Source organism: Dama dama, chromosome 5, assembly GCF_033118175.1.
Source record: "Dama dama isolate Ldn47 chromosome 5, ASM3311817v1, whole genome shotgun sequence".
NCBI lineage: Eukaryota > Metazoa > Chordata > Mammalia > Artiodactyla > Cervidae > Dama > Dama dama.
In genome coordinates this window covers 13,047,861-13,119,949 of record NC_083685.1, presented here as the reverse complement: position 1 = coordinate 13,119,949, position 72,089 = coordinate 13,047,861, and the positions used below count along the sequence as shown (strand labels likewise).

At 44.7% G+C, this 72,089-nt stretch overlaps 1 non-coding gene across 1 annotated transcript; it reads left to right on the top strand.

Annotated features, from left to right (window-relative positions):
- Nucleotides 1-39,538: 39,538 nt before the first annotated feature.
- Nucleotides 39,539-39,612, top strand: TRNAE-CUC (transfer RNA glutamic acid (anticodon CUC)). The gene has a single exon. It is a non-coding gene; the product is annotated as a tRNA-Glu (tRNA).
- The last annotated feature ends 32,477 nt before the right edge of the window (nt 39,613-72,089 follow it).

The following is a 72,089-nucleotide window of genomic DNA, read 5'->3' as shown; positions in this document are numbered from 1 at the left end:
GCTGCCCAAGACATGGATTATTGCAAACTTTTTTCCTTAAACCTTTTCCTTTGTCATTAGAATTATTAGAAAAATAATTCTAGCAGATATAGAGGGAGCTGGCTATTAGGGCTTTGTCAGTCTCGGTTGCTCAGCAACCTGCCTTGGTCGTCAAGGAAATTAACACCCATTAAGAATTGTGTGTCAAAAAAATAAAAAACAACAACAAAAAAAGAATTGTGTGTCATTATAACTTGGAGGTGACCTGCCTCAATGTTATCATAGTAATAGATATGGAGTCAAGTCTTTCTTTGTCCCTTGCTCACTCTGAGTCCCTGGGCCAGACATTATCTCCGTTTTCCTCATCTGTAAGATGGGCATAGGGCTTCCCTGGTGGCTCAGCAGTAAAGAATCCTCCTGCAATGCAGGAGATACGGGTTTGATCCCTGGGTCAGGAAGATCCCCTGGAGAAGGGTATGGCAACCTATTCCAGTATTTTTGCCTGGGAAATCCCATGGTCAGAGGAGCCTGGAAGGCTATAGTCCATGGGATTACAAAAGAGTCGGACACGACACTGCAACTAAATAATAGCACGATGGGCATAACCATGCTGTAGGATGTTGTCATGAAGTTAACATAGCATTCACCCAGGAGTTGCTCAATAATATTATTCTTTTCCCTTTCTGCTATCCTAGCCTGGTCTGAGAGGCTTACAATGGGGATAATGATGCCCAGTAAGGAATAAGACAGCTGTGAAAGGGCACCGATGGTGTGACATTAGCTTCCTGATGCTGCAGCACCCTGATAGATCTGGAAATGGACAAGGTCACTACACACAGAGGAAAACTGCAGCCCAGAGAGGTTCCAAAACTTGAGAGTTGTCACACAGCAAATTACCCACAACTTGGGTGACTAAAGCTCCTAAGCTATAGACGAGGCATTGGGGTACCATCTGTGGATGAGGATTCAAGTAACTCCTTCCAGCTGGGTAGATGCCAACTCTTGGGCATGGCATGCTCAGTGGTACAGGTACCTTGCAACACAAGGTCACTTTCAAGGTCAGAAACTGTACACTGGCTGAGTAGAGAGAGTCTTCCAGCTGTAAGTTACCACTTTCCTACATGTCTCTGGAAAGCCACAAAGGAGGACTGTTGAAAAATAATTCTTTTTAGAATCTATATATTGCCCAGAATTTGTTCACTCCACAAATACTTACTGATTTCTTGTATAGGTCAAGTTTTCTTCCAGAAACCAAGTACACAAGATCCCTGTGAGTTACAGCAAACTCCAGGACATGGTGAAGGATAAGGAAGCAGTGAAGGACAGGGAAGCCTGGCATGCTGCAGTCTATGGTCACGAAGAGTCGGACATGACCAAGCAAATGAACAAGAACACAACTGTGCACAGAAAACTTACGTTCAAGTGGAAAAGAGAGAAATTAGGCTAGAGAAAAATCTGGAGAATTTGGATTTATAAGCACCATGAAGTCACTAAAATGGGGAAATGTAATAAAATGTGCAGGGCATGCTAATTTCAGTTTGGTGAGCAGGGATATTCTCTCTGAGGAAGGGATATTTAAGTAGAGATGAAATAAACAGAAGGAGCTGGCAATGACCTGAGGAAAGAGTATTCCAGGCAGCTGAACCTCACGGGCAAAGGCCCTGAGGTCAGAACAAACCTGGCACGTTTAAGAGACAGAGACAGCATGTGGCAAGGGTGGGATAGGCTGGGGGTCGGGAGACAATGGGCAGGTTTGAGGCCAAATCATGCAGAACCGCAGTGAACTTGAATTACATAAGAAACGTAATCTCACCGTAAGCAATTTAACAATGCGAATAACATAAAAGATTTAAAGAGACCATGGTCATTCATTATCTCAACTTCTAGAGAAAACTGACCAGTGATATTTTGGTGCATGTCTTTTCAAACATTCTATTTCATATCCTACCATATAAATATATAGGGGACTTCCCTGGCCGTCCAATGGTTAGGACTCTGTACTTCCACTGCAGGGGGCATGTGTTCAACTCCGTGTCAGGAAACTAAGATCCCACATGCCACACGGCACAACCAAAAGAAATATATATATATACTTACAAGAGTAGGATCATATAATACATCCATGAAACTAGCCTTTTATTTTATTTTACTGTGTGTTTATTACTTAATACATCATAAACATCTTTCCATGCCTGTCCACTTAGCTATTACAATGAATTCACTTGGACACAGTGTCTGGGACAGACTAGGCACTCAACAAATATTCTATAAGGAAAGACTGAAAGGAAAAAAAAAAAGGAAGGAAAGAAGGAGGACGGGAAGGAGAGAAAGAGGAGGAAATAATTTCTAACAGCTGCTTCATCTTCCAGCGGGAGATTACAGATTAATTTCACAAGCCATCTCCTACTGTGGGCGTTTAGGGAGTTTCCGGTTTTGCACTGCCATCAACGATGCTGCCGTGACATCACCATCTCGTCCTCACACCTCAAGATACTTCTCCAACCACATCCTCAGGATAATCTCCCAGAAGTGGGATTTCTGAGACCAAGGGCATATCCGTTTTTTTTAAAGAACGTGCCCTCCAGAAAGATTGTTCAATGTGCCCTCCCATTGGCAGCATCTGAGGGTACTGAGTAAAATGTCGCTTATGAAAGGAGAAAAAAAAAAAAACCAGAATGGGTTTACTGAGCATCACTGGATTTCTGAAAGCTCTTATTTTCTGAAAGTTCATCTTATTTCACTCAGTCATCTGGGCATCTTTTCCCATGTAGAAGATGGGGAATTAAAGTTTCTGATCCTTCCTCCTACTTGGAACATTTCCAATGTGAATCATCTCAGACTTCAAGAAATGAGACCGGTTGACTGGGGAGAACTCTTTTTCCATCTCTGGGCTTGGTGTTACTGAAAGACCAGCCCTGGATCAAATGCCCCCTTCCTTTTGCAAAATTAAGAGGTGCAAAAAGATTCCCTGCGCTGACTGCCAGGTCCTTTCATAACTCACTGGTTTTAATATTGATTTGGCAGCTCCAATAATGATTTCTTCTTTTAAAGAGTAGGACTTGGAGGCAAACTGCAGAATGCGGCCATGAACTTGACCGTGAACCTGGCTATGAACCCAGCTATCAACCTGGCCGTGAACCCAGCTAGGAACCTGGCCATGAACGTGATCTGAGCTGTGATTGTTCACAACACTTTCCACATCTCTCCTACCATCTTTTAACCAAGATCCCTTTACACAGCCATTACTTTGGTCTTTCCATCCTACTACAAAGGAGAACCTCAAAGTTCCCAAATTACAAAGGAAAGACAACTGAGGTGAGGCCTGGATCATCTACAAATATACAGGGTTCGATATTACTAAGTAAATATGGAGTCTTATCTTTCCAAGAAAGATTTCCTTGAAAATCTTTCCACGTGGGAGAAATACTCTTTTACCAGTTTAGAGATGAAGAAATGGAGGCCAGGAATGGGGTGGGGGTGATGTCTTTGACCCTGGTCACACTGTGGTCAGCAGCAGAATCTGAACTAGAGTCAGGACCTCTGCTGGTCTGGTCCATGTCCTGTGAAGTTATCTGCTCTCCTGTGTGCTTCAAACAGTCTCTTCAACATGACCCTTCCTCTTTATTCCTTTTCATTTGTTTTTAAAGAAATTTTCTTGATACAGACCATTTTTAAAGTCTTTATTGAATTTGTTACAACATTGCTTCTGTTTTATGGTCTGGTTTTTCTTAGCTGCAAGGCATATGGGATCTTGGCTCCCCAACTAGAGGTCAAACTCTCACCACCTGCATTGGAAGGCAGAGTCTTAACCACTAGACTGCCAGGGAAGTCCCTTTTTTGGGGGCCATGCTATAGAACCCACCTGTCAATGCAGGAGACATAAGAGATGTGGGTTCAATCCCTGGGTCAGAAAGATCCCCTGGAGGAGGGCCTGGCAACCCACTCTAGTACTCTTGCCTAGAGAATCCCCATGGATAGAGGAGCCTGGTGGGCTACAGTCCACAGGGTCGCAAAGAGTCAGACATGACTGACGTGACTTAGCATGTATACATGCATGGCTTGTGGGACCTTAGGTTCCTGACCAGATATCAAATCAGGGCCCTAGCAGTGAAAACTTGGTGCCTTAACCACTGGACCACCAGGGAATACCTGACCCTTCCTCTTTAGCATCAAGGAGTTGGGAAAGCAGAGAGCCAACACATGAATCTGCTGTGGACATACTTGGAAAAGCTAGGCCCAGGTGGAGAAAATGGAAGGAAAACTCAGTTCTGCTATTTTACCAACCCAAGAACCATCTAGAAAGAGCACTAGTCTAGAAGTAGCCCTTTTCCTTTGCTTTCTCATTTTTTTTTTCTCAAGGTCACTCTCCCATACCTGCTGAAGACTCAACAGGAATGTGTGATGGGTGGACTGTGGTCCAGGCCAGCTCTGGGGAGTCATCTCCGAGCTTCCCACTCCCTGCACTGCTCTGAGATACCCACTTCACTGTAAGTCTGGCAAACCTGGGAGATCTTCCAAACTCTGGGAAACATCCCTGTTTTCTTTGGGGGAAAGATTGAAGACTTCTAAATCATAACTCTTGTCTGCAGGGATCCATGGGATGCTGGAGAGTGTTGGGGTAGAGGAGACTGAAGTGTTTACAATGAGGACCCACAGAAATGCCTAAACACTCAGAATAAATAAAGCAACCTCCTCCTTCCTACGTTGGGGGGCGGGGGGAAGGGAAGAAAACAAAGAGGGTGGGGCAGGGGGAAAGGCCAGGGAGGGTTTATAAAGGCAGCCCTTCAGACCCTACAGCCCACTAGTCTCAGTTATTTCCCTGGCATGGGTTGGCCTTGTCCTCCATTCACTGGCTTCTCTGCCCTTGCATTTAGCTACTGTTTATTATCTATACCTGAAAAGCCAAGAGAGGCCCAGAACTTGACCCTTGTTATTAGATGGACAGACTGTTAGTGCCGGGAAGGCTAGGCTACCTCTGTACCCATCTCTTTGCTCCCAGCCCACCCCCATCCCCTGCCTCACCCTCCATGCAGTCAGCCAGCCAATAGGAAACAGCACACTCCAAGGATCAAGCAAAACCACTTGTGGTCCACATAGCAGAGAACCAATGATGAAGAATCAAAGTGAGCCCCCTCTTTATCTTGACCGAAGGACAGGATGAGTGCTCAGTGAAATTGTCAGAAAATGCCTGAAGAGTCTCTGGAAGGTTTCACCATCTTCCTGATGTGGTCTGTTGTAGACCATGTCCCAGAGGTGGGGACCTTGGTGGCTTCAGGAACTATGATCTGGACAGGTGCTGTGACTTCAATTTCAGTCTCACTCTACAGATAAAGATACTGAGCTTTAGAGAAATTAAGTAACTTGTCCAAATTTCACAGCAAACGAGCAACAGAGCTAGAATTGTAAACCAGGTACTCCTGGATTCCAGCCTGTGTTCAATAGCCATGTGATCCAATATGGTAGCCATCAGCCATGCGTGGTGACTGGACTTGCCCAGGCACACGGTTTCTAAGTGCTGAGGGCAAGATGGGAATCCAGAAAGTCTAACTCCTGGCCACCCACTCTTACCCTCTGCTGCCGCTCCTGCTAAGTCACGTCAGTCATGTCCGACTCTGTGTGATCTCATAGACGGCAGCCCACCAGGCTCCCCCATCCCTGGGATTCTCCAGGCAAGGACACTGGAGTGGGTTGCCATTTCCTTCTCCAACGTGTGAAAGTGAAAGTGAAGTCGCTCAGTCGTGTCCGACCCTTAGCGACCCCATGGACCGCAGCCTTCCAGGCTCCTCCATCCATGGGATTTTCCAGGCAAGAGTACTGGAGTGGGGTGTCATTGCCTTCTCCGCTCTTACCCTCTATCTACCTGTATATATATCTCCCATGATCCCTACCAGAGTTACTTCTAGGCTCTTCTAAGCTCTTGCACTCTTAGACAAGATGCAGTGAAAAGAACCATGTTCTAGCCGCAGCTCTGCCACTTCTCAGCCTGGCGAGGCACTGCCCCTCTCAGACCACTGGTTCTCTATCCATTAAATGAGAATACGGATAACATCAAGGCTCTACAAAATCCCAGAATCCAGAGAGAGAGAGGAAATCTCCTGACCCCCACTTCATCCAGGGCCACTTCCAGAGTGTCTGTAAAACAGACATTGTTTACGTTATCAATCTTGTTTCCTAGGAGGAAAAAAAAATCTTTGAAAACCTCCAAGTCTTCGAACTTCCAGTGACTGTGCGTGCAGCGAGTGGAGAAGAGAGGGAGAAGGTCGTGGCTTGGAGATGAATCCAAAACGGAAGAGGATCAGATCAGCTTCTGGGTCAGCCAGCCAAGTCAGATACCAGGTGAGGCTTTGCTTGGAGTTTTCGGAAGATGGGAACCTGGCTCAACCAGCAAGGGGTGAGCAGGGGGACAAAGGTGATGGCATCAGGGCAGAGGAGCCAGAGGGCAGAGGCAACAGAACAGAAGCCTGAACTGTGTAAGGACTTCCCTGGTGGTCCAGTGGTTAAACTCTGAGCTCCCAATGCAGGAGGCCCAGGTTTGATCCTTGGTCAGAGAACTAGATCCCACATGCCACAACTCAAGATCCCATGTGCCTCAACTAAGACCCAGCACAGCCAAATAAATAAATGAAACTAAAGAGTGCAAAAAAAAGAAGAAGAAACCAGAACTGTGTAGCATGCTGTGAATCAACTCACTGCATCCTCAGCCCTTGACGACCCAGCTCTCCTTCCATGCCTACCGTCCCATTTTACAGATGATAAAACTGAGCCCCAGAGAAGGCACACAGCCTCCCAAGGCCATTCCTTCTTCCATAGATGCACTCAACATACAGTCACAGAGCACCATCCAGATTCTAAGAATTCACAGCAGACCTGGGTCCCTTCTGTATTTAGAAGCTCTTGGGAACATTCACAGATGAAGAAAAGTCAAAACAGTATCACACACAAACCAGGGTGTGATTTCATGCTTAATGCATGTAACAAATGAACACATTGAACACCATTCCAGCTGCAACAAAACAATGTCATTGGAGTATTCATGAATAGCCCAATTGAAAGATTTATTTAAAAAATATATAATAAAAGGATGTTCATATATCAACAAGAGATATGTTCCAAGCATAGGACATAAGTTCAGAGTCATGTGACAAATGTCACCTCCTTTCAATGTTCTCAGGACACTTCTATGTGCAGATATACAACCATTGGGGGATAATCTCAAACATCAAAATTTGCAACCTTTGATGAGCTTGAGGATGAGATGAAATCACCCCTTCCAGCATCTACTTTAAACCAAGCCTTGCTGGACAAGGAGGAAGTGGGAAATAGGGCCAAGTTCTGGGCTCCCTGAGCACCCAGTTTACTAAAGAGGCTCGTGGGTACCACGAGGCAGAGACAATCAGGATGCTCTGATGGGAGAACTCTGTGTGGAACATGTCAGCTCAGTTGCTAAATCATGTCCAACTCTTTGCGACCCCAGGGACTGTAGGCCACCAGGCTCCCCTGTACATGGGGATCTCCAGGCAAGAATACTGGAATGGGTTGCCATTTCCTCCTTCAGGGGATTTTTCCAACCCGGAATCAAACCTGCATTTCTTATGTCTCCTGCACTGGCATGCTCCCATCCTCTGAAGCCATGGCAAGTTTCAGGACCCAGGAGGGCAGACCATTGGGGAGGCTAACCCTGATCGTTTTGCAGCCCCATGGCTCCGAGAGCATCTCGCCATGACACAGGCTTCCTCACTAAGAGACTCCCGTGGACCTCGACACACCCCCACGTCCACGGAGTCAGAACGCATTAGAGCGAAGTTTTGTTCCCCAGAGCCTCTCGTCTCGGCAAAGCCAGCTAATTCAGATTTAAACTCCCTCTTAATAGGCTGAGTTGCTGAGCCTTCTAATTAATGCCACATGTTTCTCTCAGCTGTCATCCCAAATAAATGTTTACAAAGCTATTAACGTACTGTATTTGTAAACCGGGACAGCTCGGCTTTGGGGAGTCATGTGGTATGCATTTTCTCCTCAAAGATGGAAAAGGCTTAGCAATAATAAATACATTGTTTTGCAGGGATGGGAGCAAGGCGTTGCCTGAAAAAAAAAAATTTATTGCGAGCTTCCTGAGACAGTGTGGCTGTGTGTACGTGAGGAATGGAAGATTTCTCGAGTTCAGAAGAGCTATGAGGGGCTGGATTTGGCCCAGGTTGGCGCTTGGAGGGGAGGAACTCCAGGGGCAGAAGAAAGCACTGGTTTGAGATCCAGAGACCTGGATTCTGGTTCCAGCCCCTCTGCTCACCAGCTTTATGACACCGGGCCTGTCACTTCGCCTCTTGGGAACTCAGTTTGTCCATCTGGAAAATGTGAGGCTGGACTCTTCCAAATTTTTCCATCTTTTTTAATTTATTTCTCTGTGTTGGGTCGTAGTTGTAGCAGGCAGACTTGGGGCTCGGGGGGTCTAGCTGTGGCACTCGGGCTCAGTAGCAACAGGCACGGGCTCATGTGGGGTCTTAGTTCCCCAGCCCAGGGATAGAACCCACATTGCAAGGCAGATTGTTAATCACTGGGCCACCAGGGAAGTCCTAAGAATTTTCCATCTTGGATCCAGGATTCTAGTCTTGATTTGTCCTCTGCTCTGACCTCCAGAGGACACCTGGAAGGCTCCTGCATAACCTCTTCTAAGGGTCCCCATGGCCCTAAAGATAAAGTCCTAACATCTTAACATAAGACCCCCAACTAGGCATCATCTTCCCCATGTTCTTCTCCCGCCCTCTTTCCAACCCCACCTGCTTCATATTCCAGCCATGCTCAATGCACCATTGCTTTCCTGAAAGGAGCCCCACTGAGGCTCACTTCTAAGCCTTTGCCTGTGCTGGCTTCTCCACCAGCAGCATGCTTTTCCCCTCAATTCCCTGCTTACCTGGCCTATGTCTACATGTTTTGTCCACATTGCCGCTTACATATCACTTTCCCTTGGTAGCCTTTCTGGAACTCTCAGGTTCCTCCCAAATGCACCCACAGCACCCAGAACGTCTCCTCCCTCAAGGCACTGTTACCTACAAGTCCACCCATAGCGTGTAAGTATAAGCTCCAAAAGAGCTGGGATGTTGTCTATCTTATTTGATGCTGTTCCCCATTGCCTTACAAACAGAGGGGACTTTAAACCAGTGTTGCTGATGAATGTGAAGTAAAAGGTGATGGGGGGCAAGTTTCCAGCACAAAGGAGAATGCAGGGGTCTTTTAGATACTTTCCAGCTCCAGATATTTCGACTCAGACACATATCATCTTGCAGGGCCCTTTCCATTGCTGACCAGATTCACAGTACAAGCTCAGAAAAGTTAAGTAACTTGCCCAGTGTTATCCAGCTAGTCTGGAACTCAGCCTGGATTTGGACCTAAGAACTTTAGTCTCTAAAAGCCCATACTTTCGCCTACTGTGATAGTCAATCCCCTAGCAGTGCCACTACCCCTGCCCACCTAAGTCCAACCTGATTCCCACACTTGCTGATATAAATGGCCTTAGCACAGTATCTAGTTATTTTCCACCTATTTGTCATGATAATTACTTAGGATACACTCATCAGGACTCTGGGTGTAAGTGACAGAAAATCAACTCCAACTGACATTCATCAAAGTAGGGAAGTAGAGAGATAGTAATTCTCCTGTTGAACCACAGAAAAAGGCAGGCAGGAAACAGGCTCTCGGGATGCCCAGAATCAAGGACTCAGACCCGGCAGTCCTCTGTTTCCGCTCTTTTTCAAAGCCAGCTCCCACCAAGAAGCTGGAATTATAGCCACACCTAAGTAAACATCACAAACATAGTCTTTCCTGTCAGCTCCCTTGTAAAAATCCTAGGGAAGCAATTTGATTGGCTAAGTCTGAGTCACATGCTCCTGCCTGGACCAATCACTGTGGCCGAGGGTGGAATATGATGATACTAGGTCCAGAGCCCCATGTTTACTTGGAGTTGGGGAGATGCCTTTTCCAAAATTCTGGGATATAGCCCTTCATTTTCTTGGAGTTCACCATTTGATGAAAATAAGCAACTAAATTAACACACAACTAAAGCCCAGTGCACAGCAGCTACCCCAGAGGAAAGCAGAAAAGGACCTTGTTTCCAAGTGAATTTTGTAGAGCACTGTCCATGGGAATGGATGGAAGAAAAGCAAACGGTTCTACCACCTGCATTTGAGTTCACTCACTTCTGCATCAAGAGTGCCTAAGACAGTACCAGGTATATAATAAGTGCTCAATAAATATTTGTCAAAAGAACATGTTTGTGAATGAGAGCAATATGTCTTGTAAGAATATGAAAATGTCCCTGCTTCATCACAAGGTTCAAGGGTCAAACCAGCATGGATTCAAATCTCAATGTCAGCACCTCCAAGTTGTTCAACTAGGGTACATCACTTCACCCATCAGAATCTCAGTTTTAGTCTCTATAAATGGGAAATAACATGCCTATCTCCTGTTGTTGAGAATGGAATTAAATAATCTCTCCAAAATACCTGGAATAGGGCTGGGACCCCAGACTGCTGTCCCATCTGTGGCAGAGAGTGGATGGTGCCCTGTATTTTTTTTTTTTTAATTTTTAATTTTTTTATTTCTTATTTTTTAATTTTTTTTTATTTTTAATATTTATCTATTTGGCTACACTGGGTCTTGGTTGCAGCATGCGGTATCTTTAGCTGCGGCATGCGAACTCTTAGTTGTGGCATGTGGGATCTAATTCCATGACCTGGGATCAACCCCGGGGCATCCTGCATTGGGAGCTCAGAGCCCCAACCACTGAACCACCAGGGAAAAAGTCCCTGGATGGCATTCTTTATAAAAATGTATCCCACTCCCTCCCCATTGGGCAGTTTAGCTTGACTTTTTGTGCAATGGCAATTTTCCAAATTTACTTGTTCAACACTTGGAGCACACCAAAAAAATATGAAGACAAGATTTTTTGTAAGAGCTAGTGTCCTTTACAACAAAACGTGATTTTCCTACAGACTCTCCACGGTGAATTGAAAAATGGCTTGAACTGGTTCCCTTCCAAGCAGCAGACACAATTGCTGCCGACCTCATGGCTTTTTGGAGGGATAACTGGCCCTTCCAGGGGTATTTCAATGCTCTGGGCTCGGCTGACTATGTTTTTTAAAAAAAAATTGGTGTGAAATACCAACCCGGTTGAAATAGCAACACTTCTGAAATTGCTGCCGATGTTCTATAACACAAAATCCAAAGAACATACGGGTCCCTTGACATCTTCTCTCAGCACTACATACGCCCAGTATTCTGCCCCCAAGCCAAGAGCATGAGTTTTTCACAGATATTGGCAACCACCCGAAGGTAATACAGTGGCAGCCAGGCCAGAAAGGATGTTGAAACTATTTCCAGGATTCTATAAATGCACAGTAACATTTTTTGCTTTTTTTTTTTTTTTTGATCCATCCTATCTCCCCTGCCCCCCACAACCCCCTTCTGTTCTTTTAGTTCTCTATACCCCTCCCTCTTCCATGACAATGGAAGGAAAATATTTATCCCCATACGTGAGTATGAACCACACAGAACTCATCACCAAACAAGCAGAGAAGCACATCACTCTCGATCCCACTTTGGAAAACATTTCCTCTCTTCCATTCCTCCTGATCCAAGGAAACTGTTTCTAGAACATGTTTTTTGGCTCGCCTGGGTTCAGGATTCCTGGGTTACAGGCTCAGCAAGGTCCCTGTGTGTTCTTGAACCCATGAAGACCCTGGACATCGCATCCAGTCTTTGGAGTCCTGGGTGCCCCTTGAACGATGGTGGGGAGCAGATTCCCCAAGTCCTTTGCACCAGGAACCTGGACTGGACTGGCTGATTGGTCTTATTTAAAGCAGCAAATCCTGGGACTTCCCTGATGGTCTGGTGGTTTAGTCTTCGTGCTCTCAATGCAGGAGGTGTGGTTTTGATCCCTGGTTGGGGAACTAAGATCCCACAGGCTGCATGGCACAGCTAAAAAATTTTTTTAATTAAAAAAAAAAAAAAAATTAGGGCTTTCCTGGTGGCTCAGTGGTACAGAATCTGCCTGCCAATGCAGGAGACACAGGTTTGATCCCTGGTCAGTGAACTAAGATCCCACATGCTGCGGAGCTACAACTACTGAACCCGCAGGGCACACTAGCGAATCTGTGTGACCCACCAAAAGATCTTGAATGATGCAACAAAGATACTGTGTGACACAACTAAGATCCAGTATAGCTAAATAAATAATAATAATAATTTAAAACAATATTTTTTAAAAGTGAATCTATTTAATAAAGAAAAATAGGATGTGAGTTAACCGCATACGCTACTGTAATGTGGCAAAAGAATCAAAGGGAGGTAAGCAAGTGAAAAGACAAATTTGAGAATTGCCCACTTAAAGAACCGCTAAAGCTTTCTCCCCACTACCACCAAACCTCTGATCGAAAAATATTACCTTCACCAACTAACCACAGTGCCTAGAGTTCTTGCACTGCTGCTTCTCAGAAGGTAGTCTAATTCACCATGTCCCTTTGGGCAAGTCCCTTCACCTCCTGAGCCTCAGTCTGTCCATCTATAAAATGGGTCAGCTCCTTCCTAGTGGCCTTCCCTGGTGGCTCAGATTGTAAAGAATCTGCCTGCAGTATGGGAGACCCAGGTCTGATCCCTGTGTCGTGAAGATCCCCTAAGAAGGGAATGGCAACCCACTCCAGTATTCTTAGAGAATCCCATGGACAGAGGAGCCTGGTGGGCTACAGTTCATGGGGTTGCAAAGAGTGGTACACGACTGGGTGACTAACACTTTCTTTCCTAGTAGGAATAGCAGATTCTCCTGAGTTAAGCCTATGGTTTAGAAATGCTGGTTCTCACACTGGCTACATGGGAACCACTGGAAAAGGTCATTAAAAAGCACTCGTCCCCAAACTCCAGACTCATAGAGTCTGATTCAGTAGGTCAAGTGCAGAGCTTGTGGATAATCTGAACTTACCTCCTCGGTGATTTTGATCCGGGGCCAGTTTTAAGAGCCACTCAGTTGAACTATCGAAAATTGTGCAGTGATCATTCAACAAACACTTGCCAAATATTCAGGGTAACAGAGAATGATGAGGTCCCAGCCCTCCAGGATCCTACAATTTCAGATTGTAGAAAGAGCTTGAACTTGAGATAACATCAACTCCCCATGTGCCAGTTCCTATTAAAGAGTTGTATGTATATTAACTGTGGCACATTGGATTTCCACAAAAAAAGACCACGGCATATTGCCAGTTCCTAATGACTTTCCAGAATTTTGCCACTCCCCCATCAGCCAAGGCAGTCTTTCTGTTCCCCCTGAAACTGGGGGAAAATGTCTTTACTAGAAGCAGTGACCCTCTGTGGCAGCCAAGTCAGATGATAAAAGGAAATAAGTATTTCTTCCACTTGGTCCTCTCTCTCTTGGGATGCTTATCCTTAGGACCTAAGCACCATCTTGTAAGGAGGCCAAATAGCCACAGAGAGATGCCACATGTAGGTGCTCTGGCTATCTGACCCAACAGAGGCCTGGCCAGTCACCAGGCACAAGAATGGACAAGTCTGCAGCTGATTACAGCATCCAACCTTCCAGCTGTTACCAAGTAGAACATAGATGTTGTCCCCATTGAGCTGTACCCAAGTTGTAGATTTATCAGAAAATCAATATAACTCCCTCTTTTCTTCTCATCATATACGCTTTTTTTAACATTTTATTTTATATTGGAGTTGGGCTTCCCTGGTGGCTCAGAGGTTAAAGCATCTGCCTCCAATGCGGGAAACCCGGGTTCGATCCCTGGGTCGAGAAGATCCCCTGGAGAAGGCAATGGCAACCCACTCCAGTATTCTTGCCTGGAGAATCCCATAGATGGAGGAGCTTGGTAGCCTACAGTCCACAGGGTCGCAAAGAGTCGGACACGACTGAGTGACTTCACTTCACTTCACTTCACCCTGGTGGCCCAGCAGGTAAAGAATCCGCCTGCAATGCGGGAGACCTGGGTTCGATCCCTGGGTTGGGAAGATCCCCTGGAGAAGGGAATGGCAACCCACTCCAGTATTCTGGCCTGGAGAATTCCATGGGCTGTGTAATCCATGGGGTCGCAAGAAGTCAGACACGATGGAGCGACTTTCACTTCATATAGTCAATTAACAATGTTGTGATAGTTTCGGGTGGACAGTAAAGGGACTCAGCCATATACATGCATGTATCCATTCTTCCCCAAACTCCCCTTGCATCCAGGCTGCCACATAACATTGAGCAGAGCTCCCTGCGCTATACAGTAGGTCTTTGGATAACTCCCTCTTTTAACCCACTAAGATTCAGGGCGGTTTGTTACACAGCAGTAGGTAACTATAAGATAAGCCCACAACCCTATGAGAAATGCACAATTTCTGCCATTTGACAGATGAGAAAACTCAGGCTAGCAAGGCAAAGCCACTCGTCCCACTTCACACAGACAGCCAGCAACACAGTCAGAATTTGAACCAAAGCTTGTCTTCTCAGAATCTACATTCTTTGTTGATGTGATGGGTCAGCAGGTCAATCTAAAGGGTGTAGAATGTTTGAGTTGGAGAAAAAACAGGGGAGGAAGTGATGGAAGAGATAGGCCAGGAAATGAGCTTAGAGAAAAAGCAGAGCAAGCTGGAAAAAAATAAGCAGACTTGCCACTGGAATTAAAATCATTCAAGGTCAACCTCTACCTGGATCAGCTAGGAATGCTTCCTACTGTGCAAATACCAGAGGAGAATCCATGGCTCGGTACTCGATACCCAGGTCAGAGGGACTGGGAGGGTTCTTTCTGTCTTCCCATCTCTTCCCTCAAGAGGGGGCTTGTCCTTGGGATCCCACTTCTTCCTGCTCTCCCCACTCCCAAGTTTTCTCCCTCAAACACGCAGCACCTGATTCACGTGGATGAGACACTGAGGAAGAAGATATTAAAGAAGACATCTTCCTTCTGGTGACACTCCGTTTCTCTCTCCCTCTTGCTTGAAAGATGGGCCCTTCAGCAGGGGAGGGACTGAGAAAATGAGGCTCTTTCATATTCTGGGCAATACTTTCTGGTTTTCACCTTTCTGAGTGTTCCCTGCACCGCCCAAGGGAGATGTTTTATAAAGATAATCATGATTTATTCAATGCCAGGCACTGGGTTAAGTGCTTAACATCTATGGTTATATCTGCTCCACTTCAGAATGGGCCGTGGTGGAGATTAAATGACCTATGACACATGAAACAGTCCCATGTCAGACACTCAAAAGCTAACTTTATTGACCACCTGCAACTCCACCGATAATAGTAATTCATTAGGATGATTACTTATTACCACCACCCTATAAGATAATGCTTCTTACGATATTGGGTTTTAGGTCCTGTGACATCCCTATTTCATGATGACGAAACTGAGGCGGTGACAGCATTGGTCCAAGATCACACAACTTACAAGTGGCAAAGCCAGGACGCACACTCAGGATACTGCTGCAACGAAGTCCATGCTTGTAAGCAAGGTGCCCATTCATTCCCAGGCACCCCTCGGTGCTGCCAGCCCTCATCTTGCCTTCCCTCTCATCTCGTTACTTCCATGGCTCATTCTTTGCCCTGCAACATGCAAGAGCCCAAGCACGATTCCAAGCCCTTTGTACTTCTTCGACCAACAGCTTCATAATACTATTACTGCTGATGGCTTTTCATTCCCAATGCCAAACCTGATTTGGAGTTCACAAGGCTGAGGGTTTCAATCCGGGCCCTGTGGACAGGCTCTGGGAGCCCTAAGTGACTGGAGTTTACAGACAATCTAATTGTTATTGACATCTGTGTCTGATTGTTCATCAAAGAGGAGCTGTCTTGTAGGCCAAGTCATTCTATTCCCCAGCCCCCTTTCAGCCTCCCCACTCATGACCAAACATGGATGCACCGTCAGGGACAGGCCAATCAATCGTAATATCCCTCTACATCTATCAGAGGTGCTTTTGTGGCTTTGGGTGTAGGCATAGATCAGAGAGAGGAAAACGGGAAGATGAAGAAATGGACGAACGTTATTGTGCAATGAATCTGAAATGGAACCATTTATGCAAACAGAATAGATTATATTACAAAAGATATCCATCTATCTATAGGTAAATATATATCTACATATATCCATACACTTAGAGGTGATAAGTAGGTAGATAAATAGATAGGCTGAATTATATCTATATCTGTACTTATATCCTCCATCACTTGAGAGGGTAATTATTAAGAAGCATGTCACTTATCAATTCATTCTGCTTGGTTGAAGCCCAGTGTCCCAGGAAAATGTCCAATTTCATCTTGAATGACATTTGTGTCAAGTTAAGCAACTTTGATCATAATCAATCCAATAAGTTGATAAATTACCTTGTCCCACTCCACCAAAAGAGCAGCTTATTTGTGTCATAAATCTGTCCTTCATTTTATCTAATTCTGTTTTTTTAGAATGTCCCATTGGCCATATCTCCCTTTGTAGGGTTATCTTGAGAAAACTGAAACCATCGGCCTCTGCCAAGTGCTGGCTGCATCTGACTTCAAGAGTGTTCACAATTCCTCTTGACTTTCAAAATGTCTGAATACCTCACAACATCAGTCAGACAAAGGTCATTTGCAAAGAGTGGTCCAAGTTTTGCACTGAGCCATCCATACTTTCTTGGACGCTAAACAGTGACAGTCTTTTGAATGGCTGACATATTGGTTGGTTACCATGATGACCCTGATCTACGCAGCCACAGAACTGATGTGGTTTGGTTTTGTTTTGTTTTTTTGGCTGAGCCATGCAGCATGCTGGATTTTAGTTCCTCAACCAGGGATCGAACCCTTGCTCCCTACAGTGAAAGCACGGAGTCCTAACCACCGGATAGCCAGGGAAGTCCCGGGGCTTTTCTTTGCTTAAAAAGAAAATTGGCACATGAAGACAACAATGTGTTCTACATACTACCAGAATGACAAAAATTTAAAAGACTGATGAGCCCAAGTGTGGATGAGGATGTGGAATGACTGAAGCCCTCATACCTTGTCGATGAGTCTTGTGCACTAAGTTGTGTCCCCCGAAATTCATATGTTCAAGTTCTAACTCTCAGCAACTCAGAATGTGAGTGTATTTGAAGATAGGTTCTTTAAAAAGGTGACTGAGTTGGGACTTCCCTGGTGATTCAATGGTTAAGGCTCTTCGCTCCCAGTGCAGGTGGCCCAGGTTTGACCCCTGGTCAGGGAACTAGATCCCACATGCCTCAACTAAGTATTCACATGCCTTAGCTAAAAAGATACTGCAAGCTGCATGGAAGACAGAAAATCACATGTGCCACAAGTAAGACCCAGTGAAGCCAAATAAATAAATAAGTATTTAAAAAAAAAAAATAAGTCAGTTGAAACGAGGTCATTAGGATGGGGGTTAATCCAACATGACTGGTGTCCTTATAAGAAGAGATTAGCACATGAACAAACACAGAGGGAAGATCATGCCAAGTGATAGGGAGAAGACAGCCTACAAGCCGTGGAGAAAGCAGACCTTGGCAAAAACCAACCCTGCCAGCACCTTGATCTTGGACTTGGATTCTAGCCTCCAGAACTGTGAAACAATAAATTTCTGTTGCTTAAGCCACCCAGTCTGTGGTACTTTGTCATGGCAGCTCAATAAACTAATACAATGAGGATGCAAAATGGTACAGCCACTTTAGAAAATAGTCTACCACTTATTATAAACATAACCATTTTCCAATAATCTGCCTGCAATGCAGGATACTTGGGTTCAATCTTTGGGTGGGGAAGACCCCCTGGAGGAGGGCATGGCAACCCACTCCAGTATTCTTTTTTTTTTTGGGAGGGTGAAACTGGAGAATTTATTTATTTATTTATTTATTTATTTATTTTTTAATATATTTTATTCTTTTTTTTTTTTTTCAATTATTTTTATTAGTTGGAGGCTAATTACTTCACAACATTGCAGTGGGTTTTGTCATACATTGACATGAATCAGCCATGGAGTTACATGTATTCCCCATCCCGATCCCCCCTCCCACCTCCCCCCCCACCAGATTCCCCTGGGTCCTTCCAGTGCACCTGGCCTGAGCACCTGTCTCTTGCATCCCACCTGGGCCGGTGATCTGTTTCACCACAGATAATATACATGCTGTTCTCTCGAAACATCCCACCCTCACCTTCTCCCACAGAGTCCAAAAGTCTGTTCTGTACATCTGTGTCTCTTTTTCTGTTTTGCATATAGGGTTATCATTACCATCTTTCTAAATTCCATATATATGTGTTAGTATGTTGTAATGATCTTTATCTTTCTGGCTTACTTCACTCTGTATAATGGGCTCCAGTTTCATCCATCTCATTAGAACTGACTCAAGTGAATTCTTTTTAACGGCTGAGTAATATTCCATGGTGTATATGTACCACAGCTTCCTTATCCACTCGTCTGCTGATGGGCATCTAGGTTGCTTCCATGTCCTGGCTATTATAAATAGTGCTGCGATGAACATTGGGGTGCACATGTCTCTTTCAGATCTGGTTTCCTCAGTGTGTATATACCCAAGAGTGGTATTGCTGGGTCATATGGCAGTTCTATTGCCAGTTTTTTAAGAAATCTCCACACTGTTTTCCATAGCGGCTGTACTAGTTTGCATTCCCACCAACAGTGTAAGAGGGTTCCCTTTTCTCCACACCCTCTCCAGCATTTATTGATTGTAGACTTTTGGATAGCAGCCATCCTGACTGGCGTGTAATGGTACCTCATTGTAGTTTTGATTTGCATTTCTCTGATAATGAGTGATGTTGAGCATCTTTTCATGTGTTTGTTAGCCATCTGTATGTCTTCTTTGGAGAAATGTCTGTTTAGTTCTTTGGCCCATTTTTTGATTGGGTCATTTATTTTTCTGAATTGAGCTACAGGAGTTGCTTGTATATTTTTGAGATTAATCCTTTGTCTGTTTCTTCATTTGCTATTATTTTCTCCCAATCTGAGGGCTGTCTTTTCACCTTACTTATAGTTTCCTTTGTTGTGCAAAAGCTTTTAAGTTTCATTAGGTCCCATTTGTTTAGTTTTGCTTTTATTTCCAATATTCTGGGAGGTGGGTCATAGAGGATCCTGCTGTGATTCATGTCAGAGAGTGTTTTGCCTATGTTCTCCTCTAGGAGTTTTATAGTTTCTGGTCTTACATTTAGATCTTTAATCCATTTTGAGTTTATTTTTGTGTATGGTGTTAGAAAGTGTTCTAGTTTCATTCTTTTACAAGTGGTTGACCAGTTTTCCCAGCACCACTTGTTGAAGAGGTTGTCTTTTTTCCATTGTATATCCTTGCCTCCTTTGTCAAAGATAAGGTGTCCATAGGTTTGTGGATTTATCTCTGGGCTTTCTATTCTGTTCCATTGGTCTATATTTCTGTCTTTGTGCCAGTACCACACTGTCTTGATGACTGTGGCTTTGTAGTATAGTCTGAAGTCAGGCAGGTTGATTCCTCCAGTTCCATTCTTCTTTCTCAAGATTACTTTGGCTATTCGAGGTTTTTTGTATTTCCGTACAAATGGTGAAATTATTTGTTCTAGTTCTGTGAAAAATACCGTTGGTAGCTTGATAGGGATTGCATTGAATCTATAGATTGCTTTGGGTAGAATAGCCATTTTGACAATATTAATTCTTCCAATCCATGAACACGGTATGTTTCTCCATTTGTTTGTGTCCTCTTTGATTTCTTTCATCAATGTTTTATAGTTTTCTATGTACAGGTCTTTTGTTTCTTTAGGTAGATATACTCCTAAGTATTTTATTCTTTTTGTTGCAATGGTGAATGGTATTGTTTCCTTAATTTCTCTTTCTGTTTTCTCATTGTTAGTGTATAGGAATGCAAGGGATTTCTGCGTGTTAATTTTATATCCTGCAACTTTACTATATTCATTGATTAGCTCTAGTAATTTTCTGGTAGAGTCTTTAGGGTTTTCTATGTAAAGGATCATGTCATCTGCAAACAACGAGAGTTTCACTTCTTCTTTTCCTATCTGGATTCCTTTTACTTCTTTTTCTGCTCTGATTGCTGTGGCCAAAACTTCCAACACTATGTTGAATAGTCCCACTCCAGTATTCTTGCATGGAGAATTCCATGGACAGAGAAACCTGGCAGGCTACAATCCATAAGGTCCCAAAGAGCTGGACATGACTGAGTGACTGACATTTTCACTTTCATACTAGCAATATTCCATTCCTAAGTATTTACCCAAGAGAAATTAAAACATTTTCACACCTAAAAATGTGACCTAAAAATGAATATTTTTAATATGCTGCTGCTGCTAAGTCGCTTCAGTCGTGTCCGACTCTGCGTGACCCCATAGACAGCAGCCCACCAGGCTTAACATAATTATTTACAGTAGCACAAAAAATTGAAAGAACCCAAGTACCCATCAACTGAGGAATGACTAAACAAATTATGGTATATCCATACAATGGAATACTACACAGCAATAAAAAGGAACAAACCACTGACATATACCAAAACATGGATGAATCTCAAGAGCATTCATTCTATTAAGTGGTAAGAGTCAGACACCAAAAATTATGTAAAATAATCTCCATTTATAGGACCCACTGGAAAAGTCCAATCTAAATGGACAGAAAACAGATCAGTGGTTACCAGGGGGCTGGAGATGGGAGAAGGGAATTGATTACAAAAGAACACAAGGGAACATTATGAGGCAATGGAAATGTTCTATTTCTTGATTTCTTTGATGGATTCATGTTAAATTCAGCCAAATGTATTTAAATTCAGCCAAATGTATTCTACAATGGATGTTTTATTGCACATTAATGTTTAATGAATTTTTATTGGAGCATAGTTACTTTACAATGTGGTGTTAGCTTCTACTGTAGAGCAAAGTGAATCAGGTGTTTAAATTAGGAATGTCTTGCTGGAAAGCAAATTGGCAGTTCTCTATCAAAACATGAAATAAACATTTTTTGGACTCAGCATTTTTATTTGTAAGAATCTGTCCTGCAAAACTACTTGCATATTTATGAACATGTCCATTGCAGTGTTATTTATCACAGCCCAAAATAAGAAGCAACCCACAAACCAAAAAACCATCACAGAAACAGGAGCTCAAAAATATACACCCAAATGTTCTTGTCTTTTCATTAAGAGCGTAGAAGAGGCAGTGGTGAGGATTAAAGAAATAGCAAATTTTACTCAATACTTTCCTGTTCATTTCAATTTTTACACAGAGAATGAATTCATACATTTGTGTAATATTGCTTAACCCTGGGATCAGAACTCCCATTTAAAAAAAAAAAAAGTATTTATTTATTTTTGGCTGTACTGGGTCTTCGCTGCTTTGTGGGCTTTCTCTAGTTGTGGCCTTTCTCTCATTGTGCAGAGTAGGGGCTACTCTAGTTACAGTGAGCAGGCTTCTCCTTGCGGGGGCTTCTCTTGTCGCAGAGCATGGGCTCTGGGCGCTCAGGCTTCAGTAGTTGTGGTACACAGGCTTAATGGCTCCTCGGCATGTGGGATCTTCCTGGACCAGGGATTGAACCCCAGTTTCCTGCATTGGCAGGTGAACTCTTTACCACTGAGCCACCAGGAAAGCTCAGAACTCCAATTGTAATAAATAATACAATGCAAACGTGTCTCACTCCATCATCCTTGCAGAGTATCCCCTACCCAGCTCTCTCCCTTCCTTGACATACAGATTGTTCCAAGAAAACTAATTAACTGAGATGGGTACCGATCATTCATTGATTTTACTAGATTCGAGGCAATGCCATTCTTCAAGGGGGAAAAAAATGCTAGGTGATAGATTCTACTAGTGCACGATGTTACACTAATGAAACTAATAATGACAGCAATTAAAAATGAAGGAAATTGGCTGATTTCACCCAGGGGCAGACCTAATGAACAAGAATTTCATATGCTTAGGGAAGGTTTACTCTGAGTTGGCCCAGTGACGGGAACAAAATTGAGAAGAGCAAAGGATGAAGAAATCATCAACCATTTACACCATGGAGGAGGGATTAGAAACGCTTAGGGGAAGAACAGATGGATTGATGTCGAATCCAGGTCACCCTGACCTTAGAGGGTAAATATAAAACGAATCAACTTCAATTACAGTGAAAAAAACACCGAGTTCCTTTGGAGCGAAGCTGGGATCAGGGACTTTGACTTTGCAAATATCTAGCGTGCTTGCAACACTTAGCCTCTGAGGCTGCCCTAGGAGCCTTTACTCCCAGCGCTGACCAAGGGCTGGCTTTCCTCCGTGGCCCACTCCTAGAACTGAACAATTAGATATTCCCGTTGTTGAACTCATCAGTCTTGGTGAACCCAAAGATTTGCTTGCACGACCTGGGTTATAGGAAAGGAGGATGAAAGCTGCTAAGTCCTTGACTTATCATCTTTCCCTGTGGCCGTTTCTCCTCCCCAACCCTGGAGAGAATTATATCTCACCTTGAAGGTCCCTTGAATTTTTTCAGGTGAAGTTTCTAGGAACCATGGTCTCACTGAATTGTTTCTTAGGAAGCTTTAAGTTGGAATCGGAAAATCAAAGGATGAGAGCAAAACTTACTATGAAAATCCCTAACAACAGATCACCAGGCATCTTAATGACTTTGCCAAATCCTGTGATTATTTTCTCACTTAATTTGACAGGAAGGGATTCCATTAAATCAGGGGTCAGCAAAATTTTCCTGTAAAGGGTCAAAGAGTAATATTTTCATCTTCGTGGGTCTGTGGGTCTTTGTCACAACTACTCAACTCTGCCATTGCAGTGCAAAAGCAGCCAAGGACAATACCTGAGTGAATGAATGTGACTGTATCTCAATAAAACTTCATTAATAACATGGCAATTTAAATTTCATATAAATTTCATGTGCTGCAAAATATTAATCTTCTTTTGCTCTTGCTTTCTTAAAATATTTTTCAACCACTGAAAACCATAAAAAGCATTCTTAGTTCTCAAGCCTTACAAAAACAGGTGGTGGGCCAAACTTGGCTCATGGGACCTAGTTTGCCAACCTCTGCCTAAATCATCTTGTCATTTATGTTTTTGGTTAAAAATATATTTCTAGTTTGAAACCTCCCTTTTACTATATGTAGCGTCTTAACAGACAGATGGATAGACAGGCAGAAAGTTGATGATCGCTAGACAATATGTCAATAATTAGAAATTTTTAAGCAAAAGAAATGGTTGTAATATTGTTCACGGTATTAGAATACAAACCCCTGGAGGGCTGTGTTTGGCATAGTTCCTAGCACACAATGGAAATTAATAAGGTTCTCTCAGATAAATGAACAGATAAAGGTCAAAGAGAAGGGAATTTGGTTCCCATCCTAAAAATAGTATCAACACTCCTTTCTCCAAGCTCTAAGTGTTGCAGAAGAAAGATAGAAGGCAGGTGTCAAAACTGAAAAATTAACTTAGATTCAGTTAAGTTCTGTTCAGTCGCTTAGTCGTGTCCGACTCTTTGCGACCCCGTGAATCACAGCACGCCAGGCCTCCCTATCCATCACCAACTCCCAGAGTCTACCCAAACCCATGTTCATCGAGTCGGTGATGCCATCCAACCATCTCGTCCTCTGTCATCCCCTTCTCCTCCTGTCCCCAATCCTTCCCAGCATTAGGGTCTTTTCCAGTGAGTCAACTATTCGCGTGAGGTGGCCAAAGTATTGGAGTTTCAGCTTCAGCATCAGTCTTTCTAATGATCACCCAGGACTGATCTCCTTTAGGATGGACTGGTTGGATCTTCTTGCAGCCCAAGGGACTCTCAAGAGTCTTCTCAAACACCACAGTTCAAAAGCATCAATTCTTCGGTGCTCAGCTTTCTTCACCATCCAACTCTCTCATCCATACATGACCACTGGAAAAATCATAGCCTTGACCAGACGGACCTTTGTGGGCAATGTAATGTCTCTGCTTTTTAATATGCTATCCAGGTTGCTCATAACGTTCCTTCCAAGGAGTAAGCGTCTTTTAATTTCATGGCTGCAATCACCATCTGCAGTGATTTTGGAGCCCAAGAAAATAAAGCCTGACACTGTTTCCACTGTCTCCCCATCTATTTCCCATGAAGTGATGGGGCCAGATGCCATGATCTTAGTTTTCTGAATGTTGAGGAAATGAAAATAACTCTCAGACAGAGGTACACTGCAACATTAAAGCTCAGATACAGCATCAGACCAAGATGAAAGTCTGGGAAAATTATCACAAAAGGAAGGATGTGCTTAGATTGGTCTTACCAAAAGAAGAGGTCCATGTTGGGGGATAGAAAGAGAGATAAGTCAAAGGAAATAAGATGTCAAAGTATATTAGCTAGCTATTTAAGCCCAACTACGGTGGCTTAATTTCATTGAGTTAGACAAGACTGTAGTCCTGTGATCAGATTGGTTAGCTTTCTGTGATTATGGTTTTAGTGTGTCTACCCTCTGATGCCCTCTCGCAACACCTACCGTCTTACTTGGGTTTCTGTTACCTTGGACGTGGGGTATCTCTTCACGGCTGCTCCAGCAAAGCACAGCCACTGCTCCTTACCTTGGACGAGGGGTGTCTTCTCATGGCCACCCCTCCTGACCTTGAACGTGGAGTAGCTATGCCATGTAGGGCCACCCAAGACGGTCGGATCATGGTGGAGAGGTCTGACAGAATGTGGTCCACTGAAGAAGGGAATGGCAACCCACTTCAGTATTCTTGCCTTGAGACCCCCATGAACAGTATGAAAAGGCAAAGTGATAGGATACTGAAAGAGGAACTCCCCAGGTCCGTAGGTGCCCAATATGCTACTGGAGATCAGTAGAGAAATAACTCCAGAAAGGATGAAGGGATGGAGCCAAAGCAAAAACAACACCCAGTTGTGGATGTGACTGGTGATAGAAGCAAGGTCCAGTGCTGTAAAGAGCAATATTGCATAGGAACCTGGAATGTTAGGTCCATGAATCAAGGCAAATTGGAAATGGTCAAACAGGAGATGGTAAGAGTGAATGTCGACATTCTGGGAATCAGCAAACTAAAATGGACTGGAATAGGTGAATTTAACTCAGATGACCATTATATCTACTATTGTGGGCAGGAATCCCTTAGAAGAAATGGAGTAGCCACGATGGTCAACAAAAGAGTCCGAAATGCAGTACTTGGATGCAATCTCAAATATGACAGAATGATCTCTGTTCGTTTCAAAGGCAAACCATTCAATATCATGGTAATCCAAGTCTATGCCCCAACCAGTAACACTGAAGAAGCTGAAGTTGAACAGTTCTATTAAGACCTACAAGACCTTTTAGAACCAACACCCAAAAAAGATGTCCTTTTCATTATAGGGGAGTGGAATGCAAAAGTAGGAAGTCAAGAAACACCTGGAGTAACAGGCAAATTTGGCCTTGGAGTACAGAATGAAGCAGGGCAAAGGCTAATAGAGTTTTGCCAAGAGAACACACTGGTCATAGCAAACACCCTCTTCCAACAACACAAGAGAAGACTCTACACATGGACATCACCAGATGGTCAACACTGAAATCAGATTGATTATATTCTTTGCAGCCAAAGATGGAGAAGCTCTATACAGTCAGCAAAAACAAGACCGGGAGCTGACTGTGGCTCAGATCATGAACTCCTTATTGCCAAATTCAGACTTAAACTGAAGAAAGTAGGGAAAACCACTAGACCATTCAGGTATGACCTAAATCAAATCCCTATGATTATACAGTGGAAGTGAGAAATAGATTTAAGGGACTAGATCTGATAGACAGAGAGCCTGATGAACTATGGACAGAGGTTTGTGACATTGTACAGGAGACAGGGATCAAAACCATCCCCATGGAAAAGAAATGCAAAAAGGCAAAATGATAGTCTGAGGAGGCCTTACAAATAGCTGTGAAAAGAAGAGAAGTGAAAAGCAAAGGAGAAAAGGAAAGATATTCCCATTTGAATGCAGAGTTCCAAAGAATAGCCAGGAGAGATAAGAAAGCCTTCCTCAGTGATCAATGCAAAGAAATAGAGGAAAACAACAGAATGGGAAAGACTAGAAATCTCTTCAAGAAAATTAGAGATATCAAGGGAACATTTCACGCAAAGATGGGTTTGATAAAGGACAGAAATGATATGGACCTAACAGAAGCAGAAGATATTAAGAAGAAGTGGCAAGAATACACAGAAGAACTGTACAAAAAAGATCTTCATGATCCAGATAATCACAATGGTGTGATCACTCACCTAGAGCCAGACATCCTGGAATGTGAAGTCAAGTGGGCCTTAGAAAGTATCACTATGAACAAAGCTAGTGGATGTGATGGAATTCCAGTTGAGCTATTTCAAATCCTGAAAGATGATGCTGTGAAAGTGCTGCATTCAATATGCCAGCAAATTTGGAAAACTCAGCAGTGGCCACAGGACTGGAAAAGGTCAGTTTTCATGCCAATCCCTAAGAAAGGCAATCCCAAAGAATGCTCAAACTACCACACAATTGCACTCATCTCGCATGCTCAAAATTCTCAAAAGTAATGCTCAAAATTCTCCAAACCAGGCTTCAGCAACACGTGAACCGTGAACTTCCAGATGTTCAAGCTGGTTTTAGAAAAGGCAGAGGAACCAGAGATCAAATTACCAACATCTGCTGGATCATCAAAAAAGCAAGAGTTCCAGAAAAACATCTATTTCTGCTTTATTGACTACGCCAAAGCCTTCGATTGTGTGGATCACAATAGACTGTGGAAAATTCTGAAAGAGATGGGAATACCAGACCACCTGACCTGCCTCTTGAAAAACCTGTACGCAGGTGAGGAAGCAACAGTTAGAACTGGACATGGAACAACAGACTGGTTCCAAATAGGAAAAGGAGTACGTCAAGGCTGTATATTGTCACCCTGCTTATTTAACTTATATGCAGAGTACATCATGAGAAACGCTGGGCTGGAAGAAGCACAAGCTGGAATCAAGATTGCCAGGAGAAATATCAATAACCTCAGATATGCAGACGACACCACCCTTATGGCAGAGAGTGAAGAGGAACTAAAAAGCCTCTTGATGAAAGTGAAAGAGGAAAGTGAAAAAGTTGGCTTAAAGCTTAACATTCAGAAAACTAAGATCATGGCATCTGGTCCCATCACCTCATGGGAAATAGATGGGGAAACAGTGGAAGCAGTGTCAGACTTTATTTTCTTGGGCTCCAAAATCACTGCAGATGGTGATTGCAGCCATGAAATTAAAAGACACTTACTCCTTGGAAGGAACGTTATGAGCAACCTAGATAGCATATTAAAAAGCAGAGACATTACTTTGCCAACAAAGGTCTGTGTGGTCAAGGCTATGGTTTTTCCAGTGGTCATGTATGGATGAGAGAGTTGGATGATGAAGAAAGCTGAGCACTGAAAAATTGATGCTTTTGAACTGTGGTGTTTGAGAAGACTCTTGAGAGTCCCTTGGGCTGCAAGGAGATCCAACCAATCCATCCTGAAGGAGATCAGTCCTGGGTGTTCATTGGAAGGACTGATGCTGAAGCTGAAACTCCAATACTCTGGCCACCTCACGCGAATAGTTGACTCATTGGAAAAGACTCTGATGCTGGGAGGGATTGGGGGCAGGAGGAGAAGGGGACAACAGAGGATGAGATGGCTGGATGGCATCACCGACTCGATGGACATAGGTTTGAGTAAACTCCGGGAGTTGGTAATGGACAGGGAGGCCTGGCATGCTGCAATTCATGGGCTCGCAAAGAGTCGGACATGACAGAGCAACTGAACTGAACTGAACTGAGCAGTTGCCTAAACATTTAAGATTTCACTTTTTCTTCTCATCAAAGAATCCCTGAAGTGGGCAATCAGGGAAATATTGTAATTCCATCAAAATTTCAGGGAGGCAGAGGCATGCTCCTTCTCTCTTTGTCCTCCTTTTCCAAGTTATCTCATAGCTTAAAGGAGCTGCTGGAGCTCTAGCCATCACATAAACATTCCAGATTACAGGTGCAGAAATGAGGGATTTGGGGTGATGGAGGGGGGAGATGGGGAACAAAAAGGTACACTTAGCAGTTGTCAACTTTCTTAGTCTTTCCAAGGCATCACAAACATTTCCACTTACCTATCAACTAACCCTAATCCTAACTTTGTGTTCAGAGGGTCAGAGAGGGATTTCCCTGGTGGTCCAGTGATTAAGACTCCGTGCTCCCAATGCAGAGGGCATGGGTTCAATTTCTGGTTGGGGAACTAAGATCCTACACGTCACAACTGAGTTTGAAAGCCGCATCTAAAGATCCCGAGTGCCACACCTAAGATCCAGCTCAGCCAAATAAATAAATACTTTTTTTTTTTTTAAGAAAGAATGAATGAAAAAAAGAGAGAGAGAGAGAGAAAGAATCTAAACAAAGCAGTAAGAAAAGAAGGCTAGTTAGGAAATTGTCTTTGTCTTTTAGATAAAAGATGATGATGCAGACATAGAAGACACATTTATGGTTACCAAAAGGGGAAGGTGGGAGATAAGTTGGGAATTTGGGATTAATAGATATATTATATCTGTTATATATGTTGTTGTTCACAACCCATATATGTTGTTGTTCACTCACTCAATCATGTCTGACTCTGCGACTCCATGGACTGCAGCATGCCAGGCTTCCCTGTCCTTCACTATCTCCCAGAGTTTGCTCAAACTCATGTCCATTTAGTCGGTGATGCCAGCCAACCATGTCATCCTCTCAGCCCCTTCTCCTCCTGCTTTCAATCTTACCCAGCATCAGGGTCTTTTCCAGTGAGTCAGCTCTTCGCGTCAGATGGCCAAAGTGTTGGAGCTTCAGCATCAGCATCAGTACTTCCAATGAACACTACTCTATATATAAAACAAATAAACAGGGACCTACTGTATAGCAGAGGAAACTAGATTCAACTTCTTGTAATAGCCTATAATGGAAAAGGATCTAGAAAGTTACATATGTATATTTACATATATATATATACATATATATATATAACTGAATCACTTTGCTATACACCTAAAACATTATAAATCAACTATACTTCAATAAAAAATAAAAGTCCTTCAACCACCCCTCACCCAAAAAAAAAAGAAGATGGTGACCTGGACCAGGGTATAAGCAGAAGGGATTAGAGAGCTACCTGGAATGTAGAGTGCCATGATGTGATTGATGGAGGAAAACTGAGCAATTAAGAGTCCAGAGTAACTCCTGTTTCTCTCTGGGATGAGGGACCGGACCAACAGCATGATAAGAAGCTCCCATTTCAGACAAACCTCTTCATGTTTCACATCCGTGTAAGTTCCCTGCAACTCTGGATGGAATCGACCAACATGGGAGCAAGTTCACTACCTTGCTACCAAACATCCAGACTCTTATTTCATTGGGTCCATGGGAATCAGCCTCCCTTCTGGAAACAGAACAGTGATGAACTCATGGTATTTTATGGATGTAACTTCATGATTTCACTGAGCAAGGACCACAGTGAGAGAATCAGGGTTTAATTTAATAGGACCTTGGCATATTTTGCTGGAACCGAAAGAATGTCCGTAAATGTGCCAAACTTCCAAGCAAAACAGCATTCATTTGTATTTCTTTCTCTACCTTTAAAAAACTGTCATCCTCCCTTCCCCTCCTCCACGTGGTAAACAGTCTGGATGGTAAAGTTTTAAATTTGGAGACTTGGGGAAAAAAAGTTGGAGACTTATAAAGGAGGACAGGAAATCAAAACCACCTCTGTTCCATGGTTTGTGATGACTTCCTCTTCCAGGGTTTTTAGTTTAGAAAGAGGGGTTTTTTTAAAATTAATTTTTAATAGCATCTGCTGTTATTATGTTTTTATATCTAGAAGAACTCTGCAAAGATCCAAGCTCAGCCTCTCACTTAATCATCTTCTTTATGGGAGGAATAAATGACTTCAGAGTCAATGTGCCGAGGGCATCCAAAGTCTTTCTGAGCTGGTGCACTTTGAGTCTGAGGAACTTAAATCGCAAACCCTCGGGGGGCCCGGGACTTATCTTCTTTATCTCTTGTAAAGGGCTGAACAGACTGTGGGTATTCAACAAGTAATAAATAACGCCATATTCTATATCAATAGAAGCGCAGTCTAGTTGGGAAAAGCCGATTCTGATAAAAATCAAGGTCCAAGCATCACCCAAGCCTTGGATTTCATCCAAATGTGACCTCGTGGGAAGACTTTTTGAAAATTGAGAGGAGGGAGGTGCGTGTTGTCTTGAATTTCCTGTCCATATTGATCCACCTTAGTGTAAGAAGATAAGGGTTTTCTGCAACAGCAGAAGGATCTTTTTTTCTTTCTACATGTTGCTAGGTTTGACAGCTAACTGGTTTTCAGTTAATATCTATTGAATAAATAATAATAATATTTTATGTATGTATGAAGCACTTACGTTGTGTGTCAAGCACTATGATAAGGCTTTTACAGGGCAGATCTTGTTCAACCATCATGTCGACCCTTTGGGGTAGGTTCTATTACTGACCCCATTTTACGGATGGGAAAATAGAGGTTCAGAAAAGTTTAGTTATTTGCTCAAGGTCACCCAGCCAGCGAATGGTACAGCAGGATTTTAACTTGAGCTCAGAACCACTCCACTGTAGTATCTCAGCAAATCACATGCCTCAACAATTGAATATGCCGACTTCTGTGCCTGAGTTTAGATCAAAAAAAGGAATGACTGAAATTCAAGGTAATAAATAAATAAGTGTGTGTTTGTGTGTGTGCGTGCTAGGGTCTCAGTCATGTCTGACTCTGTGGACCATGGACTATAGCCCGCCAGGCTCCTCTGTCTATGAATTCTTCAGACAAACCCTGCATTTCAGGCAGATTCTTTACCATCTAAGCCACCAGAGAAGCCCAAATAAATAAATACACCTTGCCAAATGATTCTTGAGAGGTTAAGTCTCAGAGGGAGTGGTAGATACTCATATATCTCAGTTGCTTTGCCTAGAATATAGCCAACTCCTTAATGTCTCAGAAACTTGGAATCGGGCATTGAAAAGAACTTCAGAGAGTATTTAGTTCATTCTCGAACCCAACAGAAGACTCCCTTCCATGAAATAGTGCAGCCTCTGCTTGCATCCCTCTGGGAATGGGAGGCTCACCACCTCAAGTAGCTTCAAACCCTGCCCAAAAGGCAGATTACCGTTTCAAAACCTTTCAGACCTGAGCAAGAAATTGTTGCCTAATTCCTGGTAATTCATAAGAAATACAGATCTGTCTGCCTATGTGAACATTGTGATTTGTGCCCTGGAGAGACAGACAAAATTCTATCAGAATGAGACTTCCTTGGCAGTCCAGCAGTTAAGAATCCATGCTATCACTACAGGGAGCATGGACTCAATCCCTGGTCCGGGAACTAAGATCCCACATGCCTCTCATGGTGGTCAAAAAAAAAAAAAAAAGATATCAGAATTCACTGAGGCTTCCTGCCGCCTCAAGTCTCCACATGCTGCTACTCCCAGCTCCAGAATCCTTAACTCTGCAAAAGCACAAGATGGCAGGTGCCATGGTACATTCTGGGAAGGAGAGGGGGAAGTCTCTAATGTTCTAAGGAAATACACAAGCAGCCTCTAAGGCCCTTCCTCTCCCTTGGTCTTCTTTCACTGGCGCTTGAGTACTGGATACGCAGAAGTTCTCATAGGACCTCGCCCACGGCCAGAGTCCTCATTTTTCAGCCAAGACTACCTCACTTCTATTCATACCCAGCCCCTTCCACGGCCCCTTAGAACCCACATACCTACCACAGCAAAACTGTAGTGGTAACAAGCATTGCCCCTGAAGCCAGAGGGACCTATGTTTGCATCCCATGTTTCCGGCTTACTAGCCGTGTGACCTTGGACAAACATCTTAGCCGTTCTGAGCCTCCATTTCTTCATTCACTGCTGCTGTGCTATGCCAGGTCGCTCAGTCGTGACCAGCTCTTTGCGACCCCATGGAGTGTAGCCCACCAGGCTTCTCTGTCCCTGGGGATTCTCCAGGCAGGAATACTGGAGTGGGTTGCCATGACCTCCTCCAGGGGATCTTCCCAACCCAGGGATCAAACCCAGGTCTCCTGCATTGCAAGTGGATTCTTTACAGTCTGAACCACCACAAAACGACTTTATGCCTCAGAGGGATAAAGCACATGCAAATGAATGAGTGGGTCTGTCATGAGGATCTAACGTACAGCACAGTGACTATACTTAACAATACTCTATTATATTGGGACTTCCTCTCAATGCAGGGGCACAGGTTCAATCCCTAGTCAGAGAACTAAGATCCTGCATGCCATATGGTGTGGCCAAACACAGAACAAAACAAAAAACTGCTGTATTACATACTTGAAAGTTGTTAAGAGAGTGGATCTTAAGTGTTAATCATTACACATTTTAAAAAAAAAAGGCAATTATATGAGGAGATGGAGGTGCTAACTAACCTTAGTGTGGTAATCATTTCCCAATACACCCAGGCATCAAACCATCACATGGTACACCTTAAACTAACACAGAGCACTTGTCAATAATATCTGAATAAACTTGGAAAACAGTAATAAAACAAACTGACACATGGCACATAAATTGACACAACAGATAGATAATCAGACAGACAGACACCCAGACAGCTGCACAGGCATTTGCACAGACACATACACGGACCCATACACACACAGACACACAAAAAGACACACAGGAAGCAACAGCAATCCATCACAACCACAGCTCTGTTCCCTCACCCCCAGGTTACCCCAGCTCCCTGCACCCCCATGCCTCCCCCTTGCCCGCCACCCCCAAGCCCCTAAATTGGGAAAGTTGGGGCCAGCGAGGAGGTTTGATTGGCGGAGTTCCCTTCGGTGGTTTTACTTTCCCGAGTGCGGTTTTCAAGCAACACGGGAAGTAATGAGAGGAAATCATTTTGTTCATTGGTGAACAAGCAGAGTACACCATGGCAATGTGTGTAACAGATGTGTGTGCAGGAAGAGGATTTCTATACACAACTGTGTGCTCCCATCTCTCTCCAAAGGTGGGGGATTCAAAACGGCATTTCTGCTTTTCTTCTTTTAAGGGAAGGAAGCGGGAAGGGAGCTTGAACCCACTCCAGGGGTGTATTAAGTTGAACAGCTTCGAAGCATGGGGAGCCTTGCCTGCAACCCAGTTTCTCTGAAGAAGAATCAGGGGATGTGTGCTGATGTTAATTCCTTGATTTATATAATATCACGGAGTTGGGTTTTAACTCTCCTTGCCCCCAAAAGGACATTAAAAAAAAAAAATAAACTGAACAGAATGAAAATCACTTCACGGGGTCATCTAGATGAAACCAGAAGTTGGCATAAGAATGTGGTACCAAAACTGTTCAGGCTTCCAGTAAAATCCAGCCCGCATGTCCCTCTCTTGAAAAACCCCACCCCACCCTTGCTGCCCGCTAAATATCATCCCCTTCCTCTGCATCCTCCCAGCTCTTATGTTTTAGGTCAAGGATGCTTTAGTCTTATCTCTGAGCTTTCAGCTCAGACCTCACTAAAGAGCCTTCTGCCCAGAGCCAAGGTCACACTCCTGCTCCCTGGAGAAGCCAACAGCTTCCTCTGGTCCATGGGGTGTAAACTTAGCAGAAGATCACAACTGGCTACATGTAAGCCGGATCCAGCCCTCAGACCTGTTTTACTTGGCTCACAGAGAGTTGGCATAGAAAACTTAATTTTTTACAATTTTGAATTGCTCACCAACACTGAAAAATCAGAAGCTTTCACAGAAAAAATTCAGTTTTTCAGCTTTTCTTGAAACCTTGAAAGTTCTGGCAACCTCAGCCTACATCCTATGAGCTTATCTTGGCTGGAGCTGAGCAGTGGGTGGTCCCTTGAGAAGGGATGCTGAATTTTGCCACAGTCCCCATCATTCCCTGGTGTCTCCTCACATTGTGCCTCAGAGTCTGTTGCTCTTCACCATTGACTTCTTGGGATTGTTTTACTTATAGAAGAATTAAAGGGACACCTCTCTTTCAAAAGTAGAGAAACAAAGAAGGATCAGGGTGGTGTAATAACAAAACAAAAACTTAACACTTCCTTGAGGGCTTCCCAGGTGGCTCAGTGGTAAAGAATCCACCTGCTAAGGAGTCTCTGGGTTCGATCCCTAGGTCAGGAAGATCCCCCGGAGAAGCAAACGGCAATCCACTCCAATATTCTTCCTTGGAAATTCCATGGAAAGAGGAGCCTGACAGGCTACAGTCCATGGGGGTCACAAAAGAGTTAGACATGACTGAGGGACTAAATAATAACAAAATATTCTAAGCTCATTATATGAATTGTTTCATTTAATCCTCACAACAACTCTCTAAGGGTTGGTCAGTGGATGTTTGGAGTGGTTTTGTTTTTCTGTTTCTTGCTTGTTCGGTTGGTTGGTCTGGCTTTTGCTTTGTTGTTGCTGTGTTTTGCTTTGTTTTGCTGCATGGCACGCAGAATTTTAGTTCCCTGACCAGGGATTGAACCTGCGCCCTCTACGGTGGAAGCACAGTATTAACCACTGGACTACCAGGGAAGCCCCTCAGTGGATGTTAGCTTGTTATTGTTGATGTTGTTGTCATTGCCCTTTTAGAGAATGGGAGAAATTAAGGTGAGCAAAGAAGGCCATGATTTATAGGGGAAAGGGTATCCATTTTTTCTGTGGAAATGAAACATCCTATGTACCATCTTCAAGATCTTTCATCTGTCCCTTCACCGTCACTCTCCACCCTTCCCCACACTACTCTGTGCCCCTGGAGATGAATCTTGATGGATCTGTGTGGGTCCCTTCTTTGGCTTCAAGTTAGACTTGGCCAACAGGAGAAATGGGGAAGAAATATGGGTGTGGAGAACCTGTGGTATATACTCCCCCGTATATACCTCCCTGTGGTGTCAAAGAGTCACGGAAGGTGGACTGCACTAGACTAGACTCCACTCTACCCACGATCTAGACTCTACCCTGCACTAGACGCTACCCAAGGTCAGGGCTCCAGTCCTTTGAGGGCCTCTTCCATAGAATCACCATCTTCAGTAACTTCTCTTTCAGTCCCCATGTGTTACTAGTCTCAGGGTACCTCACTAGTCCCCCCCCCCCTTTTTTTTTTTTTTATTTCTTTGGCTGTGCCTGGTCTTAGTTGTTGCATGTGGGATCTAGTTCCCTGATCAGGGATTGAACTCAAGCCCCCGGCATTGGGAGCGCAGAGTCTTAACCACTGGATCACCAGGGAAGCCCCTCACTATTCCTCTTGGTTTTCTTCTACCTCCTTAGTTCCCTGCATCCTTCCTGGACACCTGTGAGCAGTCCCGTGAGGAATCTTCCATCAGATGACCCAGTTGGAAGGTGGGTCTTCTGTTTCCTGCCAGTCCCATCTGATGCACCTTTGATCAGCATCACTCCTTTGTGCTACCTGCCCAGCCCTAAAACTTATTTGAGTTGACTACTCCTGTACTAGATTTAATTTTATAGAGCATGCAAGAGGAGTCCAGTAAGCTTACCTGTGACTCTCAGAAAATGAACTCTTTTTTCCACCACCATCTTTGACTCAAAAAAAGAGCAATGTCTAGAATCATGAGAGACCATATGGGGTAGGGAAAGAACGACTGGAACAGAAGTTAGGAGCCACACATTCTAGGCAGAATGCCCCTTTTCAGAAACACAGTCACTCTGCAGAAGAGCTGACTGGTACTTCAGACTCAATTGTGCAAAATATTATAGACACAGACAGGATCTTTCCAAGCCCTGCCCAGGGAGGAAGGCAGCCCGGCCAGAATTTTCTCTTTCTCTTCTGTTTCCCTGTTCAATACCCATCTCTGACCTCTCCTTAAGCCTGGATAAATCCCCCTTACCCCACGAAAAAATTTCCAGTTGTGCATCTATGGCATAAACGTTTGTTTTTTGGACAAAACTTCACTTAAACACTCTCAATGTGGGAAAGGAACGGCTCTTTTAACAGAAGAATCCATCAATGTTGTTAATAAACAAACTACATGTTATTTAACATTGCTGGACCCTGCAAGTTCCAGCAGGTCACTTGGCACTTCTCTAGAAATACGTTTCTGGATAATCGCAGAGCGCCTGGCCAGGCCTCGCCCAGCAGTCTCTGAGAGTTAAAATAATCACATCGTCAAGCAGAGGATGAGATCAGAATTGTGCAAAAGGGCCCTCAAAAACACAATCCTTCCTCGGCCAGAAGCAGAGAGACTGAGAACATGATTCCTCGCCTTCTCTAGCGTATGTTTGCTACAGGCCTTCTCATCTGCCCAGCCTGGACCTGGATCCTACAGCTGCAAGAGGAAAAGTGAGAGACAGTCTCCTGGTTCCCTGGGGGCCGATGTTCTGGAAGGTGCCCACACACCCAAGACCCTGCTTTGATGGAATTTTCAAGGTACAAAGGGATGGCTGACATAGGGACGTACCACAGTGATTTCTGCTGCAACCTTGGTGTGGGAGTTAAGCAGACAGGAGAGAAAGGGTGGGAAGTACGGGAAGAGGACGTCCAAGTGCACAGAGATGGGAATGCCAGCGTTGCCTGGACCACCACGAGACGTTCCACGCAGCTGATGGGCAGGCGTTCTGGAGCCGTGTCCGCTCAGCCACTCACATTAGAACAGAAGCTCTCTGAGGGTAAGAATCCTCTCGTTTGGCTTGTGACTATAATGCCTGACACAGAGTGACTGCTCAGTAAACGTGTTACACAAATGTGTCCACAGACCTCCTCTATGTTGACCATACACGCCACGAGAGAGTTAACACTGGACAGAACACAGGTCCAGTCCTCCAGGTGCTCAGGTTCTGGGGGGGGGGGGGGGGGGCGGATTACAGATAAGGAAATGGACAATTGCTATACAATGTGATAAATACTAAGGTATGGAAGCCGCTAGGGTGGATGGTTTGGTGATGAAGTGAGAACCCTGGAGAGAGTAGCATCTCAGCAGGGTTAACCAGGGGTGAGGGGACAGGAAGAGGCACTCAAGGAGGTGGGAACAGCACAGACAAGGTTTGGGGGTGAGAAAAAGCAGGAGAGGACGTGACCAGTGGAGACAGACAGTCATCAGGTGCAGATGTCATGGAGAAAGGTCAGCGAATCAGAACACAGAAGATAGATGGATAGATCATTAGATAGATAGATGAAAAGAAAGAATGATGGATGGGCGGATTGGATGGATGGATAGAAAGGTAGGTAGATAGATAGGTAGGTAGAAAGATAGAGATAGGGCAAGACTGACAATAAAATTCAATCACTATTGAGAGTTCAACTCCGAAAACCAAATCTCCAGTAACCAAGTGAACCAGGTCCCTAGGTGTTCTTGCTTAATAAGGACCTTTAAGAATCACTTACTGTGTACCAGGCCCTGGGCTATGAAGGTATTTATTTTTTAGCCCTAAACTGTGGGTCCAACTTTTGTCTCCATTGTACAGGTAAGCCAACTGAGGTTCAATGGGACTAACTTTGAACAGGGTTCACAGGACCCACTCACACAGACAACTGAGATGTGAACCCAGGCCCATGAAAGCAACAGAGGCATCTTGTAGCCCAAGAGGGCAGGCAGAGAAAGGAACGGAGGAGGATGACCTGAGGAAAGTGAGTCAGTTTATCCACAAGCACGTCTTCCTGGCTCATCAATGCAAATGAAGTCTGGGACAGAAACCCCACTAGTAATTAAGGTGGAATGAAGATGGGGATAGTGGAACAATGGGAACCATTCTCCACCACTTGAGGCAGGGTGGTTGCCATGGAAAAATATCAAGGTGATGGGACCAGAGATCAAAGGCCTCCCCACCATCTTCTCCTCTGTTGGAGTTGAAGGATCAACTGTCATACCTCCTGGAGAACCCAAGAACACAGCTAGATATCCCAGGTAAAGGACCATTTCTGAGCATCTATTTCTGAAGCTGAGACACAAGATAAGGTTGAAAGGGGAGTATTTGTGTCCTTCAATGATTACTTTTGTTTTGCTTTCCTGTGTGTGCAGTGTGTCTTGGGCTTTCAGGATCTTAGTTCCTGATTAGGGATTGAATCTGTACCCTCAGCAAAATTATTGCTTTTTATTACCTTAATTTTCTTTATACCAAGCTTGTTATCAAAAGCTTCAACAATGGATGCAAAACAGATAAGCATTAGAAGGAAAATTCCCCTCCTCCTAATCAAAGCCTCTGATAATTAATTTTTTCTAAAAAGACACACAAGGACTTGAAAGCTTTGCTCGCTCCTTGGGAGACCTGGTCTCTCTGGACAAGGGAAGGAAGGCGTCTTCACTGTATACCCTTTAATATGCTCTGATTTCTTGTTTCATTTAAAAATATACATAAGCTAAATAAAAATAAGTAAAATTTTTAAACTAAAATTATACACATAAAATCTAACCATCTCTTAAATAGGTGACTACGTCTCTTACAGAACTTTTTTCTCTTTGTATACAGAGACATAGATACATCACCTATACAATTGTTCAACAATTCAAATCTGTCTCATTCTTTTTAAAGGTTTGGTGGAATTCCTTAAGAGCATGATCTGTTTTAATCTAGTCCCTTTCTGAAAAAGAGAGAGGATTGAAACGTTGCTCCTCTGGTTGCACGTTTCTACATGGGTCATTCCAGACTGAAAGGAAGCACAGTGCCTCCCCGGGAACTTCAACAGGAGGCCAGCTCAGAGCTCGGACGTTTGGACAACTGTGTCAGAGGGCCTATGACGTGGCACACAGAGGTAACAAAAAAAAAAAAAGCTCTTTTTCTTTTGTTTGGCCACGCTACATAACATGTGGAATCTTAATTCCCCAATCAGGGACCAAATCCCCTTGGAAGTGCGGCGTCCTAACCACTGGACCACCAGAGAAGTCCCCAAGAGCTCTTTAATCAGACCCCTGGGCTTGAATCCAGGCTCAGTCCTTTACCATCACAGGATGTCAGGGTAAATCTCAATGTTCTGATCTCTTAAGAGGGCATCATCGCGTCCCCCTCATAGAATACTCCATGAGGAGTAAATGAAAGACCCATACAGAGCAGCCAGGCTGTGGCCTGGTCGAGAGAACCCAAGCACCAGGAAAACGATGCATATGAGTGTCATTGTCATTAGCATATTATTACCTCCTCCAGGATGACTATTGGCTAAGCGCCCTCTCCTCCAGCCACTCACTCAACACGTGTTAATTGAGTGCCTAGTGTGTGTCCAGCTGGGGTCCACCCAGCACAAGGAGAAAGGCACACATCAAAGGGAAAACTTGAGTCAACTTTGGCTCCAGAGTCCAGGATTTCACTTTACACCTCTGATGTGGGGCTGCCCTAAATCAGCAGGGCCCTTCCAAAGAGAAAAGAAAAAATTATAATAATAAATGTACCTGGAGTTCAAAGCCACTAATGTGGCTCCAGAATATTAGGACATGGTCTTTGTTTCCAGGGCTCTGAACAGGGATATTTCAAGAGAAAATTTAAGGGAGCACTTCCAGAATGCATTTTGCTCACACTCACTTCTAAACCAATGAACCTATACAGGGAAATTAGAGCAGGGTCCAGGTTTAAGTTAAATTATAATAATATTGATAGTAGTTGTAATAATATTAGCCCTTATTAGGAGTTTGCTATGTACCAGACCGTGTGCTTAGAGTTTTCCGGGCCATCATCTCATTTCATTTTCAAAAAAAGCCAAGAGCAGGACTTCCCTGGTGGTCCAGTGGACAAGACTTTGCACTCTCAATGCAGGGGGCCTGGGTTCAATCCCTGGCTAGGGGAACTAAGATCCTGTATACCACAACTAAGCCCGTGTGACACCACTAAAGATGCCCACATGCTTCAACGAAGATCTAGAGCAGCCACAAATTTTTAAAAATAAATAAACCAAGAGATATGAAGTGCTAAGATCTACAATATACAGAAGAGCCATCAGAGGCTCAGAGAGGTCAAGGGGCTTGCCCGAGGTCACACAGCTAGTAAACAGCCAGATCAGGATTCTGACCCCAAAGTGCATGCTCCAGAGAGCTCTCTGCCACTTCCAAAGTCAAAGAGTAAAGACTTCTCAACTTTGAGGGAGATTTGGACTTCTCTTCCCTTTTCTAAAACCCTACAAGAGCCATCACAAAGAACATTGGTGGAAACAATTGACGACTAGAAAGTTAACCCTGAATATTCATTGGAAGGGCTGATGCCGAATCTCCAATATTTTGGCCACCTGATACAAAGAGCTGATTCATTGGAAAAGATCCTCATGCTGGGAAAGACTGAGGGCAGGAGGAGAAGAGGGCAACCAAGAATGAGATGGCTGGATGGCATTATCAACTCAATGGACATGAGTCTGAGCAAGCTCCGGGAGATGGTTAAGGACAGGGAAGCCTGGGGTTCTACAGTCCACAGAGTGACAAAGAGTCAGACATGACTTAGTGACTGAACAACAAGAAAGCTAACAGAAAGCTCAGTGGTGAACTCCCCTCTGCGTACACTCTGGGGCTGCACACACAGGCTACAAAAGAAAGGTGACAAAAACTGGGATCTTTTAGCACAAGGCCCGGACGACAATGCATGACATTGTAGGCTGAGGCAGCTGAACCTGAGAACCCTGGGGACCTGGCCACATCTCTCTAATCGGATCTGAAAACCACATTCCTACAGTTCCCCCAGGTTGCGGTGAATTCCTTCGGCTTATTAAGCAGGTATGACCTGCCTTTTTTGATATAAAAACAATAGGCTATGTGCCTGGCCGGGCTGAGACCTAACAGAAAATAAAAAGTCAGCAGCACAAAGCCTATCACCTCCAACTCACATCTGGAATGCATTTTCTATTGATATAAAAATGGATATGTGGATAACGCATATGTGTATTTATGAATCTGGTGTATTAATCACAAAGGTCACAGTGAGAAAGGGCCATTCCGACGCCAAAACCAGCCCCCGTGATGAGCTTTCAGATGACTTTGGGGTTGGCTTATCCCAAGCAAGGCCAAAGCCTCATACACACACCCTCTTCCGCGCCAAGCGGGTCTCCAACACCCAGCCAGACTAACGATGGGCGTGTTTTCTCTGGTGTCTTGGAGCAGATAACATTAAAAAACAGAATATGCTTGTGAGATCTGCTGATTCCAGCCACTTCGAATGACAGCTCTTAATTAACCGAAAGCTGGTTTCCTTGGAAAACTGCATTTTACAAGACAGCTGGTGGACTTCTTTATTTCACTTATTCAGTCAAGAAATGCATTTTGAGCACTTACTGTGTGCCAATAATGTTTCCAGGTGCTGGAGATAGAGTTACCAACAAGACACATAAAGGCCTGTACTCTTGGAGGTTCCTAACTAGTGGGACATATAATATACCAATAAATGAAGAAATATAGAATATAATTGTGACAGACAGGTTCTTCATTCCCCCTTCCATCATTCCTGCTACCCAGTGTTCACAGCTTTGTGTAATTTCTTCCCCTTTCATATGAATGGGACTTGTTTCTTTCTTTCTTTTTTTTTTTTCAAGTTCATTTGCTTTATTTATGGCTGTGTTAGGTCTTCATTGCCGTGTGTGGGCTTTCTCTAGTTACAGAGCCAGGGCTACTCTTCCTTACCAGGCATAGACTTCTTGCACTCACTTCTCTTGTTGAGGGGTACAGGTTCTAGGCAAGTGGGCTCAATAGTTATGGTTGCTGCTGCTAAGTCACTTCAGTCATGTCTGACTCTGTGTGACCCCATAGACAGCAGCCCACCAGGCTCCCCCGTCCCTGGGATTCTCCAGGCAAGAACACTGTAGTGGGTTGCCATTTCCTTCTCCAATGTGTCAAAGTGAAGTCGCTCAGTTGTGTCCGACTCTTAGCGACCCCATGGACCACAGCCCACCAGGCTTCTCCAACCACGGGATTTTCCAGGCAAGAGTACTGGAGTGGGGTGCCATTGCCTTCTCCGAATAGTTATGGTACATGGGGCTTATTTGCTCTGAAGCATGTGGGATCCCCCCAGACCAGAGATGGAACCCACGTCCCCTGCATTGGCAGGCAGATTCTTAACCACTGGACCACCAGGGAAGTCCCACGACTTGCTTCTAGCCAGTAAAATATGGCAGTAGTGGTGGACTGTTGTTTCTGTGCCTTCACATAAGACGATCTTGCTAGCTGACTCACTCTGAAGACTGTCCTGCCTGGTGTGATGAAGGGAGCAGTTGTGTCAGTCAACTTACAGGCAGCCTCTAGGAGCTGGGTGGCCTCCAGCTGACACTGACTTCTGTCCCTATGACTACAAGGAAATAAATTATTCCAATAACCTTAGTGAGCTTGGAAGTGGATCCTTACCAAGTCGAGCCCCCAGATGAGAATGCAGCCCAGACAACACATTGATAGCAGGCTTTTGAGACCCTAAGCAGAAGAGTCAGACTCTTGATGCAAAGAAACTGTGAAATAATAAATGTGTGCTTTTTAAAAATATTTATTTACCTGACTGTGCCAGGTCTCAGTTGTGGCATGCAAGATCTTCAGTCTTCTTTGAAGCATGTAGGATCTTTAGTTGCAGCATGCGAGCTCTCAGTTTTGACGTGTGAGATCAAGTTTCCTGACCAACGATCAAACCCTGAGTCCCCTGCATTGAGAGCATGGAGTCTTAGCCACTGGACCATCAGTGAAGTGAAGTGAGGTGTTAGTCACTCAGTCGTGTCTGACTCTTTGCGACCCCATGGACTGTAGCCTACCAGGCTTCTCTGTCCAAGGGATTCTCCAGGCAAGAATACTGGAGTGGGTAGCCATTCCCTTCTGCAGGAGATCTTCCCAACCCAGGGCTTCTTTCCCAGCTGAGGCACCAGGGAAGCCCACTGGACCATCAGGGAAGTTCTAAATGTGTGCTGTTTTAAGCCACTCAGTTAGTGGTGATTTTTTTTTTTTCATGCAACAATAGAAAATTTATGGAACAATTGTATAAAGGAATAAGTGCTCTTGAAAAAAAATAATAAAGTAAAGGAATAGAGTGAGGGTGGAGGGTCCTTTTGTACAGTTGTCCAGAGATAGTCTCTCTGATGATTAGGTGACATTTGAGCAGAGACCTTCAAGAAGCCATGTGGAAAATCTGAGGGAACAGTGCTAGGGGGAAAAAGAAGGGCAAACACATGGTTTCATTGAGGAAGAGAGGAGTCCGTGTATTTGAGAAGTAGCCAGGAGGCAAAGTGGTCAGAGTCAAGGTCAAGGAAAGATTGATAGGAGCCAGTGAGTCAGTGGTCAGATTATCCAGTGCTTTGTGGTTCACAGCAAGGATTTTGGATTATAGGCCAGGAATACTGGGAGGCAGTTAGAAGGATATCATAAGATTCATGGTTGGTTTGTTTTGTTTCACTTGGCCGCACCGTAGCATGTGGAATCTTAGTTCCCAGACCAGGGATCAAACCTGTGCCCCCTGTACTGGGAGTGCAAAGTCTTAACCACTGAATCACCAGGGAAATCCCAAGATTCCTATTTTTATTTAAAGATTCTCTGGCTGCACTATACTGAGAAAACCTGAAAAGGAGGAGAGATGGAATCACAAAGACCAGACAGGAGGCCGTGGTCATTGTCCTTATAAAACGCTGATGGCTTGGACTCGAGTAGTAGTGGAACGAAGAGAAGCAATAAGATTTGGGGTTCATGTCTCTGTGGTTCCCTCCTTTCTACAATATGCTTCTCAACTTCCAGCCACTTTGGAAGTCTGAAAAGTCTAACCTCTTGAATCCTCAGCCCAGCAAGATGGCCAGTTTCTGCTCATTTTCTATTCCATAAATAACCATGGAATTAACCAAAGTCTTCAGGAAAAAGGCTAGGATCAACTTAAGGATCTCCTTCGCTTCTCCCTAGCATTTCATATTCCCACCAATTCTATCTGTGCTGGTGCATTCCAATTCTTATAAACAGTTGTTACATGTATTTATGTCAGCGTTTCTCAATGTTTCGGGGGGAAAGTTATTTTAATCCAAGCTACAATGGAACCTTCTTTTTCGCTGACGTCTTTTCCAATGTCTGGTTCAAAACAATCACTTTACTATAGGTGTTATGAGCCCAAGACTGCCTGGATTAAAATCCCATTTCTGATACCTTCCAGCTCTGAGTCTGAGATGAATCACTCAACTTCTTTGAGCCTCAGTTTCCTCATCTGTAAAACTGGAAGAAAAATAGTTCCTGTCTCAGGAATTGTGGGCAGTAAGTAAGACGATACACATAGTGAGTATTTATATTCTTTACTCTTATTTATTCCATACCTAGGAAAGGAAGACCCACCTTGATAGCTGGCAAGTCAGCGGCAGAACCTAAAACTCAGATCCTAGGACTTTCCTGGTAGTCTGGTGGCTAAGACTCTGCAGTCCCAATGTAGGGGGCCTGGGTTTGATCCCTGGTCAGAGAACTAAGATCCCACATGCCACAACTATTTTTACTTTTATTTACAAAAATAAAACTCAGGTGTCCCACATTTTAGTCCATATATATAGAAAAATATCAGCATGGAGATAATACCTATAAGAATGTGGATTTCCTGGAACACCCATCAATATTATTAACATAGAGTACTTTGATAACCATTCTCCCAAAGAGTAGAGTATTGATGGTATGGGAAATCAGACAGGTAAATTCGGCTAGAGAAGAGAGAAAGGAAAATCTGGACCATAGGAGTTAGGTCTATGGAGGGACTCTGATGAGCCAGGCATACAAAAGCCAGTTCTGCATCTGGTTCCCATCATGTCATGGTCTACATTGAGATTTGGGCTTCCCAGGTTGCAGAAGTGGTAAAGTGGTAAAGAACCCGCCTGCCAATGCAGGAGATGTAAGAGACGCAGGTTCAATCCCTGGGTCTGAAAGATCCCCTGGAGGAGGGCATGGCAAACTGCTCCAGTATTCTTGTCTGGAAAACCCCATGGATGGAGTCAGGCAGGCTACAGTCCACAGGGTTGCAAAGAGTCAGACACAACTGAAGTGACGTAGCATGCACACACTGCATTGGGAGAGTTCATATACTTGGGCTTTGTAAAGCTTACACTTAAGCCTTGACTTAGACCTGGAACCCTGGAGGAAGGATGGGTTCAGGTGCATTCCCATTTCTGTGCAACTTCGCAGGCGCCCAGCTCCCATAATCCTCTGAAAATGGGAGGACACCCTCTAAGGCAGTCTGTCCTGCTTCCCATCTGATTCCGCGCCTCTGCCCACCACAGGGAGACAGCAGGCCTCCCGGCCAGAAACTCAGAGGATGCCAATGCCATTCTGGCACTGTTCACAGCTCGCTCCACGGTCCTGGGAAAACGACGGAATTCCCCAGCACACTCATCTCCCGGTTGCCAGAAGAGAAACAATAAAATCCGCTTCCCAGAGAGCCGAGGGAATTAATGACTTGAGCGTTTATTAAGTGCTTTGAAGATGCAATGTGTGAAGTGTTCAGTTTTTCCCTCCCTTGCCTGCAGGTTTTCCGAAGGAGGACAAGGATTCACTAAGAGCCAAGTCCCTGGCATGCATGGAAAGTTCAGGATGCTTCCTAAGGGCACAAGTAGCATATTAACTCTCACTCGAGTTTCAGCCTGGGAAGTACAGGGATGCAGAGTCTGCAGTAACTCTCACAGATTGGCTGAATTCCCCTCCAACAGCACATCTGCAATGTTCTCTTTTTTAAATATTTATTTGGTTCTGCTGGATCCTAGGACTTCCCAAGTGGCTCAGATGGTAAAGAATCTGCCTGCAGTGCAGGAGATTCAGGTTCAATCCCTGTGTCAAGAAGATCCCCTGGAGAATTCCATGGGCGGAGGAGCCTGGTGGGCTACAGTCCATGGGGTCACAAAGAGTTAGACATGACTGAGCAGTGAGGCACAGCAGCACAGCCGGATCTTAGTTGCAGCGTGCGGAATCTATTTCCCTAACGAGGGATCGAACCCAGGGACCCCTGCTTTAGGAGCACAGAGTCTTAGCCACTGGACCATCAGGGAAGTCCTGGAAAATCTGAAACTTTCACAGAGCTGCATCCATATCTTCATTCATTTATTCAACAAGTTAAAAAAATATTTTTTATATTGGAATATAGTTGATTTACATGGTGTTAGTTTCAGAGGTACAGCAAAAGTGATTTAGTTATACATATTCATACATCTCTTCTTTTCCAGATTCATTCCCCATACAGGTTATTACAGAGTATTGAGTTCCCTGTGCTACAGAGTAGGTCCTTGTTGATTATCTATTTTATATATAGATATAAAAATATATATATATAATGAATATATGCTCATCTTCCAGGGAAGATGCCCTGGAGAAGGGGAAGGCTACCCACTCCAGTGTTCTGGCCTGGAGAATTCCATGGACTGTATAGTCCATGGGGTCACAAACAGTCAGACACGACTGAGGGACTTTGACTTACTTGAATAGAGATATAGATAGTTATATTCCACAAATATTTATCAAACATGTTCTGTGTGGCAGGGATTCTCTGGGACACAGCAATAAACAAAACTTCAAAAATCCCTTCACTGTAGAATTTATTTTCCACTAGGAGGCTGTGGGATGGGAGTGGAGGACACATGATAAAACAAGAAAAGCAAGCAATACAGAGTCTGTGAGATGGTGAAATGTGTTAAGAAGGAAAATAAGGGAGAGGGGTGAAGAGGGGTTGCCATCTGATGAAAGGCGGACTGGGGAGGTGACATTTGAGTAAAAACGTGGGAGAAGGAAGGGAGGGAGCCAGGGGGACACGTAAGGACAGAGTGTTCTAGGAAGAGGGAACACCGTGAATGAAGGTGCTGATGCAGGACTTATCTGGAGCAGAGCAAGTCAAGCTGTGTGACCAGAGTAGAGGAAACTAGAAGAGTAGCAGGAGATAAAGACAGATGGGCGACAGGAGAGGGGAGTTCTGCAAGTCACAGGACGTTTCATAAGTCATTAATACTCTGACTTTCATCTGAGCGTAGTATAAACCCACTGGTAGTAAATGGATGGATGGTTAGATGTTGGATATATTGGATGGGTGGATGGGTGATGTTTGGATAGATATGTGGATGGATGGACGTTTGGATAGACATTTGAATGGATGGATGGATGGAAGGATGGATATTGGATATATTGGATGGTTTGGATGGATGGATGGATAGATGATGTTAGGATAAGATATTTGGATGGATGGATGCTGGATATATTGGATGGTTTGGATGGATGGATGGATGGTTAGATGGACAGATGGATGGATGGATTTTGGATATATTGAATGGTTTGGATGGGTGGATGGATAGACGATGTTTAGATAGATATTTGGATGGATGAGTGGATAGGTGGATGGATGGATAATGTTTGGATGGATATGCTTGCCAAATTCTCTCTCTTTTTTTTTTTTTTAGTATTTATTTAGGCTGTCCCAGGCCTTAGATGTGGCATGTGGGATCTTTACTTGCACCTGCCAGATTCTTGATTGCAAACAACTGACCCTAAGTGAGGCAGAAAATAAATGTTCAGGATACCAGGTAACTAAGAATCTACAAGAAAAATTTGAGAGGAAAAGTGACATCATTGCGCTCGGCGTCTTCTGTTCAGCCTTCCAGATCTACCCTCTACCTTTCTCCCACCTGCTCTGTGCCCAGGAGGCTGACCCGTATGGGCCAACTCAGTGTTTGCTCTGGCTCTGGCATGAGATCAGAGGGAGGGCGGTGTGTGTGGACAAGGTATTTATCCTCGGGTCCTTTCCACACCAGGTCATCACAGGTTGACTGTGTCCCTCACTCAAGGCCATAGTTGCTGTCAGGAAGCCTCTCTACACACTATCTCTGAACTCTGAAAATGGCTTGCCTTCCCTCACCCCTTCATGACTAGGAGTGGTAATATGTCCAGTTCCAGGGTACCAAACCATTCCTTTTCCTAAACATAGCCTCCGTTCACTGTTCCTTTGTGAAATTCTGTCTTCAAATTCCCTTGTTTCAGTAGGGCATCCATTTGCTGCTGTTTCCTGTTATTGTTGATTTATTCACCTTTGCACCTTTGCATAACGCTAGTGCCTAGCTCACTGATGTTGTGTTAGAGGAATAGATGAATAACTGATGGATTGGTGGAGAGATGGATGGAGAGATGCAAGGATTTGACAAGAGTGGTCAGGATTCTTGGTTCCAAACAACTAACTTCAACTGAAGCAGAAAATAAATATTCAGGATAGTGGATCATTCATAGAATCTGCAAGAAGAATAGTGGGCAAGAGACAAGGGAGGCTAAGAGGCTGAAATTCCAGCTCTTCAGCACAGCAAGAGCCCTACTCTTCCCATCACCACCACTGCTCACTGCCCCCAGGACAACTGCTAAACTGCATCAACGTCACTCCAACGTCATTTCTGTCCTGGGCGGATATCTATTAGGCCCAGCACTAACCTCTTGGCACATCCTAGTTTCTAGGGAAAGGAGAGAGGAAATCCTCTCCCCTTGATTTTGTAGAGGGAGACAGGAGCTGTCTCCCACCTATTTGGAATTTCTCCAAAGAAGAAAGATATTTAGATAATATGTGGCTATGGATCAAATGATAGATCAAAGATAGATAGATAAGTAGGTAAGTATACAACATAGTGAATAAGTAGTATTGAACTTGACTCACTGAAGACATACTTAATAAGTGGTTTTGGGAACTGCCTGGTAGTTCAGTGGTTAAGACTCTGAGTTTCCACTACATGGGGCAAGCCCTGCTTGGGGATCCAAGATCCCACATGTTGTGTTACACAGCAAAAAAAAAAAAAACACAAATAAGTGGTTTTGTGAATAAATAGCCCTGTGAAGAAGACATCAATAAACAGGATTATGAGACTTCCTGAGCCTCAGCAAGTTTTCATACTGATGGATAAAAAAACAATAAAGACAAAAAAACAGGCATTAGAGATTAAAGAAACCTCTTTCCAAGAATGGATATTTATGAACCTAGTGCTTTTTGGTACTCTATGAGGGAGGGACATGCTCCATGATCAATACTGCCTTCTTGACACCCCCTTAGAGATTCACATGACGCATGAGCACAGTAAAGTCTCCAAAAACTCTTGTAAAAATTGTTTAAATGTGTTGGATTTTCTTTATCATTCCAATGTGATTCACCATGGAATCATTTTCCACATAACAGCCTGGAGATTGAGGGGGTCTGTGAAAGGAAGGCTCTTATCAGATGTTGGGAATAATATGGATGGGGTGTCAGGGTGGAGCTCTGTTGGAGAAAACTTCATTTTGGAACATGATCTCTCACTGTCATGGAGGGGTGGGGGAGGCAGAAACCATAAACTGAGAAGACCTGGGTTGATAAGGACATTCATGTTCAAGATGCAAAGCGCGAGACCAGGACATCCTGGAACAGGGCTATGTGAGATAACTGCACCTTCCTTCTTGAGCCTAGATGTTCTCTGCAGTTGGTGGAGAGTTTGAGGGGTCTGGGGAGAGACTGAGATCCCCAAGATCCATCTATTCCCTGTGGAAAATGCAGGCAAAAGACTCAACCAACTAGTGCAACTGCTCCTGGAACCTCAGGTGGTTCAAACTGAAAGAATGCTCTAGACAAATCCAGAGAATCTCTAAGCCAGAGTCCTATAAGATTTCAGAATTCTATCATGATTGATTCTATCTATCTACTTAAATTAAACAGGGTTCGGATAGCTCAACAGTAAGGAATCCACATGCCAATGCGTGCCAAAGCAGGAGACATGGGTTTGTTCCCTGGGTCAGGAAGGTTCCCTGGAGAAGGAAATGGCAACCCACTCCAGTATTCTTGCCTGGGAAATCCCATGGACAGAGGAGCCTGGTGGGCTACAGTCCATGGAGTAGTAGAGTCAGACACAACAGAGTGACTAAACAACAACCCTAACTATAGCATCTCTCAGAGCCTTTAATACACAAATGATCTTCATCAGTCTTCAGTGAGGGAATCAAGGATGCACTGTTTTGCTCAATATATGAGACCAACAACCTCCTCCCTTTTTTGATGGAGCATCTACCAGAAGAAACATTCCATAAAACACACTTAAGAAAACCAATGATGACCCAATTTCTTCATTTTACAGAGGGAGGAACTGAGACCTAGGGAGGAAAATGAACCTGCCTAAAGTCAAACACCAAGCAAAGATAAGGCCAGAATTTGCAAATCCCATCTCTTTCCACCATGCTGCATGGTAGAGAGGTGTTCGATCAATGACCTTGGAGCTCAGCTCCAAGAAATGAAAAGTAAAGAAGATATATTTTACTTTTCATTAAATGCTCATGGATTAGGTGCCTGAAAAGTACACACACAAAAAAAAATTTTTGAAAGACAATGAAATTTGGGAAAGTTGCCAACCATTGTTTAAAAATCCAGAATGAAAGGGGAAAGAAGAAATGATGTGAGCAAGCGGCTACTGAGATGAGGCGAGTGTGGATATCCACTTGGGGAGAATGATGAAAGCTTTATGAAGGTTGCAGACAACCGGTTAGTTTTTGTTTGCTTGTTTGTTAAGTTTATTTATTTCTTTATTTTTGGCTGCCCTGGGTCTTTGTTGCTGCATGCGAACTTTCTCTAGTTGCGGTGAACAGGGATTACTTGTCCTTGCGGTTCGCAGGCTTCCCATTGTGATGGCTTCTCTTGTTGCCGAGCACGGACTGTAGAGTGTGGGGGCTTCAGTAATTTCAGCACGCAGGCTTTGTTTCTGCTCAGCCTATGGAATCTTCCTAAACCAGGAATCAAACCCTTGTCCCCTGCATTGGCAAGCAGAGTCTTCATCACTGGAAGACCAGGGAAGTCCCTCCTCCACATCTTTAGATCTGCTTTATGATCTGCCCAGGATGAGTGCCTGTGTCTCATTGGAGAACTCATCCGTCACTGCCCATCTCCTCCTTGAAGCCTCTCCATGGTCAATGGGTTGGCCCGGAGCAAGGTCTACATGACATTGATTTGTTCATGAATCCAGGAACTCATTAAATACCTGTTACGTGCTGATCACTGTTCCAGGTGTGGGGGCACCCAGAGATGAACAAGAGAAATGAGGTCCCTGATCTCATGGAATTTCATTTTACTTTATTTTTTGATATTTATTTTTATTTATTTGGTTGCAGTGGGTCTTAGTTGTGGCACATGGGATCTTCATTGCGCCATGCAAGATCTTTCCTTGGGGTGCACGGTCTCTCTAGTTGTGGCTCTCTGGCTTCAGTAGTTGCACCATGGGGGGCTTCGTTCCTCCAAGGCCTGTGGGATCTTAGTTCCCCAGCCAGGGATCGAACCCAAGTCTCCTGCATTGCAAGGTGGATTCTCAACCACTGGACCACTAGGAAAGTCCCCTTCATGGAGTTTTATACCTACCATAAGGACAAAGATCAATCAACCAGTAAGCAATTAATTAAGTCATTTCAACCTCTTAAAAAAAAAAAAAAACCCCAGTCATCATGATGTATGTCACTGATGTATGTACCAAAAATGGGCAATTGGCTGCCTAACCAAGTCACTTCTCCCAGGAGGGCACCTATAGGTTAGATTAGCTGCCTTGGTATCCAAAAAGCAGATCCGAGGGGGGCTAGACTCTGTTTGTAAGTCCCCTTCTTCTCTGGTGCCACAGTTTCTCCCCTGGGGCAGAAAAAAAAAATAATAATAAGGTTAACAACATGGTCCCTAAACCACAGGCTCGGGCAGAGCTGGAGCCAGAGACCATGATTATTAAGTTCTGCCTGATGCCAGGATGAAAGGTAATCTATAAAAAAAATAAATAAATAAAAGAACTAATACTATTAGGGCAGAGGTGGGTCAGCTCCTGGCTTTAGCCAGTGGCTGGAGAAAGCCTGAGGATTCTTCAACATGAAAGTGTTGCTGCAAAGCCAAGCTGTGATTAATCAGTACTGTCATTAGCCCTTCCATTACCAGCTGGCTGGGCCTTCACCGGGAGGATGGCTCGTAAAAGCACCCTCTACTGCACCCTAAAGAAAACCTCGTGGTCATAACCACTAATGCCCTCAACCCTGCCCACCATCCCAACGTCCCTGGACTAGCTGAAGTTGTATACCTACTACTTGCCAAAAACTTCCCCCACTTGGTATGTAATATACTGGGTTTTTTTTTTCCCTTCCAGTTTTATTGATAATTGACATAAGTACTGTATAAGTTTAAGGTGTATGGCACATTTTGACATTACATACTCTATGAAATAATCATCACCATAATGTTTAGTGAAGATCCATCATTTCATATGGATACAAAGTTAAAGAAACAGAAAAAAAAATTTTTCCCTTGTGATGAGAACTCTTAGGATTTACTCTCTTAACTTTCATATGGAATACACAGTAGTGTTAATTATATGTATCCTATTGTACATGTAATATACATCTTTCTGTATGAATGTGAGAGTTGGACCATAAAGAAGGCTGAGAGCTGAAGAATTGGTGCTTTCGAACTGTGGTGCTGGTGAAGATTCTTGAGAATCCTGTGGACAGCAAGGAGATCAAGCCAGTCAACCAACCCTAAAGGAAATCTGAATATTCAACCTGAATATCCATTGGGAGGACTCATGCTGAAGCTGAAGCTCCCGTATTTTGGCCACCAGATGCAAAGAGCCAACTCATTGGGAAAGACCCTGATGCTGGGAAAGATTGAGGGCAGGAGGAGTAGAAGACAACAGAGGATGAGATGGTTGGATGGCATCAAAGGACATGAGTTTGGGCAAACTCCAGGGGATAGTGAAGGACAGGGAAGCCTGGTGTGCTGCAGTCCTTGGGGTCACAAAAAGTCAGACCTGAATTAGGGACTGAACAACAACAACGTGTAATATACCGTTATAGTAACCACCCTGAAGATTCAATGCCATTGCCTCATTCTTCTTTTGCTTTTCTTTTTTGGCTGTACCATGAGACACATGGAACTTCCCTGACCAGGAATCGAACCCATGCCCTCTACAGTGGAAGCAGAGAGTCTTAAACACTGGACCACCAGGAAAGTTCTTTTGCTATTTTTTGGTGGTGGGGGGGCGGGGGGGGCGGGGTGCGGATTCTTCCCTTGTTCTTGACCTATGCGTCAAGAAACTAAAGCTCAGCTTTGGGGGTGACCAAGTCAGAACTGCGATATCAAGTCTGAAGTTCCTTCTACCATGTTCCACACCTCTGGCCCCGTCCTCACACACCAGCTCCTGACCCGTGAAGATTCCTGAGCAGCAGCTGAAGTCAAAGCAGAATAACCACCACCAGGGAATGTTGTCCTCCTAGGCCCTTCCCTCCCCTCTTGCTCTCTCTAATGGGTTCAACTCTTTGGCTTCTCCAAGGACCTTCCAGCTTCTATCTGCTATAGAGACATCACACATTTTTCTCAAGGACACGGTGTGATCAGATTTTATCAACCCTAAGAGAAACAGCATTTTCGAGGATATGATGGCTGAAAAGAAGGTGTCTTGGTATAGATTCAGCAAATACTGGCAATTTTCTTCCCGTTTTGATTGTTCTCAACTACAAATTCATCTATCACTTGTCCCAAGGCTTCTGTGTCTGTTGGGGACATTCTGTGTTAAGAGGGGCACTGCTGGGACCACCCTGGTGGTCCAGAGGTAAAGACCCTGAGTTTCCACTGCAAGGGGGTTCAGGTTCCATCCCTGGTTGGGGAACTAAGATCCCGTGTGGAGTTGTACTGCCTGGAGTTGTTAAGGAAGACCTCCCACCTCCTGAGAACTATAACTCAGTTTTCCCATCTGGTAGAATGGGAACAGCTGACTTCCTGAAGATTAAGAGCATAAGAAAATGCTTCTTTCTCTTTTAATTTTTTAATTGCCTCAAGCTGGAGGTATTCAGCCATGACTCATCAATTCACTCATTCTTTCAATAAATACTTTACTTTGAGCATCCACAGTATGCCCAGTGCTGCTTTAGGTTCTGGAGGTAGAGTCAAGAGTAAAACATGGGGCTTCCCTGGTGGTTCAGTGGCTAAGACTCTGGGATCCCAGTGCAGGGGGCCCAGGTTTGATCCCTGGTCAGGGAACTATATCCCACGTGCTGTAGCTAAAGATCCCATATGCTACGACTAAGACCCAGTGCAGTCAAATAAGCAGATTTTAAAAAATAAGAAGAGTAAGACATATCTATTTATCTGAGTCCAGAGGACCCCTAGCTTCCTCCAGATTCTCCAAGAGCTCTGTGAACCAAAAAGCTACAGTAAATCCTTTCTGATACAGAGGCATTACAGATTCCTGGGCCATCCTCTTCCTGCCTCTATTTCCCCATCTATAAAGTGGAATTAACGATGAACACTCCCCCAGGGATAACGTCAGATTAATCCAATGAAGAGACCCAGGTGCTCTGAGCTCCCTGTAAAAGGGAGGATTCAGGCACAGTGGAGGCTGAGACTTGTCAACTGCCTGCAAGAATGTGACATTCTTGCAGACTCCTGGGAGTCCACGAAAGCTAAGAGGATACTCCTGGGCCCTGGGGAGAAGCCTGAACAGGCGCTGGAAAGGGACAGGGTCCCAGAGTTACAGACCGAAGCGGGAGAGGGACCACGCACATGCATTTACCTCCGGGTCACTGGTTCCAACGCAGGCTGGCAGATCTCAACTGAAAGTTACTGCCATCTGCTCCATGACCTCAATCCATTCGCTACCGTGCACATTGCAACTGGCAGCCCCAGCGGGCAGGCTGGCACTGACCGTAGCTAAAAAATGGGTCACTCCCAAGAGTACCAAGGGCTGGCCTGGGCCCTGGATTGGGGCAGGGGGTGAGTAGGGAGGGGCCTGGAACTTCCCATCTAAAAGAATAGCTGGAAGAGTGGCATGGGTGAAGGTCTCGTCCACTAGGAATCTCTCTAGACTCCACCTTCCCTCTGCTCTGGATCCCAGCAAATCATGACATGTCACCCACCCCCACCAAGTGTAGGACCCGGATGTCAGGTAAACCACAGCAAAGCAGGATGGGATATCTAGTCGATTTCACATGATAATAGGAGCTATTTTTCAAGAACCTACAGTTTGCCAAGGAAGGAGTTGGGCATATGACCTGTACCACCTCATGCAATCATCAGTCCAAATTTCAGAGCTTTGTACTCTTACTTTCAATTTACAGTGAGAAAACAGAGGCCCAGAGAGGCAAAGAAACTGCCCAGAGTCACTCAGCTATAGGTGTTGGCCCAGGATTTGAACTCAAGAAGCTATTGTTTAATGAGTACAGAGTTTCAGAGTGGGGTGATTAAAAAAGAATATCCTGGAAATGGATGGTTTCATGTGAAGGTACTTATTGCCACTGAACTGTATACTTAAAAATAATTTAAATGGTAAATTCTGCTCTGTGCATTTGACTATAATATAATTACTTACATGACCATCCTTAGGGGAAGACCTAAATGGGAGTATTCTTTCCATGGAACTCTATACAGCAGCAAAACATGACAAGTCTGCACTGCTAATATGGAAAATTTCTTAGGGATATTGTTAAACAAAAAAAAAGTTGCATAGTTATATCTCTAATATGAATCAATTTATGCAAACACACACACTCTAAAAGCTCCATTTACTTTCTCTCTCTCTCTCTGTAGCCAGTTGTGCTTGTTTTGAAAACATAAATTTGTTCCATCGTGATTGATATATTTGGGAACAATCTGAGCATAACCAAATTTTGTGTTTGCTCACGCATGATTTCATCCACAAGAAACACTGGGTCAACGCAGAAAATTGCACCCAGCTGAACTGACCACACGGGAACACATCAGACACCCCACAACCTCTTCCAGCTACCTCCGTGCACTGTGTGTGTGTGAGCCACACCTATCCTCACCTGGGTTACAAATTTCTGATTTCAGACAAGCTCTTTCTCCCCATTCACAAGAATTCAAAAGCTGCAGCCTTTCTGGCACCACTTCCACAAGACAAGTGCAGGACTTTGCCAAAGTCGAATTCCATAGTTATTATAGCATTTAGGTATTTCTTTTCTTTTTTAAGGTATTTCTTAACCATTTAACATGTGTAAAACTGTGCTATTGTTTTTATTAGTTTCCTTTCTTTTTTTAATGTGTTACTGACAAAGTTTAGAGTGTTGCCTCCTTAGTTTTATTTTTCTCATAAGCTCTTGGGGTTTTATTGTGTGATTTTTTTTCATAGTGCAAGATTTTAGGACTGCATATGCCACGTTATAGCAGAATTAACTGCACATACATCTTTTTCTAAAGATACACATGTACGCACACACATGTATGCATGTGTGTATAGATAAATAAGTGAAAATTTATAAACTGATAACAGTGAACTTATCATTGGGGTGGGGAGGTTGGGGTAAGTAGCTAGAAGGACTTTAGTCACATGTATTGGTTTAATTTTATAGGAAGTGTCGTTAATTTTATTAACCGTGTAGCTAAATTTTTAATTAAAAAAAAAAAAAAAAGACTTCACAGTTTCCAGACCCATGTTCATAGCAACACTATTCACAAAAGCCAAGATATGGAAGCCACCCAAATGTCCACGGATGGATAAATGGACAAACAAAATGTGGTCATTCCATAGAACAGAATATGACTCAGCCTTAAAAAATAAGGAAATCCTGTCATGTGGTACAACGTGGATGAACCTTGAGGACATTATACTAAGTGAAATAAACCAGACACAAAAGGACAAACACTGTATGATTCCATTTATATGAGGTGCCTAGTGTATTCTAATTCGTGGAGGTAGAAAGGTGGGTACCAGGGGTTGGTGGGGAGAAAGGGGGGGGGGGTGTCAAGAAACGGAAAGCTAGTGTTTAATGAGAACAGAGTTTCCGTTTTGCAAGATGAAAAGAGTTTTGGAGAACTGTGGCACAACAAAGTGAATATATTGAACCCTACTGAAATGGTTAAGAGGGTAAAGTTTAACACACTTAAAAATGGTTAAGATCACAGATTTTAGGTTACAGTTTTTACCATCGTTACATTAAAAAAAAAAAAAGAATAGGGAGGGGGCATCGGGATGGGGAACACATGTAAATCCATGGCTGATTCATGTCAATGTGTGGCAAAAACCACTACAATACTGTAAAGTAATTAGCCTCCAACTAATAAAAATAAATGAAATAAATAAATAAATAAGAATAAACTTAGGGATTTCCCTAGGATCCAGTGGTTAAGAATCCACCTTCCAACGCAGAGGACACAGGTTCAGAGCAACTAAGGTCCTGCAAGGGTCAACTAAGACTCAGTGCAGCCAAATAAATAAATATTTAAAAAAATTTTTTAAGATCCATAATAATGGGTATAATTATATCACCTTTCTGCACACCTGTAACTAACATATCATTCTTAATTAACTCTGCTGGAATCTAGAACAAAAATTTTTTAAATAAAAATTCCATAATAACAAACCCCATGAAAAGTTCCACCAGTAAAGCATCAGACACTCAGGCTACCCAAAAAGATACAGAACAGCCCATTTCCTGAAGCTTCTAGAAGAATACACGAACCCTGCGTAATACCAGCGGGTTGACTCTGGTTTATCAGCTCCTCGGGCGGGTTGGTTGATTGACTGGCGGAGGCATCGTGCCCCACCCAGAAGCTTAATATGAGACTGGAGTCAGGAGGGCGCCATAAATAACACGTTAACCACCGACTCTTCACAGGGCCAGGCATCCAGCAAAGCACCGCGTGGATTTGTCCCTCCAAATGAGCTGTGAAACCAGATCCTGCCTGCCCTCCACCAAGAAGGTGCCCAGAAAATCTACGACCGGGCCCCAGGGTGGCGGGTCAGCCAAGGCCTCCAGACTCCGTCCCACTGGCCACCCGCAAATGCCCCGGTGGCCCTGCCAGCTGCTCCCAGAGAGAGAGAGGCCCCGGAGATGAAATAGCACGCCTGCGTGCGTGTGTGCTGCATAGCGGGAGGACGATCTTGGCAGGCCTGTGTGGGAAGCTTTCGGAACACCTGCCTCTAGGATTGCGGGGGTGGGGGGGCAGACCCTCTGCCAGGGCCCCCCGCTTTCCCGGGGCCCTGAGTGATCCTCAGACGTGCCCTGGGCCACCGCCACCGCCTTCAGCGGCAATCAGAATAATGGGCCGCATCTGCCCCCACTGATGAGCGGGTGGGTCCAGAAGACAGGATTTCCAACCATCTGTGTTTCCAGCATCTCTGAGCCGCCAGGGGAAGGAAAGGGCACTCCAGCCAGCTCCTCCCCCTGCCAAGGGCACTGGGAAGTGTTGTCTCTTCGCTCAGAAATACACCTTCCCACCTCTCAGACCTCCTGCTTCTCAGGCAACCTTCCAGATTCAGCTAGTGCCTCCTCCTCCAGGAAGCCTCCCTAGCCCCATCTCTCCCACCTCTGACCCCTGGCAGATAGAAGCCCTTTCGACCAGATCTCTCATGCCCAGCCCAGTGCCTGGCACAGAGAAGGCTGGTTAAAGGAAGCTACACAAGATGAGAAGGAAGTTGAGGTCTTCTCAGAGGTGGGGATCAAGAATGGGAGGATCTTAAAGCTGGAAGAGATCTTAGAAGGACCGAGGGAAGTCATCATTTTCTTGGCTTCCCAGTGGTTCTGATCATAAAGAATCTGCATGCAATGCAAGAGATGCAGGTTTGATCCCTAGGTCAAGAAAACCCCTGGAGAAGGGAATGGCAATCCACTCCAGTATTCTTACCTGGAGAATTCCACGGACAGAGGAGCCTGGCAGCCTACAGTTCATGGGGTCACAAAGAGTCAGACACGACTGAATGACTAACACTGCCTTTTCTTGAGAATCTGTTCAAAAGCCGTCTCCTTCAAAGCACAGGCTCAAACACAAACAAAATGTTCAAGGGCTACTCTCACAAAGTTAAACAGAGTTACCACACAATGCAGCAATTTCACTCCTAGGTATGCATCCCCAAGAGAAATGAAGACAAATGTCCACACAAAAACTTGTGCATGGGACTTCCCTGGAGGTCCAGTGGTTGGGACTTTGCCTTCCGATTCAAGGAGTTACAGGTCTGATCTCTGGTAAGGGAGCTGGGATTCCACATGCCTCCTGTCCAAAAGGCTAAGAGGTGGGACAGAAGCAGTATTGTAACAAATTCAACAAAGACTTTAGAAATGGCACTCATTAAAAAAAAACCAAAAACCCCTGCATGAATGTCTATAGCTGAATTATTCACAGTAGCCAAAAGGTGGAAACAATCCATATGGCCACCAAGTGATGAATGGATAAACAAAAGGTATATCCATACAATAGAATATTATTCAGTTATAAAAGAAATAAAGTCCTGATATGTACTACATCGGGGATGGAGCTTGAAAACATGGTACTTCATGGAAGAAGCCAACCACAAAAAGCCATATATTGTATGATTCTATTTCTAAGAAACGACCAGACTTGGTAAATCCATAGAGACAGAAGGCAGATTGATGTTTGCTAGGGGCTGGGATGGATGGAGGAGCCTGGTAGGCTGCAGTCCATGGGGTCACTAAGAATCAGACGCGACTGAGTGACTTCACTTTCACTTTTCACTTTCATGCATTGGAGAAGGAAATGGCAACCCACTCCATTGTTCTTGCCTGGAGAATCCCAGGGACGGGGGAGCCTGGTGGGCTGCCGCCTATGGGGTCACATAGAGTCGGACACAACTGAAGTGACTTAGCAGCAGCAGCAGCAGGGGGAGGGGAGAAAGGGGCGTGACTGCTTGAAAGTATTTGCGGTGAAAATATCTGGAACTTGATCAAGGTGATGGTTGCACAACATTGTGGACGGGCTGAATGTCACTGCATTGTTTGCTTGAAAATGGTTAATTTTAGGGATTCTCTCGGGGGTCCAGCAATTAAGAATTGGCCTTCCAATGCAGGGAACACAAGTTTGATCTCTGGCCTGGGAAGATTCCACATGCCACAGGATAACTAAGCCCACGCAGCACAACTACTGAGCCCGAGCTCTAAAGCCGGTGTCCCACAACTAGAGAGTCTGCAAGCTGCAATGAAAGGTCCCCACGGCACATCGAAGACCCAACGTGGCAAAATACATAAATAATTTTTTTAAATGGCTCATTTTATGTTATGTGAATCTTACCTGCATTAAAAAACAAATTCCAGGGACGTCATTCCTAGGTACCCCAACTCTTGCTAGACCCCAGATGAAGAACCCAAAGTAACACCATTCGTTTTCTTTCATAGCTGAGGATAAGCCCAGAGAGGAAACAGAATTTGCTTCTACTTTTAGATCTGGAGTCAGTGGCCCCTGACTCCCCGTCCAGTGCTCTTTTTACATCTTTCCAGGATGCTTCTTAGCTGTTCTGAGTGTGTATTAGTCACTAAGTCGTGTCTGCCTCTTTGCAACCCCATGGATAGGCTTGCCTGTGCACAGGATTCACCAGGCAAGAATACTGAAGTGGGCTGCTATTCCCTTCTCCAGGAGATCTTCCCGACCTAGGGATCGAACCTGGGTCTCCTGCATTGCAGGCAGATTCTTTTACCATCTGAACCACCAGAGAACTCCCGCTCCTTGGCCTCACATGGTCTCAGACAGCTGTGTCCCACCCCCCGCCCCCCCACCCCCATATATGTTTCCTTTCTCTGAACTTCGGTTTCTCCAGTACAACTGGAGATTGGGGCAAGACACGATACCTGTGATCATTTGATTTATGGTGGGTATCTGAATGAGCAGTGATTCATTTTTATGCATTCATTGTTATTTTAACATGTTCTGGGGAAAAAAAATACAAGGAGCAAATCAAGCCATAAGTGATAGAGATGAAAGGATGTGTGTATAAATGTTTTCCTTTTTTTCAAGTTTTCACTAATGTTTTGTTTTCCTTGAAAAAAAAAAAAAGCTTGCATTTGCCACACAAAAGTCAGAGGGCTTGAATTCGTCTGTATCCTTTCTTGGTAAGGAAACTCATGCTTGCTAGACTTAAAATAGATGTTTATTTTTTATTTTTTCAAGTGAGTCAGTTTAGAGGAAAATATTCAGAAAATAATCCTACAGGTGGTGTAATCATGGAACAAAAGGGGAAGAAAGAACGTGACTAATTGGAGTTCAAGACCGGCTGAATGGCAGCTGTGACATTTTGCGACCCCATGACAAGTTCTGGGCTTCCCCGGCTCCTGGCCTGACTATTTAGGGTTCCAGCCTGAAGCACATCAGTCAGGATTGGCAAGGAGACAGGTGGGACCTTCAGAGGGCCTCTCTCTAGGGCAAACGTGTGAAGCTTTGTCTCCAAATGGCCCCAGATTCCATCCGTGGGTTGACCAGCAGCCTTGGGACCCATCCCTGACTGCCCCCCTCTCCTCTGGTGACCACCCTGCTCACCTCCCAGGATATCTGCACCCTGAAACCATCCTCCAATGCCAAGCAGTGGGCCGGCTGCCCTGCTAGGAGGGGCCTTTTAAGAGAAGGGCATAGATGAATCCTTTCTGGGGGAAGTGTCTATGCTTAAAGCCTGACCCAAAAAATTCTTTCCTTGAAGCCCAGAGTCATACCTCTCTGGTGGTGGAATTTGAGGCCATGTGACAGGTGGTGGGGGGAGACATTTTTGAGCGGTGGGGGCCTTGCCAACCTCTCCCAAGCACACCCCCGAGGCAGCTGCTGGCTTGTCCCACATTTGGACAAGCACGTGGTCCCTTTCCTGGACAGATTCACCTCGGGGGTGGACAAGTCCAGCCTAGCTGAGTTGGCTGACCGCTCCCCGAGTTCTCCAAAAGTTACCTTGCCACACACCCTCTCTCATCCACAAGTTCAGCCGAGCACTTGATAGTCTGGAAGAACACAGACCTGGAGCCAGACAGATTGGGGTGAAGTTCGAGCTCACTCGTGGGCCGTGGGGTTGCATGGCTCTGGGTGCACCCCTTCACCTCTCTGAGCCTCGGGACTCCTCACCTCCAACCTAGGGTGAATCATTCCAACCTGGCAAGGTGAGGCTTAGCACATAGTAGGTGCTCGATAAGCAGTAAGCACTGGTTTAAGGAAAATGTGAATTCTTTTTTAGACAAAAGTCATTGAACTCTATGGCTTGGGAACTTAAAATAGATCTAGACCAACAAAATATAATCTCTGTGTGTGTGTGTGTGTGTTTGGGGTGCTGAGAGATGGAGGGGGGAGAAATGGATGGACTGGAAAAGAAAAAAGAACATATCTCCAAATATTTGTTTTATACTTTGGGTTACTGAACCAGGCGACAGTATTACTTACTCCAAAAATTAAATTCAAAGCTATACATAACGTGGCCTAATGCCCAGGTCACCTCTCCCCAGAGCATGTCCCCACCCCCACCCCTGACCACAAACAAGGGCATCTCTTTGTCCCTCCTCTGAATTCCGTTTGCAAACGAGCCCAAGTGAGAAGCAGAAAGGAGGGCAGCTCTCAAACAGGCTGTTAGATTTAGCCAAGCAACTGGTCTCCCCATCGCTAATTAAGTTAATCCGGTGGGTTTGTCTTTTCTTTTTCTTGCCTCATTTCCTCCCGTGGAATCAGCAGGGACATTAGAGAGGAATGTGCCTGGTAACCCACCAAGCAGGCCTTACTCTTCAGCTGACAAAATGTATTAACGCCACAGAAGAGGAAAAACATCCCCCACCCCACCCCCAATACACGCACACACAACGCAACTCATAAAATACCAATTTTGTTTTCAGCTGACCCTCCAGTGCATGCGCCAGGGTAAATAGATCTACTTTCTGTGGCTTTAACCCCCCTTCTCCTTCTCCACCATCTCCACCTCCCCCACCCCATGTTTGAACTGCTCAGATCTGTCATAACATTGTGTCTGTTTATCCAAAATATTTCCACTCAAAAGCTTGTTTCTTCCACCCAACTGACATGTTGACACAGCTCCTGACAGCTGAGTGACTCTGATTGAAATAAAATGGAAAGCAAACACATTTGCATACAGTTTATAGACAGCCTGGGTCTGAGGAAGTTAGGGAGATTGAAATCGGAATTTCTTATCTTGCATCCTGCCTGCCTCCTTCAGGGTCCCTCCCTGTCTTTTTCCTAGCTCTCTGTTCCTGGAACGTGTAGGAGTTGAGCATGGCCCCATCACTGGGGTGGGCAAAACTTCCTTTATGGTTTCTGCCCAATCTTCTCCTTTCTTCGGCTGGGGCATTCAAAACTCTTGGTGATTTTCTTCTGAAACGTCGTCTCCCATGTTTTCCAAGATCTGAGAGCCTGAGGGTATCTAAACAAATGAGCTCTGTGCCTTTTGAGTGGAAACCATCCCTTTTTTTGAAATCATTTCCATAAAATCAGGGAGTTGCACTAATATTCATGTTCCATGTATGCTTTCTCAGATAGTCATGAATCCTGCTCTTGGGAATTCCCTGGCGGTCCAGTGGTTAAGACTCCACACTTTCATTGCTGAGGGCACAGGTTCAATCCCTGGTCTGGGAACCAAGATCCCGCAAGTTGCGTGGTACAGCCAAAAAACCCCCCAAAACTGCTCTTAATCATTGAGATAGCCTGGAACACACTGAGCTTCAATACTTTCTTTTTGGCTGCTCCATGCAGCATGTTGGGATCTTAGTTCCCTGACCAGGTATTGAACCTGTGCCCCCTGCAGTGGGAGCACAGAGGCTTAACCACTGAACCACCAGGGAAGTCCAGAGCTTCACTTCTTATCTCCCCTACGTCCTTAGGAAATGCAACTCCATCTAACTCCCCGCTCCTTTCTGTTTTCATAAAGGAATTACAAAGGAGCACTCAGAAAATCCAGGGACAGCTGCTGCCTCCATCACATGCCCATGGTGGGAACATTAACTGAATAGATCACTTTTTCTCACTCAATCTCACACAGTCTCAGAATCCTACTCGATACAGCCCTCCGGGTACCCACCACAAGTTGATCCGAATTGGCCTGCACGAGGCCCCCTGTTTCCAACCTCTCAACTAACATGGTTCTCAAAGCAGGGTCCCTAAAAGAACAGTAACCCAGTAACCCAAGCTGAATAGGGAACTTGTTAGAAATACAGATTCTCAGGTCCCACCCCAGACCTACTGAGTCAGAAACTTGGGGGGGTGTGACCAGTGGAGCCAGTGAGCACTGGATCACAAAAGCCACAGTGGGGATATTTATACCACAGGAATTGGCTAGGGATCTGGACTTCTTCATGACCCCATGCTCATCCCAGAGAGCCTGCTATTAAACACTGACCCATCCACCACTGGCTGGGGCCCAGAGGTTGTATTTAAAGATGTTCCCCAACTTTTTCTGAAGCACGAAAATGTTTAAGAAGCACAGTTCTAAGTAAAAATCAGAGACCTTCAACTGGAATTACCTGGGGAGCGTTTTATTCTTTTTTTAATATTTATTTTTATTTATTTGGCCAGGTATTAGTTGCAGCTTGCAGGATCTCTGATCTTCCTTGCAGCATGCAGGATCTTCAGTTGCAGCCTGGGAATTCTTAGTTGTGGCATGTGGGATTTTAGTTCCCAGACCAAGAATCGAACCCAAGCCCCCTGCATTGGGAGCGTGGGGTCTTAGCCCCTGGACCACCAGGAAAATCCCCTGGAGAGCTTTTTAAACATATTCATATTAAGGCATCATTTCAGACGAATGACATCAGAATCTCTGGGGCAGGACCTAAGCGTTGGTATATCTTTAAAGTTCTTTGTAGATTTCTAAATCCGCTGTGAAGTCTGAGATCCACCAGTCCACACCATGCTTCTCAAACTTTAATATGTGCCCCCAAGTCCTGTGAATCTTGTTAGAAAGCAGATTCTGATTCCCCAGGTGGCTATTGCTATTGGGCTAAGGACCACAATTTGAGTAGTCAGGCTTAAACCCCCTTGACCTTGCCCTTTCTCCAAATGGAGTCATCCTCTCCAATGCCCATCTACCGATCCATCTTGACTCTCCACCCTGCTCGGAAGAGACCAAGACAGCCAACTGGTCCTGATTCACGTGCCCACCACGTGGGTGCATCAAAACAGATATTTACATAGCCTGTAAAGAAAGTGGGTATCAAAGCGCAGCATTTGCCTAGAGAAACCAAAAGGCTGTAAAAAGGCTGAAAGAGACTCAGGCAAATCTTTTTGCATACAGTTGATAGGCCTTCACCAGGGCCCAAACTGCCCTCCAGGTGAGCAAAGCCACAGTTATAACTCACCCTGGAGGCTGGCGGAGGTTGGCAAAGGCAGAGCCTAATCAGCTAACCCCTTTTCCTGCTTCCCTTCCGAGACTCTCTGATCATAGGAGGGGTTGGGGTGCAGGGATTTTTTTCCCCAGGCTCTTGCCTCTTCTCAAGGGACCAGCAGAATGGGCAGTCAGAAACTGGTCTGACCATCACACCACCAGCCAGAAACATCTCTCTTCGGAAAGATGGGTGAAGGCAGTCTCAGACCCTGTCAGCAACACCAGATGAGAAGGCAGAGAAGGGAAATCTGCAGAAGCATTCTAAAATGATTTGGGGACTCCCTTCGTGGTTCAGCGGTTAAGAATCCACCTTCCAATGCAGGGGACACAGGTCTGACCCCTGGTGGGGGACTAAGTTCCATATACTGTGGGGCAGCTAAGCCTAAGCACCACAACTAGAGAAGCCCCTGAGTGCTGCAGAAAAGACCTAGCAGAGCCAAAAATTATAAATAAAATAATTTCATCACGGTATCAGGAAGGCAGCCTGTGGGCACACCTCCTGACTTTTCCCCGTGCTGTTCCCTGCACTCAAGATGCCACCCCAATTCTTCTCCTGCACCAAAATCACCATCTTCCTCATCACCGTCCTCCCCATCACCCTCTTCCTCTTCACTGTCCTCATCATCACCATATTTTGATATGGTACTCCAAGCACCTGAAATGGGCCACAGGCTCGGGTAAGGATTTTTCACAGATGAGTTTACAACAATGCCACTTAGAATTACTGTTGGCCCTTGTGTGTATATGTATTCTTTTTTTTATTATTATTAATTTCTACAGGAAATCACCTCTGACTATTCACTGGAAAGACTGATGCTGAGGCCAAGGCTCCAATATTTTGGTCACCTGATGCAAAGAACCAACTCATTGGAAAAGACCCTGATGCTGGGAAAGACTGAGGACAGAAGGAGAAGGGGCGACAGAGGATGAGATGGTCGGATGGCATCACTGACTTGACGGACCTGAGCTTGAGCACACTCTGGGAGAAAGTGAAGGACAGGGAAGACTGGCGGGCTGTTGTCCATGGGGTCGCAAAGAGTCAGATATGACTTAGCAACTGAACAACAACATAATTGCTTTACAGTGCTGTGTTAGTTTCACCGTACATCAGAGTTAATCAGCTCCATGTATGCATCTATATCTCCTCTTTTGGGGGTTTCCTTCCCCTTTAGGCCACACGGAGCGCTGAGCAGAGTCCCCTGTGCTATATAGCGCACGCATACTCAGTTGCTCAGTCATGTCCAACTCTTTGTGACCTCAAGGGCTGTAGCCTGCCAGGTTCCTCTGTCCATGGAATTTTCCAGGGAAGAATACTGGAGTGGGTTGCCATTTCCTACTCCAGGGGATCTTCCCAACCCAGGGATCAAACCCACGTCTCCTGCAATTCCTGCACTGGCAGGTGGATTCTTTACCACTGCACCACCTGGGAAGACCATGCCATACAGTAGTTCTCATTAGTTATCTATTTTATACACAGAATCAATAATGTATAGTGTTGACCCTCTTCAACAGGTCAGGAAGCAGAGATGTGGAAAGGAAAGTGGCTTATCCAAAGCTACATCACAAGGGGATTGAACCCAGGGATTGAACCCAGGCCTCCTGCATTGAGATTCTTTACCATCTGAGCTACAGAGAAGCTCTTATATATATATAAAGAAGAAGGCAAGGACCTTATTTGTTCACTGCTCAGTACTCAGAACTATACAAGCATATAGTGAGTGATCAATAAAGGCTTGCCAACTAATAATAGCTGATGTCACCAAGGACAGCCTAGCCCATTTCCCTCACTGGACTGGGGAGACGAAGGCCAAGAGACCAGGGCAGAGATCCTAACTGATGGCTCTGTCTTGATGGGGATCAATGCTCAGATGTTAAATGGAAAAACCTGACCTTTCAGTCCCATCCTCCTGCCTCCTCCCACCCCCTCCTGTCCCTGGGGCAATAGAAGCAACCCGGGCCTCTGTGTACACCTCAAACGCACACAATAAAATCCACACAGCTGAGGCTGTCCCAACACCCTGGGGGCTCCTGAGAGGAGAAACTATAAACAGGCAGAGGAAAATGGGGTGTTGGTGACATCACTCTCTCCCAATCGAGCCCATCCAACCAGACTGCACTGTCCAAGTCCCAGTCCTTTCCCAGCCTCGTCAAACAGCTCAGTGATTTAGTAAGAGAGCAGTTCTCATCAAGTTCATCCGCATGCCTCCTAAATGTCCATGTCCAAGCACGTGAGGGGAAATGAAACCCTTCCACGAATACTGACATGATTTTTTCTGCTCTCCAATTCCTATCTACCTAATTCCACCATTCCCCAACCCAGGGTTGCTGCTTGAACACGCTGAGGGAGAAAGTGAAGGTAAGAAGGAAGAAATGAAATCTGACTATTTTGTTTCTCTGCTGAAAACTCTTCGGTGGGTCGCGTTTTCGTGGCTTTGTCTCGTTAGCTGTGTGTTCTCAGAAAAGTCGCTTAACCCCTCTGTGCTGTCCTGTGTGCTAAATGGTTCCCGTGTGTGCAGCGGTGCATGTGCGCTAAGTCATTTCAGTCGCGTCTGACTCTTTGCGACCTCAAGGACGGTAACCCACCAGGCTCCTCTGTCCATGGGATTCTTCAGACAAGAATTCTGGAGTGGGGTGCCATTCCTTACTCCAGGGGATCAACCCAAGCCAGGGATCAAACCCACATCTCCTGCAGCTCCTGCTCTGCAGGTGGACTGTTTACGGCTGAGCCACAGGGGAAGCCCAGGTAACCTAGCAATTCCACTCTGAGGTACACACCCAAGACTAGTGGACACACATTTACATGACTGTTCATACATACAGCATTATTCACAACAGCCAAAAGGTGGGACCAACCCAAATGTCCATCAGTGGATGAATGGATAAACAAAATGCAGTGTATATTCAAACAACAGGATATTATTCATCCATTAAAAAGGGATGAAACACTGATCCATGCTCCAACACGGATGAAGCTTGAAAATATGATGATGAGTGAAAGAAGCCAAGCACAAATGTCACATATTACACAATTCCATTTACATGAACTATTCAAAACAGGCAAATCATGGACTTCCCTGGCAGTTCAGTGGTTAGGACCCTGCACTTCCACTGCAGGGGGGCGTGAGTTTGATCCCTGGTCAGGGAACTAAGATCCCACTAGCTACACAATGAAAAAAAAAGTTGTGAATGTACTAAATGCCACTAAATTCTACACTTACAAATCATTTAAACGGTAAATTTGTGCTATGTACATTTCACCACAATTTCTGGAAGTGAAAAAAAGAACCCATATTACCACCGTCCTCTGAAGGTCTGAAACCAAATGCATTCATGCCAGCCCCATGCCAACAGAACGCCCAGTGGGCAGAGAGGTGAAAAAGAGGCAAATAAGTTTCCCTCCTCCGGTTGGCCGAAAAGATCCGTGTCTCCCAGAGCACTCTGGGTTCAGCCAAGCCCCAAACACGTTTTGCCTGCAGCACTTCATTCCGGCTGTAATGAAATTACGTGTGTGCGCTTACAGGGAAAGGGAGCGGGTATGGTTTTAATTTATTTACGCTCAGTGTCTCAGAACGCAGTAGGGTAGTTGCTGTTTGATGTTGGAGGCATTCTGCAAGGCCTCTGCATAAGCCTCGGTTCTCTTCAGTAACAAGAAACCAAGGTTAGCTCAGACTAAATTGTCTTGAAAGTCTGAGTGGAGAAGGGGTTCCAAACATCGAGCTTGCCAAGGAAACACATTCCCTCATCCAAAGTAGGCATGAAATAAGGATCTGGTTCCTGGGACCCAGGGGTTTCCCACACAATTCAGAAACTCAGATGTTTCCCAAAATCTCAAAAGCATTGTGGTTCAGAGTCATTTGGTAAGAGAGAATAGAGAGAGGAGAAAAAAAAAAAAAAAAACCTTTATCAAGAACCTACTGTAATGGCAGGGATTTGACAGATGTTCTTTCTATCAAATTCCATTTTCGTGATGAGAAAACTAGGCCCCAAGAAGTAAATCGAATGGATTAAGATGTCAAGGGGAGCCTGAACTTGGATAGGACTGCTCCAGCGTCTGGTTATTTCAGTTTAACCACCTGTTACAGTTACCATGGCTGTGTAACAAATCACCCCAACCTGTGATGTCAAACCACCATCTGACTCTGTTCACAGACTCTATGGGGCTTCCCTTAAGGCTCAGCTGGTAAAGAATCCACCTGCAATGCGGAGACCTGGTTAGATCCCTGGGTTGGGAAGATCCCCTGGAGAAGGGAAAGACTACCCACTCCAGTATTCTGGCCTGGAGAATTCCATGGACTATACAGTCCATGGAGTCGCAGAGAGTCAGACACAACTGAGCGACTTTCACTTTCACTTCACTTTCTTTCACAGACTCTATGAGTCAGAAATGTAGAAAAGGTAAAGAGGGTATTGTGAGTTGAATTGTGACCCCTCCCCCCCCCAAAAAAAAATAAGGTATATTGAGTCCTTAACCCCCAGTATTTCAGAATGTGACCTGATTTGGAAATACTGTCTTTACAGAGGTGATCAGGTTAACGTAAGGTCCTTAAAAGTGAAAGTGTTAGTCACTCAGTCATGTCCAATTCCTTGCAACCCCATAGACTGTAGCCTACCAGGCTCCTCTGTCCATGGAATTCTCCAGGCAAGAATACTGAAGTGGCCTTCCCTTCTCCAGGGGATCTTCCTGACCCAGGAATCAGAGCTGGGTCTCCTGCATTGCAAGCAGATTCTTTACCATCTGAGCTACCAGGGAAGCCCAAGGTCCTTAGAGACACCTAATCTAATATAACTGGTGTCCTTATGAAAAAAGGAAATTTGGTACACTTTTGGTGGGATTGGGGTAGCTGCTGTGGAAAACAGTATGGAGGGTCCTCAAAAGTTAAAAATAGAACTACCATATGACCCAGAAATTTTACTTCTGTGTATCTACACAAAGACAACAAAAACACTAAGTTGAAAAGATATATGCACACCCATGTGCATAGCAGTATTATTTACAATAGCCAAGATATGGAAGCAACTTAAGTGTCCACTGATGGATGAATGGATAAAGAAGATGTGGTGGATATACCTATATAAATATGGACAAAGAAATATTACTCAGCAAAAAAAAAAAAGAAAAAAATTTAAATCTTACCATTTGGAACAACATGGATAAGTCTAGAGGATATTATGGCAAGTGAAACACATCAGACCAAGAAAGAAAAACACTGTATGATGTCACTTACATGTAGAACCTAAAAAGCAAAACAAATAATAAACAAAACAAAAACAGAAGGACTTCCCTGGGGGGTCCAGTAGTTAAGAATCCGCCTTCCAATGCAGGGGACACAGGCTCTAGCTCACAGGTCAGGGAATGAATAAGATCCCACATGCTGCAGAGCAACTAAGTCCAAGCACTGCAGATTCTGAGCGCCCGCACCACAACTGTGGCCCCACCGAAAATCCTTCAGGCCACAACTACGACCCGAGGTGGCCCAAAATAAGAATAATGATAAATTTAAATCAAAAAGCCTCAGGTGCAAAGAATAAATGGGGGGTCGCCAGAGGGGAGGGGTTAGAGTAGGATGGATGCAACAGAGATGAAGAGGATGAAGAGGTACAAACCTCCAGCTTTAAAATGAGTCATGGGATGTAATATACAGCATAAGGAATACAGTCAATGATATTGCAGTAACTTTGTATGGGTGCAGATCACTAGACTCATCACGGTGATAAATCCATAATGTATGCAAAAGTCAAATCACATTGCAGTCCACCTGAAACTAACATTATAGTATACATCAAATTATGTCTCAACTTTTAAGGAAAGGAAATTTGGAAACAGACATGCGCAGAGGAAAGACGATGTGAGGAGACACAGCAAGAGGGCCATGCAAAGACAGACGCTAGGAATGATGCTGCCCTAAGTCATAGAATGACAAAGATGCCAACAAAGGACCCAAAGCTGAAGAGGTGATAAAGGATTCTTCCCCTACAGTTCTCAGAGGGAGCATGGCTCTGCCAACACCTTGATCTTGGATTTCTGGCTTCCAGAACGATGATGTTCTACTGTGTTAAGCACCCCCGGTTTGTGGTACCTTGTGACCATAGCCCTAGGAATCTAACGCGCTAACTAGAGATGTCCCTAGTGGCCTAGGTTAAGACTCCACCCATCCCGGGCAGGAGGCACAGGTTCGATCCCTGGCTACTAGCCCCCGCTTGGCCACAAGAAAAAAGCCAGCACAAAGCAATGAAGACCCAGCACAGCCACAAATAAATCAATAATAACACAAAATAACACACCGACTAGAGCAGCGAGTGTGTGCTCGATTGTGTTCAACTCTTCGAGACCCCGTGGACTGTAGCTTGCCAAGCTACTCTGTCCATGGGATTTTCCAAGCAAGAATACTGGAGTGGGTTTCCATTTTCTTCGCCAAGGTTTATCTTCCTGACCCGGGGATCGAACCTGAGTCCCCTGCGACTCCTGCATGGGCAGGCAGATTCAGCAGAGGTCAACACAAAGTTGAGTGTCAGGGTACCAGTTCATCACATCCCCTGGCATCCAGCCTCCGTCTCCTATGAGCTACTTTGCATATGGGATTTCTGCACCTGATTGCATTTGAAAATAGCTTTCCCTGCTTATGAAAGCACTTTCATTTTATGAGAGGGGGGATGGAAACGAAGGTCCAGAGAGAAGTGGGACCTGCTTGAGGTCACCTGGTGACTCAGCAGCAGTCCTAAGACAGGAAGGCAAGTGTTCTGGAGGCCAATCCTTTTTTTTCTCTCCTGTCACCACTCATTTGCGGTGAAGGCCCAGGAGGCTGGGGGACAGGCTGCATTCAGGGTGTCATTTCACGTGGCTCCACTTCAAAAGTTTCTTGCCCCCAGTTGGGCCCTCTTTTCATCACTGACTCTGAGACTACAAAGATGGTGCCCTTATTGCATCAAGCACCGAGCGAGGCTCCAAGGCCAACCGGGCCCGGGGGGCTGGGCCGCTCCCCCCCAACTCTGACCTTATGGGACGCCCTCTGCAGAGGTGAGCGGCGGGTGGGCGCTGGCAAAGCAGGCCCGGGGCACAGGGTTAGGCCCTGATAACCCGAGATCAAAGCAGCCTGTCAGCAGTGTCAGCTGAGAGGCCGCCAAGACAAGTGACGCGGGCAGCTTTATCTCCCCGCTGGCCCGAGAGCCGGGCCGGGAGAGGACCACAGTTCCCAGAAACTATTTCTGGAAGGCCAGGAGGGAGCCGATGGGGCCCTCGCTCGTGGCACGCTGGCTCCGGGTCTGTCTCTGCAATC